Source organism: Somniosus microcephalus, chromosome 12, assembly GCF_052327205.1.
Source record: "Somniosus microcephalus isolate GS21.2 chromosome 12, FLI_Smic_1.0, whole genome shotgun sequence".
Taxonomy (NCBI): domain Eukaryota; kingdom Metazoa; phylum Chordata; class Chondrichthyes; order Squaliformes; family Somniosidae; genus Somniosus; species Somniosus microcephalus.
Genome location: NC_140998.1, coordinates 97,981,276 through 98,053,364, shown reverse-complemented (window position 1 = coordinate 98,053,364; position 72,089 = coordinate 97,981,276).

The following is a 72,089-nucleotide window of genomic DNA, read 5'->3' as shown; positions in this document are numbered from 1 at the left end:
AAGATCACAGGGAGCAAGCTGGGAGTAGACTAGGTAGGTGATGTGGAGAAAAAGACTAGTGCAGATTTATTGGAGTGAATGATCTGTTTCTGTACTGTAAAAGTCTATGGCCCCGATATTAACTCAGAGACGCTTTGGGAGTGGGGGTAAGGTCTGATATCAAGTGAGAAACCCAGAAGTAGGTTCAGCACGTCTGTCTGTGGCTTTTTAACACAGCCACCTCATTATCACTTTACTTCTGGGTTTGGCGTGATGCGGACCCACATGACACAATCTCAACTCCAGTATTTAAAGGGCCAATCCAAAGATGGAATTTGCAGGAGCTTGGAGCTGGAAGCAACAGAGGAAGAACTCTCAGTATGGAATCAGGATGATCAAAGGCTGCACCCTACTTTAATGACGCCAGACTTGATGTGCTGCTGGGGGTTGTGAGGAGTCAGATAGAGATACTCTTCCCCAGCAACAGGAGGAAGAAACCTACTGCTGACACAAATAAGGCGTGGCTGGAGGTGGCCCAGCAGGGCAGCAGGAGCATTGTGCCTTTAATTGTGCATTAGCGCTTTAATGACCTAACCGGATTATGAAAGGTGAGTACAGTTGCATATTTACCTATATCCTGCTGTGCTCATTACTCCATACCCTCACTCTGCCTTCTCAAGCCTATTCCATCACATCACTCCTCATACCCATTTACCTTGCAAGTGCACCCATCCTCTCTTTGCACTACTGCCACTCACCCTCATCCTTATGCAATTTTATACCTCTCCCTGATAGTCACCCTCACCAAATGCACTGCATCCATCGGGTGAACACATGCCATTACAGCCACTCATAGGTCTATTCTTGCCCTCGTTGCAGGAGAAGAGAACACAGAACACAAGGTAGAGGGAGAGAACTGGAGGTGGGCCTCCACCGATCTCACAGCTAACAGGTGCAGAGGAGGAGGCACTGGAGATTAGTGGTGTTTCGGCGTCCTTGGCCATTGGAGATGGGGACCTCCCAGCAACTTGGTGACACAATTAAGTATCTGTGACCCACCTGTTATATAGCACTCAATCATATTGAATTGATTTCAACAGCGAGTGAAATATGATCATCTTCATAATGATAAGTTGCAACATTCTTACCTTGCCAGGACTAATTCATAACTTTTATCTCTGACACGGCCTTCACATGTGAAGCTGCAGTCAGTGGAGGTCACAGACGACAATTCCTCAGAGGAGCTGATTCGTTCTGAAGGTGCACCATCACAGGACTCATGCTTACCATGCACCAGATCAGATACTCGCATTTTAATGGAACCAGTTAGACAGATAGTTGGGTTTTCACACTTGGGTGACTCACATTTCACAAGTGAGCAAGAGCAGATGGTAGTGGCAGAAACTGCAGTGGAGAGTCTGCGTCGGAGGGTGCAGCCCTCTCCAAGATCTGCTCAGCCGGACACAGATGCTGTACCCCGGGGGTCGTTGACAAAAAGGAGCATCATTGAGCAGTAGCAGAGATTGTGCGATGCACTGACAGGCCTTGCTAGCACACTGACCACGATTGCAGAATGGAGGAGACCGCCTCAAGCATGAGTGTGTTGATGTGGCAGGGCATTGTGATGATGTCAACCACAGTGGTAGCAGTGAAATGCAACTGGGCCATGAGAGGGATGATGGTGAAAGGGGACATGGAAGTGGGGCCTCCACTCAAAGCATTTCCACTTCTCACCTGTTGCTTCCCTGCTCAGTCAGTGTCCCACATGCTGCCTCGTCTCCCAGTGGCCAAGGCTGCCCCTGTGGAGGTGCAGGTGGAGTAGTCTTTGGTGGGGCCCTCACGGGCTCCAAAACCCAGAGGTTGTTGGCCAAGAGCATCTCAGCAGTCAGAGCAGGGATCTGAGCAGCCTGCCTCTACCTCTGCTGAAGCCACAGGGGTTGCACCACATAGGAGCGGTAGGAAAAGAAAGAGTAAAAGCTTTGTAGTTGCACAAGGGTATGCCCATGGTGTTAGATCCGTGATTCTGAGAGTATGATGTTTTTCAATAACCACATGGATGCTGTAACTTAACAATCAACAGGTATTTACTGGAGTAGGGTAGTCTCAAGACTGGGGGTACAGAGGCATGCTCAAGGCTTATATACAGGTGTGGTCACTGCCGGTACTACAGTATACAGGAGCTGTAAAAGTAGTTCTCTCTTAAAGGTACATACACTACAATTCCTCCCCTTTTAGATTAGCAGTACCCATAATATTCAAATAACAATTAACACTTTAACATGTACATTAAACAACAATAGTCCATTTATAGATTCAGTCTTTGGGGCGGCTTCATGATCCTTTCGGGATAGCGCCTTTCCTGAGGTTCTTGTTCTTGGTGCGGAGGCGATTCTGGCCCCTTTTCGTCGGTTAGTTCATCGGTTTCCACTGCTACTGGTTCTGAGGTAGATGCTACCGGTATGTCGGTTTCATCCCCAGGTACTCGAGACATGGGGTTGACTCGTTCCTGTGACGCTAAGATCTGATCGACGTGGCATCTCACAATGTTCTCCCCGACATCCACTATGTACATTAATGGCCCCTGCCTTGTGCATATCGTTCCGGGTTGCCATTTCTCTGTTCGGTAGTCACGGGCCAAGACTGGTTGTCCTACATTGAAGCTCCTTGTCGGCTTCTCATTGATGCGCTGGAATTGTTTATCCTCAACATTTCTTCGCACATTTGGTCTGAGCAAATCCAGAAGAGAGCTCAACCTTCGGTTAAAGAACATCATGGCCGGGGTCTGGTTAGTGACTGCATGTGTCGCATTTCTGTAGGCTAATAGGAAATTGTCCACCTTATGCTGTAGTGGAATTTCATCGTTGCACATGGCCTTTATCGCCTTTTTAAAGGTTTGTACGAACCTCTCAGCCAATCCATTTGTGGCTGGATGATACGGGGCGGATGTGTAATGCCTGACCCCATTCCTTCTCATAAATTTCCGAAACTCTTCGGACACAAACTGTGGTCCGTTATCAGAGCAAATCTGCTCTGGCAAGCCGTTCCTGGCAAATATGGTCCGTAGGACTGCAATCGTTTTCTCTGTAGTGGTTGAGGACATTTTTATCACCTCAGGCCATTTCGAGTGAGCATCCACTGCTATTAAGAACATTGAGTCCATGAATGGACCAGCAAAATCAATGTGCACCCGTTGCCATGGAGAGGAGGGCCACTCCCATGGGTGTAGAGGGGCATGTGGTGGTGCATTTTGGACCTTCTGGCATCCTGAGCAGCTCTTGGTTAGGTCCTCGATTTGTTGATCGATCCCCGGCCACCACAAATAAGCCCTAGCAAGGCTTTTCATTTTCACCCCTCCCAGATGACCTTCATGAAGCTCATTTAGCACTCTCTCCCTTAACTTGGGTGGAATCACCACTCTGGATCCACACATCACTGTCCCCTGGCATACTGACAGCTGTTCTCTTCTGGATGAGAATGCTGGCAACAGTGAGTTGCCATGTGTTGGCCATCTCCTCACCGTCAAATCATATACCCGAGACAGTGTCGGATCATTGCGGGTCTCCTTCTCTATATCCGCGTTCGTTACTGGCAATCGTTCAATTATTGATGAATAAAATATCTCGATAGGGTCCACTGCTGGTGCTTCCTCCACAGTAGGCAGTGGCAGGCGTGATAGCCCATCAGCGATTCCATGCTGTTTCGTGCTTTTATATTCTATTTCATATTGATTCGCCCCTAGAAACAGGGACCATCTTTGTAACCGTTGTGCAGTCATCACTGGAACGCCCTTCTTAGGATTAATGATGGAGACAAGTGGTTGGTGGTCAGTCAGCAAGGTGAACTTCTGCCCATGCAGATAGTGGTTGAACTTTTTTACTCCCCATACTAGGCTGAGGGCCTCCCTGTCAATCTGGGCGTAGTTGCGCTCGGCTGAGGTTAGTGGCCGAGACGCAAAGGCTACTGGCCTCTCCAACATGTCTGGGAATTTGTGCGACAGCACCGCTCCAATACCATAGGGTGATGCATCACATGCCAAACTAATTGGTAGTGCTGGGTTGAAATGGGCCAACACCTCTTTTGATGTGATCAATTCTTTACACTTCTGGAAAGCTCGTCTACGTTTGTCATTCCACTTCCATGGCACCCCTGTTTGCAGTAGGGTGTTCAGTGGGTGTAATACCATGGACAAATTTGGTAAGAACTTATGTAGTAGTTTACCAGCCCGAGGAACGACCACAGTTGTGACACATTTTCCGGTGCTGGAGCCTTGACTACTGCCTCAATCTTTTCAGGGGACTTATGTAACCCCTCTTCATCGATGACATGGCCACAATACGAGATCTGCTTCTGGAAAAACTCGCACTTGTGGCGATTAGCTCGTAGCCCATATTCCTTTAATCTGGTGAGCACCTTCTCCAAGTTGGCGAGGTGATCACTGTCATTTTCGCCCGTGACCAGGATGTCGTCCAAATAACACTGGGTCCCTGGAATCCCTTGCAGGACTTGATCCATCGCCCTTTGCCAAATAGCCGGAGCCGATGCTACCCCGAACACCAGCCGGTTGTATTGATAGAGACCTTTATGAGTGTTGATCATGAGGTATTGTTTCGAGGCTTCTTCTACCTCCATTTGCAAGTACGCCTGGGCTAGATCAATTTGGTGAAGCGTTTACCTCCAGATAGCGAGGTGAAAATATCCTCAATTCGTGGAAGCGGATATTGTACCATGTGAAGGACTGGGTTCACTGTCACCTTAAAATCCCCACAGATGCGGACCTTCTTTGGTTCCCCAGGCGTATTACTCAATGACCTCTTCATTACAGGAATGATGGGTGTAGCCCACTCGCTCCAGTCTACTTTGGACAGTACTCCTGAATGTTCCAACCCTTCCAGCTCTGCTTCGATGGCTGGTCTGATCACATAAGGCACTGGCCTGGCCTTAAGAAACTTTGGGCTTGCATTTTCCTCTATTTTAATCGTTGCCGTTATGCCTTTTAGTGTTCCGAGTCCCTCCTGGAACACTTCTTTTGCGTCAGTTAGCATTTTTGACAGTCGTCCAGGTGTGATGTCGTCATCCTTTTTGGCCTCAACCTTCAGTGCCTGTGTGGAATGCCAATCTAATTGTATCTTCCGGATCCATTCATGTACTAGCAGTGGTGGGCCTCCATCTGGTAATACATATAAGTCCATTTTAGGTATTTCCTGGCCTTTGTATATCACTTTCACCCTTATTTTTCCTTTGGGGTAGACTTTTTGCCCCGTGTACGTCTTCAAGACAATCTCTGTAGCTTTCAAGGGTATATGTGAAAATAGCCGCTTGTAGTCCCTTTGGTTTATGACTGTTAGGGCTGATCCTGTGTCCAATTCCATTTTCACTTGGACTCCTGCTATCTTGAGTGTAACCCAGATAGTCTGGTGATCCTCCATTTTGGTTACCTTATGTAGTTTCAGACAACCCAGCTCCTTGCTTCCGGAGTCTGTGTCACTTTTCTGTTCGTCTGAACTACTGTCCATCACCTTATGTACCTTTTTGTACTTCTCCTGTGGAGATTTCTTGCTGTTGGTTTTCTTCCCAGACCTGCAGACTCTTGCTATGTGTCCTGCTTTTCCACACTGTCTGCACACTTGGTCCTTGAACCAACAATCCTTCTGGTCGTGTGTTGTTCTGCCGCAGCGATAACACTTCCCTGTTCCATAGGACATTTCATTGGTGCCATACTCTTGCGGTCTCCGTTGTATCTCTGCAGCGCCCCTTGCGGCTGCTTCGTGTGATACTGCCATGCTGAAAGCCTTGTCCAGCGTAAGATCCTTTTCTGATAGAAGCCGTTTCTGGGTTCCTTCACTTTGAAGCCCACACACAAACTTGTCCCTTAACGTATCTGCTAGTCCCACTCCAAACTGGCAGTGTTTCGATAGCTTGCGCAGTTCCGTTAAGTACTCAGCATTGCTTTCGTCTTTGTGTTGGTTCCTTTTATGGAACTTAAATCGTTCTGCTATCAGCAGCGGTGTGGGGTTTAAGTGGTCCTGTAGGGTTTCTACTATGCTTTCGAAATTCTTATTCACAGGCTTCTCTGGGGTTATTAGGTTTCGCAGTAACCCATAAGTTTTTGCACCCATGGAATTTAACAAAACCAGTGCTTTCCTAGCATCTGGCACTTCATTCGCCCTGCAGTACACCTCAATACATTCCACATATGTCGCCCAATCTTCAACTTCATTGTCGAACGTAGAGATACTGCCACTCTTCGGCATCCCTGGGTGTGATTTAACTGTCAAAAATGGCATCTCCTGCGCTTTTCCTTCTTCTCCGCTGGCACAGAATGGCGTCTCCTGCGCTTTCCTTTCTTCCCGCGCTCGCCCTTCTTCTCCGCTGCGGCTTCTAAAAATGGCGTCTCCCGCGCTCTTCCTTCTTCTACGCGGCTCAATGGCACCTCCCGCGCTCTCCCTTCTTCTCCCCGCGGACACTGTTCAGCCCTTGAGCCCTGGCTGTGCTCTGCGCATTTTTTTTTCTGTGCGCCTTTCCCGTTTCCGCCGCTCGGTCCTGAACCCGGCTGCTGCTTTACCCTCTCTCTCTCCATTTTGTTTTTCCTCGACGCTGCTCGGTTTTCAACCCCCGGCTGTGCCCTGTGCGCTTCACCCTCTATCTTACCCTGTCGACGCTGCTCGGCTTTTTCTCTGCCATCGGTCGGCTCCAGCCGCCGCTGTCCGGGAAGGGTCTGCGCTGTACCTCGTACCTGTCGTCAGTCTGTTGCTGATCGTCGTGGCTGGGGAACCAAGCCCGGCTCTCCACAGCCTCCCCTGTGATGTTCACTCTCTGCCGGACGACTGGGCGGTTGCTCGTGGTCGACGACCGTGTTTCTGGCCTCGACTTTCTTCCACCGCCCTCCCGGAGCGAATCCTCGAAGGGAAATGCAGAGTTGCAGGTAGATTCAAATCGACACTCGTCGCCACTTTTAGATCCGTGATTCTGAGAGTATGATGTTTTTCAATAACCACACGGATGCTGTCACTTAACAATCAACAGGTATTTACTGGAGTAGGGTAGTCTCAAGACTGGGGGTACAGAGGCATGCTCAAGGCTTATATACAGGTGTGGTCACTGCCGGTACTACAGTATACAGGAGCTGTAAAAGTAGTTCTCTCTTAAAGGCACATACACTACACATGGGTGTATGAGAAAATGTGATGCTGTGAAGTTCCTGTTCTTTAGTTCAATCACATCAATTTTAATTTTTTGCTCCATTTTCTCATCTTGCTCATTCTTGCTGTGCGCAAAGTCGCCTTTTAATTAGTTTGATGATAAATTGGAAGCTATGAATTGACGAGGACCAATGGGGGGATGTGCAAGGGGTGGTTGGTTGTTTGCAGGACTGCTTCGTGTCAGTGGAATTGGGGGCGGAAAGAGTGGCCGGTGCAACCTAAGTGAAGCTTGCATTAATAACGGCATCCTGGGCAGCAATGTGAGCGGCTGGTGGTGCATTACCCTCATCAGAGCAGTAGTGATACCCGCCCTGCTGTATGCCTCAGAGACATGGACCATGTACAGCAGGCACCTCAAAGCACTGGAGAAGTACCACCAACGCTGCCTCCGCAAGATCCTGCAAATCCATTGGCAGGATAGGCGCACCAACGTCAGTGTTCTCGCTCAGGCCAACATCCCCAGCATCAAAGCTTTGACCATGCTCGATCAGCTCCGATGGACGGGTCACATTGTCCGCATGCCCGATACGGGACTCCCAAACCAAGCGCTCTACTCGGAGCTCCGACACGGCAAGAGAGCCCCAGGTGGGCAGAGGAAATGCTTCAAGGACACCCTCAAAGCCTCCTTGAAAAAGTGCAACATCCCCATGACACCTGGGAATCCCTGGCCCAAGACCACACAAAGTGGAGGAGAAGCATCCAGGACGGCGCCAAACACCTCGAGTCTTTTAGCCGGGAGCAAGCGGAAGCCAAGCGCAAACAACGGAAGGAGCACACGTCAACCCAAGCAGCCCACCCACCCGCCCCTTCAATCACCGTCTGCCCCCACCTGTGACAGAGACTGTAGGTCCCGCATTGGACTCATCAGTCACCTGAGAACTCATTTTTAATGTGGAAGCAAGTCATCCTCGGTTCCGAGGGACTGCCTAAGAAGAAGAAGGAGATTACCCTCATCACCTTCCTCCTCCTCCTCCCCCTTGGAATCATCCAAAGAGGATATAAGCTCTGCGCCTTGTTCTTTTGTACGTCCAAATTGTTAAGTCTGTGTGTTATAGTGATAATTACTACACAGACTAAGAGAGTAAATTCAACAGGTCTTTACTGGTTGGAGGTCGGGACTATATTGAATACAATATTACTACACAGTGCTTATATACCGGTGTGGTCACCACCGGTATTACGTATACAGCAGCCAGAGAAAGTAATACGGCCTAGAAATTGAGTGGGGTTAGCGCCCAATTAGCGGCGCTGGAGGGCATTGCGCTGGAATTATAGCCGTTTCTGAAATTGACTTGGGCCTTACCATCGGCGTTAGCCAGTAGCGCTGCGCCGGCACCGATGACGTCATCGGTGTGCGCAGCGTCCCGGTTGCCGTGGTAACCCGGCCCCAAGCCCAAATTCAGTTGCGCCCGCCTCGCCCGTGGCAGGCGCAACCAACGATTGTGGAAAGGGTTCTTACACGCCTTTGCGCCGGCGCATAAAGGTGGAGCGGCGGCCGGCCGCGTTCCCGGCGGCTGCCTGCCCACACCTCCCTTCCCGGACTCCTGCATCACCCCCCCCGCGGCCCTGATGTGTGTGTGCTGCGAGCCCGGCACTTCCCCGAGGTGCCGGGCTCAGATGTCGGGGGAATCCGCCGGTCAGTTGTCGGCTGCAGGCAGCTCCTCCTTAACAGAAGGAGGAGGCCTGCAGTTCCCCAGCCTGCCGCACCGCATCGGGTGCCGCAGCGGGGGATTAGCGCCGGAAAACCCAATTGAACGCCCGTTTTGAGGCGCTAAAACCCTCCTTTAGCGCCCGCCGCCGTCTGGGCCCGGCGCAACCGAATTTTCGTCGGGCGCTGCCGCATTAACGCTGGCGCAAAATTTCTGGCGCTACAGCCCTGGCGAACCCACAACCCAATTTCTAGGCCTACATCTCTTAAGGTGGAACAGGCTTAAGTTCTCTTAAGGTGGAATAGGTTACATACACCACAATCCTCCCTTTTTAGCTTAACAGTCATATCCCCATTTAACATAACATAATAACATATATACATATAATATAACTTCAGGTATAACAGTTCAAAGGTTCAGTCTCTCAGGAGGCTTTCTGATGCGGCTTGGATAATGCCTCTCAGTAGTCTCTGATTCTTGTTGTTGAGGTGCCTCCTCTATTTGGTTTCCAATGTATTGGGTGTCATCATCATCGAGTACATTCCCTGCCGAGGTAGATGCTTCAGGTTCATTAACGTCTTCCACAGTTGTCTCTGTCACAACCATGGGTTCGACCCTTGCTCTCGACTCTACCAGTTGATCTGCATGACGCCTTATCACATTATGACCAATATCTACTGTGTACATCAGAGGTCCTTGTCTGGCCCGAATTGTTCCGGACTGCCATTTTTCGTTTCCATAGCCCCTTGCCAACACTGGTTGTCCTACGTCGAAAGTTCGAGTGGTCTTGTTGTTAATATGCCAAAACTGTTTGTTTTCCACTTCCCTCCGCACATTTGGTTTTAACAAGTCCAACTTGGACCGCAACCTCCTGTTATAAAACATCATGGCAGAACTTTGGTTAGTCACTGCATGATCAGCGTTTCGATATGACATCAGGAACTTGTCGACCTTGTGTTGCAGCGGAATCTGATCATCGTTCATGGCCTTAATTGCCTTTTTGAATGTCTGGACAAATCTTTCAGCCAACCCGTTTGTCGCCGGATGATATGGGGCAGAGGTATAATGTTTTACTCCATTCTTCTTTAAGAATTGTCGGAATTCTTCCGATACAAACTGTGGTCCGTTGTCCGAACAGACCTGTTCTGGCAATCCGTTCCTTGTGAATATTGTTCTTAACACCGCAATTGTCTTTTCTGAAGTAGTGGTATTCATCTTGATGACTTCTGGCCATTTGGAATGTGCGTCCACCGCGATTAGGAACATGGAGTCCATGAATGGACCAGCAAAGTCAATGTGTACGCGTTGCCATGGGGCTGAAGGCCATTCCCATGGGTGTAGCGGTGCTATCGGAGGTGCATTTTGCACTTTTTGGCACCCAGCGCAGCTTTTCGTTAACTCCTCAATCTGTTGGTCAATACCCGGCCACCATACATAAGCCCTAGCAAGACTTTTCATTTTAACTCCCCCCAGATGACCTTCATGCAGTTCGTTTAAAATTCTTTCCCTTAACTTGGGAGGAATAATCACTCTTGTCCCGTACATCAAGGTACCATGGCAGACGGACAGCTGGTCTCGCCTTGCCGAAAATGCCGGTAACAGAGGATCACCCCGTGTTGGCCATCCTTTCACTGTCACCTCGTAGACTCTGGACAGTGTCGGGTCGTTCCTGGTTTCTCTTTCAATATTTGCATTGGTGACTGGTAAACACTCGATGATGGTCGAATGAAATAACTCAACAGGGTCAATTTTCGTCGTGTCTTCTTCTTCAGGTAGTGGCAGGTGCGACAGCCCATCAGCATTGCCATGCTGTTTCGTACCTTTGAATTCTACTTGATATTGATGTGCCCCTAGGAAAAGAGACCATCTCTGGAGACGCTGCGCTGTCATCGCCGAAACACCCTTCTTAGGGTTAAAAATGGATACCAACGGTTGATGGTCTGACAGAAGTGTGAATTTTTGGCCCTGCAGGTAATGATTAAACTTCTTCACTCCCCATACAAGGCTAAGAGCCTCCCTATCGATCTGCGCATAGTTGCGCTCAGCGGAGGCCAATGATCTGGATGCAAACGCGACTGGCCTTTCCGTGCCATTTGGCAACTTGTGTGAGAGTACTGCCCCAATACCATATGGGGAAGCATCACAAGCCAACCGAATAGGCAGTGTCGGGTTGAAGTGAGCCAACACTTCCTCTGAGGTGATCAATTCTTTGCTTTTGCGAAATGCCTTCTTACAGTTTTCGCCCCATTCCCATGGTACCCCTTTCTGTAAAAGAGCGTTTAACGGGTGCAGTACCGTGGATAGATTTGGCAGAAATTTATGGTAATAGTTAATTAATCCTAGAAACGACCTCAACTGAGAGACATCCTCCGGAGCGGGAGCCTTTACAACTGCCTCAATCTTGTCAGGAGACTTATGAAGCCCCTCCCGGTCAATGACATGGCCACAGTACGAGATCCGCTTCTGGAAGAACTCACATTTCTGCCGATTTACTCTAAGTCCATACTCTTTCAGTCTGTTGAGCACCAGTTCCAAGTTTGCGAGATGTTGTTCATCACCATCACCTGTGATCAGAATATCATCCAGGTAACATTGTGTGCCTGGAATTCCCTGTAATACCTGCTCCATGGCCCTCTGCCAAATTGCTGGAGCCGATGCCACTCCAAAAACCAGCCTATTGTACCGGTACAACCCTCGATGCGTGTTGATCGTGAGGTATTGGCATGACTCTTCCTCAACCTCCATCTGCAAGTACGCCTGCGCCAGGTCTATCTTGGTGAAGTGTTTCCCGCCAGACAATGAAGCGAAAATATCCTCAATCCGTGGAAGCGGATACTGCACCGTGTGAAGCACCGGATTAATGGTGATTTTGAAATCTCCACAGATGCGAACCTTCCCTGGATCTCCTGGCTTGTTGCTCGCAGGACGTTTCATAACGGGAACAATGGGCGTAGCCCACTCACTCCAATCTACCTTAGACAGTACACCTGAACGTTCTAGTGCTTCCAGTTTCGCTTCAACAGTAGGTCGTATTGCATAGGGTACCGGTCTGGCTTTAAAAAATTTTGGTTGTGCATGTTCATCAATCTTGATGTTTGCCGTAATTCCTCTCAGTGTTCCCAGTCCCTGCTGGAACACCTCTTTAGCATCATCCAATATTCTGGACAATCGTTTAGGTTTGACATCTGTTTCCCCGGAATCTACCGTTAGTGCCTTCAAGGAGTGCCAGTCCATATTCATTTTCCTAATCCACTCCCGTCCTAGTAGTGGTGGACCTCTTTCAGGTAGCACATATAAGTCCATTACTTGGCTTTCTTCGCCCTTGTGGACCACTTCTACCTCTATTTTTCCGATGGGGTACACTCTTTGCCCCGTGTATGTTTTCAATATAATCTCCGTATCCTGTAGGGGAATATGTTGGAATAACCTTCTGTAATCTTTCTTATTCATGACCGTCAATGCCGATCCAGTGTCCAATTCCATTTTTACTTGGACTCCTGCTATCTGAAGAGTGACCCAAATTGTCTGGAGATCTGCATCCTTACCAACGTTGTGTACTCTTAAGCTATCCAGTTCATTACTGCTAGCGTCTGAATCTGACTTCTGTTCTGTCAAACTGTTCTTTGTCACCTTGTGTACCTTTGCGTATTTTCCTTGCGGTGACTTTTTGTTGCTGGTCTTCTTTCCTGACCGGCATACTTTAGCTATGTGGCCAAGCCTGCCACACGTTCTGCATTCTTGGTTTTTAAACCAACACTGGTTCTGATCGTGCGTTGTCTTTCCACAATGATAACATTTGACAGAACTCAAACCCAATTTGTTTGTACCGAGTTCCAGTGACCGTAGCTGCATTACTGCCGTGCCTCTCGCTGCGGCTTCGTGTGCTGCTGCCATAGTGACCGCCTTCTCAAGCGTCAGCTCATTCTCCTCGAGCAGTCGCTTTTGTGTATCCTGTTTAAATAAACCACACACAAATTTATCTCGTAGTGCCTCTGTCAGTCCCGTTCCAAACTGACAATATTTTGCTAGCTTACGTAATTCCATCAAATATTCAGCATTGCTTTCATTCTGCAGCTGCCTTCTGTCGTAAAATTTAAATCGTTCCGCTAGCATCAGCGGCGTGGGGTTTAGATGATTTTTCAGGACAGTAACAATCTCATCGAACGTCTTATCCGCCGGTTCATCTGGTGATAACAGGTGTTTCAATTGCCCGTATGTCTTCGCTCCCATTAAATTTAATAATGTTAGTGCTTTATCTGCATCAGGAATTTTATTTGCCTTACAATAATTTTGTATGCGTTCTACATACATGGCCCAATCTTCGATGTCACTATCAAAGGTATTAATGTTCCCATGTTTAGGCATCGTTGCAATTTATTGTATTTTTATGTTATCCAAGATGGCGGCTTCCCGCTCTTTGTCGTCGTCCTCCGCCCACAAAATGGCAGTTTTCCCGCGCTTGGCGGTCTTCAACCGTCCCCCGACGCTGTCTCCGCTTCACCGCGGCTCTCGCGCCTTCAGTTTCCCCAGACGCTGCGCCTTTTAGCCCGAATGCGGCCCTTATCTCCGGTCGCGATCGATGTCCCCGCGCTGTGCCTCTCGCTCGAAAGCAGCCCGGCCCTTATCTCCGGTCGCGATCGATCTCACCGCCCTTATTCCTCCGTCTTCCCAGCCCCGTCTGTACAGCCAACGCAGTTGACTTTCTGTCGCGTCGCTGCCCGGCTTACCCACCACCGAGGTAGAAGAAGAAAGCTGACAGTCGCTGATGGAGGCTTCGAGGTCAGGATGTCTTCTGCACTCCGGTTTCACGATGCCTGCCGCTCGACGTGTCTTCCAGTAGGGTGATGAGGGTGGAAACCTCTCTTTGACGTCCTGTCTGTGGACGAAGCCGCCGTGGAAATAACTGCCGCAGGGTAAGAATCGGACTCGTCGCCACTGTTAAGTCTGTGTGTTATAGTGATAATTACTGCACAGACTAAGAGAGTAAATTCAACAGGTCTTTACTGGTTGGAGGTCGGGACTATATTGAATACAATATTACTACACAGTGCTTATATACCGGTGTGGTCACCACCGGTATTACGTATACAGCAGCCAGAGAAAGTAGTACATCTCTTAAGGTGGAACAGGCTTAAGTTCTCTTAAGGTGGAATAGGTTACATACACCACACAAATCTTGCTGATGCACAATGTTGTGCAGAGCGTAGCACACCACGACCATTCTGGAGTCCCTGGCTGTTACGTACTGAAGGGCTCCTCCTCTGATGGGTGTCATCAGCCACGTTTGAAGTGGGTATCTCTTGTCCCCTAGCAGCCATCCCTTAAGTCCACTTCCAGGTCCAAGGAGGTCAGGGAGCTTGGACTGCTGCAGGACGCAAGCGTCATGGCAACTCCCTGGGAATCTTGCGCACCTCTGCAGAAATATCTTTTTGTGTTTGCACACCAGCTGCACATTGATGTGGTTGGCAAAAGCTCCTGGTTGATCTGAGGATGCCCGGATTGTCACGTGTGTGCTGTCGATGACACCCTGCACCTGTGGGAAGCCAGCCAAAGATGCAAATCCGTGCGCCCGCTCATTCTGACTGGCATCATCGCAGGCGAAGCACACATAATTGCCGGCCCTGGCAAACAACACATCAGTCTCCTGTCTTACGCATTCGTGGTCTGCCAACTGGGTGATCCTAGATATGTCTCTGGCAGAGCCCTGGAAGGATCTGGAGGCAAAAATGTTGAGGAGTGTGGTGACTTTGACAGCCACTGGTAACGTGTGACCACCAGGTCCAGTAGCCAGTAGATCTTCTTCTAGCAGGCTGCAGATCTGTCTCCACTTGGAAGGCCTGTGTTGTGACAACCTGAGCTCCTGAAGCACTGCTATTCTGACATGTCAAGGAAACTCAGCCTCTGCCTGTAGATCCTATGTCGCGGACAGTGCCTCTTGTGAGCTGCACCCCTCTGCTGCTAGCATCTCTGCAGTCCAGCTTCAGGTCTCTCAACAGAAGGCTGTTGCTGTTGGTTCTGATCATATTGCTGCTTGTCCTTGGCCCAATCTAAGGCAGCCAAAGCGCCACCCACTCTGATGTGATTCAGAAAACCTCCAAAGTGTAGAAAGTAAACTCTCAGCAAAACTACTATGAACAAACCCTTTGCCATTAGCAGGTAAGAAAGCAGCTATGAGTACTGAGTATTTAGTGCAGTATTTCTATGAGTTTGAATCAGCCCCCTCAATTACCGTTGTGTTCTGGCCTTTCTTTCACTGGCGAGTTTCAGGAAGCCCGGGAAACCCATGGATGCGCCGTTAAATCTGAAAGTCAGTTGAAATGTTGCTCCAATTGAGCGATTAGCATATGTTAATAGGCAAGCTGCCTCTCCTGGGGGGGGGGTTGTTTGCAAGCAGCTTAACGTGCTCCATCTGCCAATCCATTAGAGTAAACTCTTATTTCACTCCCCTAAAGGGAATGATGGTTGAGTTAATGCTTGGTGTATGGTACATCCAAATGAGCGACTGAACATGGTTACAATTCAAGAGTAGGCTCACTAATAATATACAAGAGTTTCTTACCAGCTTCAGTTTCAATGGGAATTGATTTGAATACTATCTTAGATTACGCCGTCATGTGGCTGGTAATTTCATTGCTTGCTCCAAATGATAGAAAGCTAATTGGAAACTTAGCAGCTCATTACTAAGGCACTGGATACAGTCAAATGCTTAGAATATATTTTAATTGAATAGTTTGAAATTAGCGAAGCTCAGAAGTTGCTGGTGCGACTTTATGGGATACCGTTAAAGCTGTATAGCACTAGAAACTCATATCTCATTGTTCACACAAAAATAATAATTGAAGGAAAGAGGCGGACTGAATAGAAGGGAAGATAAGATAAAACAAACCACAGAATCAACATGACCTGATAAGTCAATATGGATCCGTTTATTCATTCAGGAAAACAAAGTGTGACTTCACTCATAAATGAAACAACATCAGCATGCATTTACAAGGTAAGAGTGACTTATTCTCAGTGAGTAGAGGTGCTGCCAGTTGTAGTACAAAGCCATACAGAGTGGAAGGTCCCAGGCTTAATTCTTAACTTCTGCTGAGTTAAAGCTGGGACAAAGTTGGCGTGCCACAATTTCCCTCAGCACTCCTTACCGAGGGATGCGAAATTCACCAGGGTTCCCCAACCTGACTGCTGTTCAGTGACCCCTGCTGAAGAGTGAATCAGAATTGGCTCAGTTGTGTTAATCTCCATAGTTGAGTAGTGTGATGACACTATCTAGACTCACATTAGGATGGGAAGAGGAATTGGGAAAAAATGAAGAAAAACTGATTACTTAATCATGATGGAGGACAGGAAAAGGCCAGTAAATCTCTCTTAAAAAATTAGATCCATTTAAAAAGATGGATATTTTAATTAAAACCTCCTTTAGAGAAGTGTAGAATCAAGAATGCGCCCAGTAGGATTTTTTTTGGAGTTTCTACTGTATCCTGAGGTATATCGGTAGCTCACCATGACAGAGTGGCCCTTGTAACTCAAGATGTTTTTCAGAAGGCAAGCTGCTGTGAATCTTACATCATCCCCTGTGGAATGGACACGGTATTTGCTTCTCTCTCAGGCAGGAAGGAAATCAATTAATTGGAAACATTTACCTCGCTGTTCAATAAAAGACCTTTGTTGCGGTCAGAAATATTAATATTTGAAAAAAATCCAAGGAAAATAAAAGATTGACAGATTCATTTTTAAAACATTGACAATTAAGTTAATGATAAATCAAGTCATACATAAATTGTTAACTAGCTCACATACATCTCAGTTTAAAAGACAGCAAATCTGGTGCTAAGGTTGTTTTCAAATACTATGGGGGAGAAATTCGGTTGTTAGCGCCACCGATTAACGCCTAAAGGGGCCGAGAAGTGGGGCGCCAGCCAATTTCCAGGTGGGCGCAGGGCGCCTAGCGCCTCGCCCCATATTGAGCATGCATTTAGCACCGGCGCTAAATCTTAGCGCCCGCTCATGGGCGCAGGCTGATTATGACGTCATTTGAGTGTGCAACGCCTTTTGGGCACCCCGGACCGGAAATTCAGTGGCGCCCCCCTCCGTAGCGCCTGGCGCTAATAGTGACAGCTTACCTGGAACCTTACCAAGTCGCTCTCGGGCTGGAGGAGCGTTATTTAAAGGGGACTGGTGTGGTTTAAAAGCGGCAGCCATTTTTGGAGCACAACTTCCTCGAGAGCTACAAAGAGTTGCTGAGCTGCACACTGAGAGCCATTTGACCACTGAGCCAGCGCAGGCAGACGATCTTCAGCCTTCTGACCATCACCTTGCTGTTGGTGAGCCTTGACAATGGGGAACCTTCCTGTGGGCAGTTATTATGGGGGCTGCATTGGAGGGGAACGTCCTGCTGCTGAATCATCTGGAAAGGGCACTGAGACGCTGGGAGAGGGGGGCGGGCATGGCCAGATGGAGGAGGGCCAACAGATGTCGCCACAGCAGACCTTACGCTGGCAGGGTTTTCTGACAGCAGTTTTCCTACATGAACATGCCGGAGGAGCAGTGTGTCAGAAGGCTGCAATTTAGAAAGGAGGTGGTGACTGAGCTGTGCCAGCTGCTTCAGCCAGATCTGCAGCCTCAGATAAGGTGCAGGACATCTCTGTCGGTGGCTGAGAAGATGCCTGCTCGCCTGAACTTCTATGCGAGCAGCTCTTCTCAGGCTGCGCGTCAGAGGCTGATCAGAAGTAGCTTCTAGGCCCCTCTCACGGAATGCTTGCTGCCATTCCAAAAACAGGAATGGAACCGGTCTGATACCCCCAAGCCTGTGAAGGGCAAGATGCATGTAAATAGCAGACATGGCCATTGTAAATGAAGAAAGTGTTTCATTGCACAAAATGTGGTTCCTTCAAACATGAGAAAGCTATGGCAACAGAAATCAAAACTAATACACTGACACATAACTGCCTCTCACACCCGGGAGACTGTCCAAAACATAAATCACATTCCGACCATCTTCCTTGGCCTTGATTCCACTGCGCCAACCAAAGCATCCAATGCCCCATCAGTGAGGCGTTCCGCCCTCTGCCTCACCCTTTCCATGTCTTGCTAGGCTGGTGCATCACAGGTAGACTCCCACTGCTTTGAAGGCCTACAAGGCAGTGAGTGTGTCTGGTGATGCCAATTGACCTGCCCCTTTAAGAGCTGGCCGGCGCCAGTGTGTCTCAGGGAAAGTGATTATTGACAGCACCTTTGCTGCGCCTCGCCGCCGCGAAATTGGGTTGCGCTGCCGGGTTAGCGCCTTAAGAGTAGTGTGCAGTGCCTGATTTAGCGCCGCAATCACCTTTAGGGGTGTTGCAACCCAATATCGCGCTAGGTGGCGCTAAATTGCGCCTGGCGCTAAACTTTGCGCATCGCCAGGACTAGCGCCCCAAACGCGGCTATACCGAATTTCTAGGCCTATATTTCTTGAAAATAAAGAGATGACCACCTGGGGCATTCACTTAGCCTGCATCAAAGATCTGGATATAAATTTTAACCCTGGTCTTTTGCAGCCCATCTGCCAATCCTTTAGATGCACCACATATGATTCGAGGTTATTGCTTATTTAATAAAACATCCTTAATAGATTTTATATGTCTAATTCCAGCTGGAACACATGGGCCTAGAAATTCAGTATAGCCACTTTTGGGGCGCTAAAGTCGGGCGGTCGCTAAAGTTAGCGCCCGCCGGAAAGTGCAGGTCAGTTCGCCGAAATTCAGTAGATTTGGCCAAGAGTTTGGGCGAGCGCTGAAACTGGCGTTGCACTCCTATCTTTAGGCGCTAAGCCGGCGGTGCGGACTGATAACGCCGAGGCCGGGCGCAGCGCAGGTGCGGTCATGTTTTGATTGACAGCAGACACCCTGACGCCGGCCAGCTCTTAAAGGGGGAAGGGTCGACTTGGTCTGCAGCCACGCCCTGGATAGTGGAGCCCTGCAGCTAGGCCTGAACACTGCTGGTGGACCCAAATAGCGCCTGAAGCCATGGAGAAGGCCCGTGAACGAGCGCAGCGCTTCTCCCAGCATGCTTTGAGGGTGCTGGTTAGGGGGTTGGAAAGGTACAAAGAGATCTTGTGCCCGGACAGTGGCAAGAAGGCTCCCAGGAGGCAGTACAGGAGAGCCTGGAGGAAAATCGCCCACAGGGTGTCAGTCAACAGCGATGTCCCCAGGACTGGTGACCAATGCCGCAAGAAGTACAACGACCTCACTCGGATGGTGAAGGTGAGTACCCTTTCCAGTGTCCTCCTCATCCTTGCATGTGCACCTCACATTATGGGCAAAGGGACCTCAAAGGCCTAATGGCCAACCCTCCTCCCGCAGCTATGGCACTGGCATGATCCTCAATAGCACTTTCTGCACTTAACACACTGGCCGAGCTATTCGACCATGGGAGGCAGTGCACACAACAACAGGCCACCACACTGGCCAAGCTATTCCACCATGGGAGGCAGTGCACACAACAACAGGCCACCACAATGTACTTAGAGGCCGTCCTTTCTCTTGCAGGCCAAGATGGCCCGGAATTTGAAGAGCCAGAATGTCACCAGGGGAGGCCGTGCCCAGTTCCAGGAGCTCAGTGAGCTGGAGGAGAGCGTGGCTCGACTCATGCGTGGCCGGGTGACTGGCCCTGTTGCCACTGGAGATGCCGACCCTGTGCTGCGACCCAATGGTAAGGACATGACCGTTTGGACCTCTCTCGTTCCCCTAGCGCATCAGATCTACATCCTTTGCCACTGCGTTCGACCAATGCGCTGAATGCCCCCACTCATGCCTCCCTCGCTGACGCCCTGTCCTCACTCTAAAGCTACTCTTGTGCCTTCCTGCTTTCAGCTGGTGAGGAGGAGGTCCTTGAAGCTGAGAGTGCCAGTCCCTCGGAAGAGGAGGACGATGAGGACCAACAGGAAGGCGGCACATCGGGCGAAGCCTCATCCGCGCCAGGGGATGGCAATGGAGGGGAGATGTCTTGCCTGGAGGAGAGCCAGGGGGAAGTGCTGCAGGGGGGTGTAGTTCCTGGGCCCAGTGGCGTCCAGGCACATGGGAAGGGTCGGGCAGAACGGCGGCCTTCTCCCCAGAGGGGGCAAGTGTTGCAGGGGAGGCCAGTTCCTGGGCCCAGTGGCATCCAGGCACGTGGGAAGGGTCGGGCAGAACGGCGGCCTTCTCCCCAGAGGGAGAGTCCGGCCTCCAGTCCGGAGACGGTCCTCGCCCAGGAGGTGCGCCTCCTAGATGAAATGTCCGCGGATTCTGAGCGCCGCCACAAGGAGTTCATGGGGGTTGTGGGACAGTTGCCTCAGGCCATTGAGTCCCTGGCTCATAGTGTGGCCGCTTTCGGGACTCACAGGCCAGGGGTGTTGAACAACTCGCGGCAGCACAGGCCAGGGGTGTCGACCAACTCGCGGCAGCACAGGACAGGGGTGTCCAGCAACTCGCGGCAGCACAGGACAGGGGTGTCCAGCAACTCGCGGCAGCGCAGGACGCGAATCGCGAGTTCATGAGTGGTGCCGTGCAGATACTCACTGATCTGATGCGGGCACAGACCAGGGCAGTTCAGGCACTCACTTCTGCCACACTCGCTGTGTCACGGAAGCATCACCAGGGCACCCGCCACCCTGCTGCAGCACAGCGGTCTGGCCTCCACCAGATTGCTGCGCTTGCTGCACTGCCAGCCCGGCCGAGTGCCAGTGTCTCTGGCGACCAGCGAGTGCCTGGCATCAGCCAGCTTGCCCCCATTGCTGCAGCCGCCACTGCAACTCCCCCAGCCAAGGTGCGACGAGCTGCTGCAGAGACTGATGCTGCCCAGCCACAGCTGCAGCAGTCAGCAGCCGGCCCCTCCAGGGCCGGTCCTCGTCTAGGCCGACCCCCAAGGGCATCTGCCGTCACGCATTCTGCCCCTCAGGAGCCTTCCCCCAGCCTTGCAACACCCACAGGGCCCAGGTTGAGACGGAGCAACAGGTCGGGCAGGGGCCGCACAAGGCTGCACAAGGACTCGCCCTCTTGGCACACCCAGTAGAGTGTGTTGGCAACTGTTAAGTCTGTGAATTATTTAGTTAATTAAGACACAGACTAATGAGTAACAATAAAAACAGGTCTTTACTGGTTGGAGGTAGGGACTATACTGAATACAAGATTACTGCACAGTGCTTATATACCGGTGTGTTCACCCCCGGTATTACGTCTACAGCAGCCTGAGAAAGTAGTACATCTCTTAAGGTGGAACAGGCTTAAGCTCTCTTAAGGTGGAACAGGTTACATACACAACAGCAACGGTTTTTTTTATATGGGGGTGTTTGTGTTGTGGGGGGGGCTTATTTTGGTAAGGCCGAGGATGAAGGCCAATTGGATGGGCAAGTTTTGTTATTCCTCCCCAGGTTGTGGGAGTGAGATATTTTTGTGACTGTTTTTTGGGGGTCTTGTCTGTTTTTCTGTTTCATGTGGGAAGGGCCCTGAGTTTGTTAAATAAAGCTTTTTATTTATTCAGCTTGTCCAGGTGTCATGTTTCCAGTGGTTGTTGCGTTAAGCGGCTGAGGGCTTGCGGAGCGGCTGCATTCAGGTGCGTTCATTGCCACAAGCCATTCCCTGACAGGGGGCCTAGACGTGTGAGGTGGCAGTGCCTGAGTCCTGCGGATAGCCAGGTTGTGCAGCATGCAGCAAACGACGACGAACTGGGAGACTCTATCCGGCGAATACTGTAGAGATCCGCCGGAGCAATCCAGGCAGTGGAACCGTTGCTTGAGGACGCCAATCGTTTGCTCTATGATGTTCCTTGTGGCTTGATGGCTTTCGTTGTATGCCTCCTCCGCAGGGGTCCTGGGCGCGCGGAGCGGGGTCATGAGCCATGTACACAAAGAGTAGCCCTTGTCCCCAATAAGCCCTCCCCTTGGTGGAGGCTGTGCCTCGAACATGTCAGCCACAGTAGTCTGGCGCAGGATAAATGCATCGTGGCTGCTTCCTGGAAAGCGGGCATTGACAGCTAGGATGCGCTGCCTGTGGTCACACACCAGCTGTACATTGAGGGAATGGTAGCCCTTCCGGTTGCGGTAATTCTCGGCATTGTCGATAGGTGCCCGCATAGCCACATGCGTGCAGTCAATGGCGCCCTGCACCATGGGGAAGTCCGCGATCCTGCCAAATCCGACTGCACGCTGCTCCTGCCTCTCTAGGGTCATGGGGAAGGAGATGAATTGGTGTCCCCTCACGAAAAGGGCATCGGTGACCTGCCGGATGCAGCGATGCGCGGCGAACTGGGAGATGTTCGCTATGTCCCCAGCAGCGGCTTGGAAGGAGCCGCTTGCATAAAAGTTCAGAGCCACTGTGACCTTCACTTCCACCGAGAGAGACGTCCTGCACATCAGCTGTGGACGCAGATCTCTGTGAAGCAGCTGGCAGATCTCTGCAACCACCTCCCTTCTGAAGTGCAGCCTCTTAACACAATGCGCGGCAGTCATGGTGAGATAGGACACCTGCTGCCGGTATTGCCTGACTGGGTAAGGCCTACGTTGCCGACGCCTGATGGCCCCTCTGCGTCTAGGCATGGCTGGCCCTCTCGCACAGCGTCTGCGAGCCCTTCGCACATAATGCTGGAACTGAGGGTTGGAACCCCATACAGCCCCCATAATAAACTTGCAAACAGTTAAATCACAATGATTCAAATTTCCAAGCTCTGGCCAGAAGCCAAAAATACCTCTCCTATGTTGTCCCAAATCAGTAAGCTCTGTTCCTTGGTCTCTGTCCAGAAATCCAAAGCACTGAAGTCATTGCAGCAAAATGGCTGGGCTTTATAGGTCAGTGTAAGTGCCCTTTAATTAGCGCTCCCCGAGGCCCACAGGGCCTCTGTTGCGTTCCACTTCACAGTTCTTAACAGCGCCACGCCCACATTGGCCGGGCGCCACTGAATTTCCGGTTTGGGGCGCACAAACAGCGTTGCACGACGAAATGACGTCATAAGCTGCGCGCGCAGCTGAGCGGGCGCAAACACTTTGCGCCGGCACTAAATGTCAACTGAAGTTGGGCGTAGGCACAGATCGTTCTGCGCCCGGGCGCTAAGTGCCTAGCGCTGCAAATCTACCCCTCTTATGGCGTTAGCGGCTGGCGAACGCAACTGAATTTCTAGGCCATGGGATTAATTAACTTGCTGATACAATGATGTTGAGGGCTCTCTCCTGCAACATTTACAGGAATTTTCTGCGTACAACTGTTCTGGAATCAGATAATTGGGTTTGACTACATTTTTCCTGGCTGAGGACGTATGATGAAAGGGGTGAAATTTACCTATATATATGCTGCAGAAATGCGGGGTTAGGCAAAAGTGTAATGCTTCATTGTGAAATCTTCAGCTGGTTTCTCTTGTGTTTGCGTTTCATTTGATCTCTTGCTTGTCCTATTAGTTTCCCCTCACCTTTCCCTCTTCTCTACAAATATTTTATTCGTGATCTCCTACTGGGATCAGAATTTATACTTAATACAAATTCCCTTGTCTCACCTCCAGTTGAACTATACCTTGGCTATATTCAATTATCAGATTATTCTTCCATTTGGTCTCCTTTTGGCAGATTTTACAGTGCCAGAGGCTGACATTTAATTTCCCCTCTTAGAGCACAGCGTGTTAGCGCTATGACTATTCAACAGTTTCTAGCTGTGTTAGTTGTTGATGTAATTATTATATGTTGCTTTTCATATGGTAACCCATAGATGCTATAATGGGCTGCATTTTAAGTGATGCACACTAGGCTTCATTAAGCAATAATGTGTGTTGATTTCAATGAGCTTGAGACAGCTATGCCCAGAGTTCTAGTTCCAGACAGGACTTATCAGTGACAAAAGCAAATCTGCTTCATGTAGTTCCTTTCTAAATGCAGCTTCAATGAAATAAATACTGGCAGCAGAAAACTGCTTACCAAAGGTACTATTACTGATTGGCACAAAACATGTTACCTTGATTGGCTCTGCTATTATGCAGCACTGCACAGAATTACTTTTGAAAAGCTGAAAAACTGATCGTAGCAATTCAAAGGTTTAATTGTGGTTCTTCCATCTATTACAGATTTGGCTGAAACCTGGTGATGCTGGTCAGCATGTTTTTATGTGTTAAACCACAAACTGTTAAAGAACTGTGATCATCTTTATCTTATATACATGAGCATGGAACATTTTCAGTTAGAATAACTTTCATTCAGATATCTGTCTGCAATAATGAAGGGTAGCCTATATCAAATTGCACATTCAAATCTGACTATTGGATTGTCATCTCGATAGTAGCAAGGGGAATGAACAATGATGGATAGTTGTTTACATTTAAGTTCAAATCAAAGGGATGAGAGACAGTAAATTTCAGGTATAAACCTAATTTTTAAAGACCATTTACAAAAAGGTGATGTAACATTAGGAGACCAGTGAAATGCATGAAATGCAATATGCATACATATCAAAGCAGGGCACAGGATGCACTTGCAATTGTCATCAAGTTACTACATTCGAACAGTTGGTTGTTAAACTTGAGAATCACCTCAATGAATTACAGTCTTGGGGGGAGGTTTGAGACCAGACATTCCATAGCATGGTTGAGATTGGATAGGAAGGGGAGGGCTGAGAAAAGGAAGAGGAGAGGGAACTCAAAAGTGTAGTCAGGGTGGGAGTCTAGAGGGACTGAATCTAGTCAACTCCTTGTCCAGTTTACAATGTGAGCAGTTGGTTAGGGATCAGTCTAAAGAGGCTGTTTTTGAAGAAAGAAGCAGGTTGGTGGACACTATGTGGATCATGGCCCTACAGAGCATAGTACTACCTGGAGTCAGTGAGCATAAGGGGAAAAAGATGTTATGAGGAGACTTCGTGATCAGGGATGTAGACAGACATAGCCGTGGTCATGAACAGATACCAAGGAGCATACAGATAGATTTTTGGGAGGGCTAGATGAACAGCCAGTGGCTGTACTCTAGCTGGGAACTAATAACATTGGTAGGACTGAAGCATGGATCTTGTGTAGGGAATATGAGGAGTCAGAGAATTTAACAAACAAGACCCCAAGGCTAGTATTCTAGAGAATACTACCTAACCCATGTACTAAACTAGACAGGCAGAGAAAGATAAGGCAGCTGAAAGTAGAATTACATACATAGAATTACAAAGAAATTACAAAATGGAAACAAACCATTCTGCCCAACCAGTCCGTGCTGGTGTTTATCCTCCACATAAGCAGTGGTCTTAATCCCGTGTGCCCACTGTGTTCCCATAACCTTTTATTCCCCTTTCCTTCAACCACCTATCTAACCTATTCTATGAGGAGAGATTGGGTCGATCGGGCTTGTACTCGCTGGAGTTTAGAAGAATGAGAGGGGATCTCATTGAAACTTATAAAATTCTAACAGGACTAGACAGACTAGATGCAGGAAGGATGTTCCCGATGGCCGAGGAGTCCAGAACCAGGGGTCACAGTCTAAGGTTAAGGGGTAAGCCATTTAGGACAGAGATGAGGAGGAATTTCTTCACCCAGAGAGTGGTGAACCTGTGGAATTCTCTACCACAGAAGGCAGTGGAGGCCAATTCATTAAATATATTCAAGAAGGGGTTGGATATATTTCTTAAGGCTAAAGGGATCAAGGGATATGGGGAGAAGGCAGGGACAGGGTACTGAATTTGGATGATCAGCCATGATCTCATTGAATGGCGGAGCAGGCTCGAGGGGCTGAATGGCCTACTCCTGCTCCTATCTTCTATGTTTCTATATGTTTCTTAAATGTTTACATAATTTCTGCTCCAATCACTTAATTCCTGTAGTGCATTCTACAGCCTCATAAACTTCTGTGTATTTTTTTTCCAGCTCTCTTAAATTTAATCTTATGCCTGTGTCCCCTATTCTAGACCCCTCAACCACCAGAAATAGTTTGTTTCTATCTACCCGTCATAATTTAAACACCTCTCTCAAATAACCCCATACTCTGTTCTAATGAAATCAACCCTAGTTTTCAAGTCTTTCTTTTGTATTTGTATTTCCTCATGCCAGGCAGCATCCTAGTGAACCTGTGCTGTACCCGCCATTGCCTCAATATCCTTCCTTCTGTGTGGAGCCCAAATCAGCACACAGCACTCCAGCTGTGGTGTTACTAAGGTTGGGCCATAAAACTTAAGTCCTTATTTTAACTCGGTGTGGGAATTGGGGTTGCGGGGCCCATGGTGTGAGACCCGGGAGATTTTAACTCATTGAATTCCATCCACCACTTTTTTGCAAATTCCACCGGCTTATCAATATCCCCTTGCAGCTTCCTTTGGTTCTCAGCATTATTTTCTGAGTGTGCTCCTGTTTCCCTGGGCCATAAGGGGCTCAATGCCTCTCTGGAGGCCTGTACGCCAGATCAGATGAGGCGTACCGTTCTCCAGCAGGGTGCACGCACGTGGGGGCGTGCGGGGGGGTGGGGTGGCGGTGGTGAGGGGGAAAGTCCAGGCCAGGGAAGCAGCCTGGACCTCTGAAGATGCCCATTTTTTTCACACAATTTATTTTTAGTATACACAGGGGAGCGAAGGGTGCAGCAAATGGCAGATAGCTGGAAGGTGCTGGTGATGGATGGTTGGCGGGTGCGAGAGCTTCAAGCAGCATGGGGCAGGTGGGCATCTGAGATGCAGCTGTAGTTGTACGGGCGCTCACCAGCTCCATGCCAATGATGTGCCCTTCCACTGTCTCTGCATTCTTTGGCAGGGTCACGCAGGAGATCGCCGGTGGGCGTGACCCCGGCTCGCAGAGTTTTGGCCACATTGTTCTGGGCACAGCACCATAGGAAGGACATCAGAGCCATGAAGATTCACAATGCTGCTAGAATTCTGCAAGGAAAACAAAAATTAATTTCCAAGTTTTTCTCTTGTCATACACTTGTGCCACAGTCATTAATCATCTTCAGCTTTTGACAGAAATTCACCTCATTAAATCTGTCATGAAGATAAAAAGAATTTTTGGTGTAATGAATAAGTGCACACACTAGCAGTCAAGCCTGTATGAGAAATGAGTTTGCTTTTTGGTACAATTTGTGTGCAATCTAATTTGCGCTGCCTTTGGATTCCAATGGTTATACTGATGCTCAGATCTTCCATACAAAATTCCATATTTCAAAATCAGGTGACAGTGTGTCTGGCTGGAGCTTGCCAACATGCTGAACCATGTGCCCCTTAAAATCCGTGGATTGTGGCATTTGCAGAATTGGGGAGGTCTCTTAATTATGATGTTACTAGGGGCACATCTGGGGTGCCCGTTGTAATGTATATACCTTTAAGGGGGGAACTATCTTTTACAGCTCATGTATACTGCAGTACCGGCAGTGACCACACCTGTATATAGCACTGAGTAGTAATCTGTACAGACCAGTTCCAGTGTGAGCCACGTTGAGTAAACACCTGTTGTACCGTTCTCCTGCAGTCTGTGTCTTATTATACACGGACACAACATTGGCGACAAGGCAAGTTCGAACCTACCTGCAACTCTGCATCACCTCCCAAGGATTCGTTCCTGGAGATCAGTGGATTGGAGGTCAAGGCCAGAGACTCGGGCGTCGACCACGGGCAACCGCCCAGTCATCCAGCAGAGACTCGAGAATTGCGGGGGAAGCTGTCGAGAGCCAGGCTTGGCTTTCCAGTCGAGGTGGTCCAGCGAAACGGGCTGGCAACAGGTAGTGCGCAGACCCTTCCCGGACAGCGGCGGGCTAGAGCCCGACCAAGCGGCACAGCAAAGGGCCGAGCAGCGTTGACGGGGGAGAGAGAGAGAGGGCAGAGCGCACAGGGCACAGCCGGTTTTCAGGGTCCGAGCAGCGTCGAAGAGAGGGAGAGAGAGACGCGCAGAAACCCGCGAGGCGCCGCCGTTGCCACGAGGACCGCCGAGAGCGGCGTTGGCAGCAGCGCAGGAGAAGCGCGCGAAAACTACAGGGCGCCGCCATTGCCACGAGAACTGCCGGGAGCGGCGTTGGCAGCAGCGGGGGAGGAAGGAAAGTGCGGGAGGTGCCATTTTAAGCCATTGGGAGACGCCATTTTAAACCACACACAAAATGCCGAAGAGTGGCAGTATCACCGCATTTGACAATGAAGTCGAAGATTGGACTACATATGTCGAACGAATAGAGGTATACTGCAAGGCAAATGAGGTGTCAGATGACAAGAAAGCGTCGGTATTGTTAAATTTAATGGGTGCAAAGATGTATGGTTTATTACGAAATCTAGTAACCCCAACGAAGCCAATGGACGAGAGTTTTGAGGACATAGTAACGATACTACAGGAACATTTAAACCCCACACCGCTGCTGATAGCAGAAAGATTCAAGTTTCACAAACGGAACCAGCATAAGGATGAAAGCAATGCTGATTATTTAACAGAACTGCGCAAACTATCGAAACACTGCCAGTTTGGAGCGGGACTGGCAGATACCTTAAGGGACAAGTTTGTGTGTGGGCTTCAAAGTGAAGGAACCCAGAAATGGCTTTTATCTGAAAAGGACCTTACGCTGGAAAAGGCTTTCAGCATTGCGGTATCATATGAAGCAGCAGCACGGGGTGCTGCAGAGATACAACAGAGACCGCAAGAATATGGCACAAACGAAATGTCATATAGAACAGAGAAGTGCTATTGCTGCGGCAGAACAACACACGACCAGAATGATTGTTGGTTCAAAGACAAAGTGTGCAGACAGTGTGGAAAAGTAGGACACATAGCACGAGTCTGCAGGTCGGGAAAGAAAACCAGCAATAAGAAACCTACCAAAGAAAAGTACAAGAAGGTACATAAGATGACGGAGAATAGTTCAGACGAACAAAAGAGTGATAACGACTCCGAAAGCAGGGAATTGAGTTGTCTGAAACTACATAATGTGATCACAACGGAGGATCACCGAACCATTTGGGTCACTCTCAAGATAGCAGGAGTCCAGGTAAAGATGAAATTGGACACAGGATCAGCCCTAACAGTCATAAACCGACGGGACAACGAGTGGCTATTCTCACACATACCCTTGAGAGACACAAAAATTATTTTGAAGACGTACACGGGGCAAAAAGTCTACCCCAAAGGAAAAATAAGGGTGACCGTTATATATAACGGTAAGGAAAGACCAAAACTAGACCTGTATGTATTGCAAGATGGAGGACCACCATTACTGGGACGTGAATGGATCCAGAAAATACAACTGGATTGGCATTCCATACAGGCACTGACTGTGGCTGACAAAAAGGATGATGACGTCACACCTGGGCGACTGTCAAAGATCCTAACTGACATGAAAGAAGTGTTCCAGCAAGGACTCGGAACACTAAAAGGCATGACAGCAACGATTAAAATTGAAGAAAACGCAAGCCCAAAATTTTTTAAGGCCAGACCGTTACCTTATGCGATCCGCCCAGCCGTCGAAGCAGAGCTGGAGAGTCTGAAACGTTCAGGTGTACTGTCCAAGGTAGACTGGAGCAAGTGGGCTACACCCATCGTCCCTGTGATGAAAATGTCGTTGAGCAGCACGCCTGGGGAACCAAGGAAGGTTCGCATCTGTGGGGACTTTAAGGTAACAGTGAACCCGGTCCTTCACACCGTACAATATCCACTTCCGCGGATTGAAGATATTTTCGCCTCGCTATCTGGAGGGAAACGTTTCACTAAGATTGATCTGGCACAGGCGTACCTGCAAATGGAGGTAGAAGAAGCATCAAAAAAATACCTCACAATCAACACCCATAAAGGTCTCTACCAATACAACCGGCTGGTATTCGGGGTAGCATCAGCTCCGGCTATTTGGCAGAGGGCAATGGAACAAGTCCTGCAAGGGATCCCAGGGACCCAGTGTTATTTGGACGACATCCTGGTCACGGGCGAAAATGAGAGTGATCACCTTGCCAACCTGGAGCAGGTGCTCACTAGATTGCAGGAATATGGGCTCCGAGCTAACCACCCCAAATGCAAGTTTTTTAGAAAACAGATCCCGTATTGTGGCCACGTTATCGATAAAGAGGGGTTACATAAGTCCCCAGAGAAGATTGAGGCAGTAGTCAAGGCTCCAGCACCGGAAAATGTGTCACAACTGAGGTCGTTCCTCGGGCTGGTAAACTACTACAATAAGTTCTTGCCAAATTTGTCTACAATACTACACCCACTGAACACCCTACTGCAAACTGGGGTGCCATGGAAGTGGAGTGACGAATGTAGATGAGCTTTCCAGAAGAGCAAAACACTAATCACATCGAAAGACGTATTGGCCCATTACAACCCGGCATTACCAATTCAGTTGGCATGTGATGCGTCACCCTACGGCATTGGAGCGGTGCTGTCGCACAAATTATCGGACGGCTCAGAGAGGCCAATAGCCTTTGCGTCACGATCACTAACCTCAGCCGAGCGTAACTACGCCCAGATTGACAGGGAGGCCCTCAGCCTAGTGTGGGGAGTAAAAAAGTTCAATCACTATCTGCACGGGCAGAAATTCACCTTGCTGACTGATCACCAGCCTCTTGCCTCCATTTTTAATCCGAAGAAGGGCGTTCCGGTGATGACTGCGCAACGACTACAAAGATGGTCACTTTTTCTAGGGGCGCACCACTATGAGGTTGAATATAAGGGCACGAAACAGCATGGAAATGCTGATGGGCTATCACGCCTGCCAGTGCCTACTGTGGAGGAAGCACCAGCAGTGGATCCTGTCGAAATATTCCATTCGACTATAGTTGAATACCTACCGTTAACTAGCGCTTGTATCGAAAAGGAAACACGAAATGACCCGACACTGTCTCGGGTATATGATTTGACGGTGAAGGGATGGCCAGCACATGGCGACTCACTGTTGCCAGCATTCTCGACAAGGAGAGAACAGCTGTCAGTGTGCCGGGGGACCTTGATGTGTGGATCCCGAGTGGTAATTCCACCCAAGTTAAGGGATAGAGTGCTTTATGAGCTTCATGAGGGTCATCTGGGAGGGGTAAAAATGAAAAGCCTAGCCAGGGCTTATGTGTGGTGGCCGGGAATCGATAAACAAATCGAGGACCTGACCAAGAGCTGCTCAGGATGCCAGAAAGTCCAAAATGCACCACCACAGGCCCATCTACACCCATGGGAGTGGCCCTCATCTCCATGGCAACGGGTGCATATTGATTTTGCTGGTCCATTCATGGACTCAATGTTTTTAATAACCGTGGATGCGCACTCGAAATGGCCTGAGGTCATCAAAATGTCCTCCACCACCACGGAGAAAACTATTGCAGTCCTATGGACCATTTTTGCCAGGAATGGCTTGCCAGAACAGATTTGCTCCGACAGCGGACCACAGTTTGTGTCCGAAGAGTTCCAGAGATTCTTGAAAAAGAATGGGGTAAGGCATTACACATCCGCCCCGTATCATCCAGCCACAAATGGATTGGCTGAGAGTTTCGTACAAACCTTTAAGAAGGCAATAAAGGCTATGTACAATGACAACATTCCGCTGCAGCACAAGGTGGACAATTTCCTGTTCGCCTACCGGAATGCGACACATGCAGTCACCAACCAGGCCCCAGCCATGATGTTCTTTAACCGAAGGTTAAGATCTCGCCTGGATTTGCTCAGACCAAACGTACGAAGAGATGTTGAGAGTAAGCAATTCCAGCACATCCATGAGAAGCCAACAAGGAGCTTCAATGTAGGGCAACCAGTCTTGGCCCGTGACTACCAAACAGAAAAATGGCAGCCAGGAACGCCATGCACATGGCAGGGCCCACTAATGTACACAGTGGACATTAGGGAGAGCATCATGAGACGCCATGCTGACCAGATCCTAGAGTCACAGGAACAAGTCAACCCCATGCCTTGCCCATACGTACCTGGTGATGAACCCGACGTACAGGTCGCATCTACCCCAGAAACAGTAGCATCGGAAGCTGATGAACCAACCGACGACAGGGGGCCAGAATCGCCTCCGCACCAAGAGCAAGACACTCGGGAAAGGCGCTATCCAGAAAGGATCAGGAAGCCTCCCCAAAGACTGAATATATAAATAGACTATTTTCAGCTAATGTTGTATGTTAAAAGTGTTAATTGTAATTAGTTTGATATTTAATTGTTAAATGAGTGTTATGGTACTGTTAATCTAAAAGGGGAGGAATTGTAATGTATATACCTTTAAGGGGGGAACTATCTTTTACAGCTCATGTATACTGTAGTACCGGCAGTGACCACACCTGTATATAGCACTGAGTAGTAATCTGTACAGACCAGTTCCAGTGTGAGCCACGTTGAGTAAACACCTGTTGTACCGTTCTCCTGCAGTCTGTGTCTTATTATACACGGACACAACACCCGTCATAAGCACAAGGCTGGAAAGTTAGGCAGAGAAGGCTGGGCCAAGGGGTTTGCTGGATCCCTCCTGGAAATGTTGATGGTAAGTGGGCTGCATTGAATTTTTTTTAAATTTAGTTCCTCTTCAGTGGTCCAAGCCTCGATCCCAGCTGGTTGTTGATGAGGTTTGTCTGGTCACCTCCACCGACTGCATGCTGGGTCCTACTGAAGGCCCAGGATGTGGGAACCCCCAATGTAGGGTGTCTTCAGAATGGCCGTGGATTTTTGTTTTGTACCTTCAACCTCCTGGACTTTTACCATATAGTGGGCGGGCACCTGTGCCAGTATTGGTGCAGCTGGGCTATCGCTTGGGTAAAGTGCTGGTAGGTCTAGCAGAAGATGGATGCAATTAACTAAAATTGGCCCCAAAAAGGTCACTTTCTTTGCAGCAGCTGGAAATGTGCCGTTGCCCTTTTGGTGCTACCATCACTGTGCAGTAAATGCCTGCCTCTTGCAGCTGTGCAGTACATTGGGAGCACCAGAAGCAGGACTGCTGGAAATTTGACAGGTGATGCCATCCAGCCAGCCCACCTTCACCCATAATGTCAGGCTGCAGGGGGTTGGATGGATGATCTGCTCACCCCGGACCACCAAAACCACAATGCATTTAAAATGGGGTAGAAACCCAACATAAATGGGTCCTGCCCCGAACTCCAGCTCACGCCCCAATAGCACCCCAAATCTTCCAGAACACTTGTGGATTTTTGGGGTCAGTGTGTGCATTTCATATGGATACTCACACTACAGGTACTAAGTCTTGGGTGCTAAAATACAGGATGCTGGCTTCAACTTATTAACAGCAAAGGTGGACATCTTCTTATAGGAAGCATTACAGCAATTCATATGGGTACATTTTTCTGTGCAAACCAGTACATCTTTTGAGGGACATGCGTTCCTTTGATGTGAGTTGAGAACGTTCATAAAGGTTGACTGTTGGCTATCATGTTGTTGACAGTCATGTCTGAACACTAAGTCCAGCATAGGTGCTAGTGGAACACACCTTTCATCCCTTGGATTTAGGGATAGAATCAGCTCAGGAAGCTCATTCACAGCTAGAGGTGTTATGGCTTCTGGTTTCCTGGAATATAAGAACATAAGAAATAGGAGCAGGAGTAGGCCATTTGGCCCTTCGTGCCTGCTCCGCCATTCAATAAGATCATGGCTGATCTTCGACCTCAACTCCACTTTCCTGCACTATCCCCATATCACTTGATTCCCCTAATAATCAAAAATCTATCGATCTGTGTCTTGAATATACTCAACGACTGAGCCTCCTCATCCTGGTCCTAAATGGCTGACCCCTTATTCTGAGACTGTGGCCCTTGGTTCTAGACTCCCCAGCCAGGGTAAACATCCTCCCTGCATCTACCCTGTCAAGCCCTGTAAGAATTTTGTAAGGTTCAATGAGATCACCTCTCATTCTTCTAAACTCTATAGAATATAGGCCTAGTCTACTCAATCTCTCCTCATAGGACAATCCCCCCATCGAAGGAACCAGTCTGGTGAACCTTTGTTGCACTCCCTCTATAGCAAGTATATCCTTCCTTAGATAAGGAGACCAAAACTGTACACAATACTCCAGGTGTGGTCTCACCAGGGCCCTATATTATTGCAGTAAATCTTTACTCTTATACTCAAATCCTCTTGTAATAAAGGCCAACATACCATTTGCTTTCCTAATTGCTTGCTGTACCTGCACGTTAACTTTCAGTGATTCGTGTACAAGGACACCCAGGTCTCTCCGAACACCAACATTTCCCAATCTCTCACCATTTAAAAAATACTCTGCTTTTCTATTTTTCCTGCTAAAGTGGATAACTTCACGTTTCTCCATATTACATTCCATTTGCCATGTTCTTGCCCACTCACTTAGCTTGTCTATATCCCCTTGAAGCCTCCTTGCATCCTCCTCACAACTTACACCCTCACCCAGCTTTGTATCATCAGCAAACTTGGATATATTACATTTGGTCCCCTCATCCAAATCATTGATGTAGATTATGAATAGCTAAGGTCCAAGCACTGATCCTTGTGGTACCCCACTAGTTACAGCCTGCCAACCCGAAAATGACCCGTTTATTCCTACTCTCTGTTTTCTGTCTGTTAACCGATCCTCAATCCATGTTAGTATATTACCCCCAATCCCATGAGCCCTAATTTTGTTTAATAACCTCTTGTGTGGCACCTTATCAAATGCCTTCTGAAAATCCAAATACACCACATCCACTGGTTCCCCCTTAACTATTCTGCTAGTTACAACCTCAAAAAATTCTAACAGATTTGTCATACACGATTTCCCTTTCATAAACCCATGTTGACTCTGCCCAATCCTATTATTATTTTCTAAGTGCCCTGTTACCACATCCTTAACAATAGATTCTAGCATTTTTCCTACTACTGATGTCAGGCTAACTGGTCTGTAGTTCCCCATTTTCTCTCTTCCTCCTTTCTTAAATAGTGGGGTTACATTTGCTACCTTCCAATCCATGGGAACCATTCTAGAATCTGTGGAATTTTGGAAAATAACAACCAATGCATCCACTATCTCTATAGCCACCTCTTTCAAAACCCTAGGATGTAGGCCATCAGGTCCATGGGATTTATTGGCTTTCAGTCCCATTAATTTCTCCAGTACTATTTTTTTACTAATACTAATTTCTTTCAGTTTCTCATTCTTGCTAGAGCCTTGGTTCACCACTATTTCCGGGAACTTTTTTGCATCTTCTTCTGTGAAAACAGATACAAAGGGGATGATTTTAGCTCAGGTGCGGGATGGTGTCGTATTATACGAATTTCGTGTTTCCCACACAAATCTAAATGGATGTGGGAGATTGATGCAATTTTAACTCAATTGGCCAATTGATTTCCAACGTGTGGGAAGCCTTTGCAAAGGGATTTTTCATGACTGAAAGTCCCCTCCGATGAACTCATCATTGCTGCTGCATTTAAGGTCTGCAACAAGCCTTGCTTCTTCTGCAGACTGCCAACCTTTTGCCCTTTCATGCTAGATGGACCTGGAGGCAGAATGACCATCGAGAGGCCCAGGTCTGCTCCTAGGTTTGATGATGTGGCCCTGCAAGCTTTAGTTGAGGGAGCAAGAGCTCATAAAGAGGTGCTCTTCCCTTCTTCAGTGATGAAGAAGCCTCCCCAGCAGACCAAGGCTGTGTGGGTCGAGGTGGCAGAGGAGGTCAACTCATTATCAGTAACCCGCAGAACCTGGATTCAGTGCAGGAAGAGATTTCATGACCTTCTGCACACTGGAAAAGTGAGTATGGATTTCCCATCACCCTCAATCTGAACCCCATTGCCTTTCCTCACCAGCACTCAGCTTTAGCAATCTCTTCCTCCACATCCCACTTGACACTGACATCCATGCACCCTTATCCATTCCCTCGCTCTCTATGCTCACATTCACATCACTATTCGGCTATGCAGCCCTCACACTCCCTATCACTCTGATGCTTTGAACACAACTGACAACACACAGGGAGGGCCCTTGGTCTTGCCACCTCACTCCATCTTTGTCTCCTTCTAAGTATATATGCTATGGAATCTCTACACTCACTCCTTCATTCTCACTCAACCTCCACTTGTCTCCCTCATTGCAGGAAAAGAGAGCTCACAATAAGCGAGAAAGAGCGAGGACAGGAGGAGGGCCACCCTCACTAGCCAACCTCACCTCCTGGGAGGAGGCGGTCCTGGAGATCGTAGGAGTGGAGGAAGATGCGCAAATGGGGGACGGACAGATGGGTGCATCACAGCAAGCTGGTGGCAGAATAGTTTTCCATCTCTCTCATTGACATTGTATGAGTTGCTGATAATGATTCTGAAGTTCTAACAGATGGACTTATGATCATCTGCAATATGCAATGTGCATGTAACCTTGGCATCACATCTCTGACTCTTTCCTTTACTCCCCCACAGGACCATCGCAAGCAGCAATCCTCACTAGCCAGGAGGAACAGCCTGAGCATCCAGACTCCTCAGAGGAAGCTGCAACCTCTGAGGGCGCAGCATCAGCAGAATGCAGCGCACCCAGCACCAGCGCAGACACTCACACCTCGGTGGGACCTTCAGGACATAGAGTAGTGTTGTCACCTGGTGTATCACAGCTCACAAGTGAGCATCAGCAGATTGTGGAGACAGGAACAGCAGTGGAGAGTTCTAGTCAGAGGGCGCAGGACTCTGCCAGCTCGGCTCAGCTGTATGTCGACCCTCTGCCTCTGGGTCCATCCATAAGATCAGCGGTGCTGGAACTCCAGGAACAGATGCAGGAGTCTCTGGCAGGTTTTGTCTCCAGGGTCGATGCGAGTGTGGAGCGAATGGAGGAGTCCATAGCGAACATGAGCAGAGCCTTTGTGGAGTCATTGGCGCATCAACGCATCACCATGGAAAGGATGGCAACCTCCATGGAGGAGATAAGTCACCAGAGTGCAGAAAACATGGTGAGTGTTCATAATAGAATGACATCTCTGGAGGAGCGATGGTCATCTATTGAATAGAGAAACCAGACCTTCATGGAAGTCCTTCTGAGTAGGACTGCCAGTGCAGAAACGGGTCCCCATGGCCCCCTGATATGCAGCAAGGTGCTCTCAAGCCACTTCCAAGCGCTGGCCCCTTCTGGCCTGTGCAGCTTCAGGTGGGTGAGCAGCAGCCTGGCGCTCCTGTTGCTGCTGCTGTTGTTCCTGGTTCTGCTGATGCCGCGGCTGGTGTTCGAGCTCATCTAATGCCCAGAAAGGAAGGAAATAAATGGCTCCCATGCTTCTGGTATATGCCTCCGTTGAGGAAGCGCTGAGTAAAGGTGGCGAGAGGGGTTTCCCAGGAGGTCACACTGGAGATGGGTGTGAGGCACCAACCTTCCACAGGTGTGGTTAAGCCTTCTAAAAGTTGCCCCAGACCTGAGACCACTAAGTCCTGCCACCTGCAAATCATGGCTGTTCAAATCTCCTCTTTAATGGTTTACCTGCAGTTGATAGTCAGCAATCCAATAGTGCTCCCGCCAGGTTTCACATTCGTGATTCCCACCAGGCGTGTTTTACGTGGGAAAAGGGTTAAAGTTGCAAGGGCCTGTTAAAATAGGATTATAGAGGCCATTTACTGGTAATTAAGGGCCTTAAAGACCAGTCCCGCCTGTTGGATGCGGGATGGAGTCGGGACCATCAGACACGCCTGAGTTAAAGTTGCTCGGAGTCAGGAACCAGGCAGGGGGGGGGGGCGGTGCTCCTGCCTGCCATTTTTGCGATTTTAACCCCCCGCCCGCCTCAAAGCCTGCCTCACGGCCCAATGAAAATCGAGGCCAAAGTATTTGTTTAATTTCTTTGCCATTTCCTTATTCCCCATTGTAATTTCTCCTTTCTCAGTCTTTAAGGGACCCACATTTACTTTTGCGAACCTTTTCCTTTTTACATACCTATAGAAGCTTTTACAGTCTGTTTTTATGTCTCTTGCTAATTTACTCTTATTTTTTATTTTCCCTTTCTTTATCAATTTCTTGGTCATCCTTTGCTGAATTCTAAAATCCTCCCAATCCTCAGGCTTACTACTCTTTTTGGCAACATTATAAGCCTCTTCCTTTGATCTAATACTATCTTGAACTTCTCTTGTTAGCCACGGTTGGACCACTTTTCCTATGGGGTTTTTGTGTGTAAGATTCGCAAAATTCCCACATTTCCCCCAAGGTTATTAATAAAAGGGACCCTGCATGGACATTTTAAAAAGGGTACCCAAAAGATGGCGTCCGCACCTCGTGACCAAAAGCCTGCAAGATTTTAAAAGCTTGGACTCTGTAGCAGCACAAGCAGCTTTGGGGAAATCGAAACTTAAAATGAAGTTTCTGTGAAAAAGGACTTTGTGTTTTGGAAGCCAGACAGCAAACATTGAATATGCATTACGTCAGATCGTAGACAGATCAAAACCAGTTAGGCCTATACTTGAGGCCATTAGGTTGTCCGCATAAATAATCGGAAACAGCTTATGGGAGCTATCAAGGCTGGACAGGCCGATTAGAATGCATTAATGACAATACAGCCTGGACATCAGGCCATTAGGTGCGATAAACGGCCATCTAAATCCAGTTAACTTAGATTGCTATAATCATTTAAAACAGCCCGCCAAAATTGAAACAATGAACCAACCTGATTTGGCGTGCAGATAAGGGGCTATCGAAAGTAGTATAACTGTAGGCCCTGGGTAGCAATCTCTCTCTGCTCTTGCCCTTACTCCTGCTCTCGTGTCTCCGGCCTCTTGGGCTGCCGCCGCCCGTACTCGTACCCTGGTCTCGTGGCAGGTTCTACCTCCTTGCTCCCCGCAGTAAATTTTCAGCAGTCAAGGACACCATACCAACTGCAGGGGAGGGGAACGAGACCCGAGTCCATAGTCATCCAGGACACACAGGCCGCAAAAAGGGGGCGAGACGAAACTTAGCGGGCAGCCCAGGACTTGTATAGTAGCTGAACGAGACGAGACGAAAAGAGACGAAGAAGGAGGTAACAACTCGATAAGAGTAGAGCAGGGCAGCGTAAAACTTATCGATAAAGGCCAAGCGCCTAGTTATAAGCTGGTGCTTGGGGAGGCAAAGATTTTGTTGAACACTGCAAAAACGCAGGTGTCCCTGCCACAACGAATATTCTGGCGTTTGACGCTTGGGTAGGAAAATCTAAGCAGTTAAGACTGCCAACTGCCCTATAGGCACAACTTTACCGCCGACGACCGCCCACGGGAGAAGAAGAGGAGAACCCATCGCGATGAGACGACGACGGTAGCTGAGGAGAAGAAAGGTGTGTCACAGCAGCAGCTCCAGCACTGTGCCCTGAGACCACGTGGCGACGGGGTACCTAAAAGGACAGAAGACCAAACCTCAAAACCCACATCCGTTAAAACAGCTGGCTTTGCTTTGGATTGGTGAGCATGAATTCTGGCCCCTCATAGCTTAATTTAGTTAGGTATAGGGGTGGGATAAGGTTAAGGGGATTGTTAATGTAGTTGTTTTTCCCTCGATGTGCCGTGTGTTCCCCATTCCCTGTATAAGCATAGTTATTTATATTTGCCTGTATTTTATACTAGTGACTTCTCATAAGACTGTTTTTTTTTAAATTTCTGTTTTAAGAAAATCTTGGTTTTCTTACACCAAACCACTTGTCTACTCGAGTTTTCTGTATCGCCGCCTGTACCTAAGTCTGGTGTCTAGAACCCAGGGGCGTGGGAGCAATTCGAACCGCTCACAGTCAGGGGCATAACTGACTGGGCGCACGCGCCACCCGCCACCCCCTACATGTGCCTTAAAGGAATATATATTTGCTGTAAATTATGTTTTAATTCTTTAAATGCTAGCCATTGCTTGTCTATCGTCATAACTTTTAATGTAATTTCCCAATCTACCTTAGCCAACTCGCCCCTCATACCTACTGACGTAATAAAACTCACTACGCACTTGGTTTGAGCATAAAGCAAGGCTTTAATCAACTTATTTCTGTACATGGAAGTCTAGTTGTACTTCACTAGTTCCTTGTCTTACAAAATGTCCCTGGCAAGCTGGGGCCCACGCCCGAGTATTTATACTCCTTGGACGGCGCCACCAGCTGGCCATCCAGCGTTATCTCATAAGTAGTTTCTTGATGATGAGATTTATAACACCTACGTAGTTTGCTTTGCTAAGATTTAAGACCCTAGTTTTGGATTTAACTAAATCACTTTCAAACTCAATATAAAATTCTATCATATTATGGTCACTCTTCTCTAAAGGCCCCTTTACTACAAGGCTATTAATTAACCCTTTCTCATTGCACAATACTAGATCTAAAGTAACCTGTTCCCTAGTTGGTTCCTCAACATACTGATTTAGAAAACTATCTTGCGTACATTCCATGAATTCGTCCTCCACACTATTACTACAAATTTTGTTTGCCCAGTCTATATGATTACTGTATTACCCTTGTTACATGCGCCTCTAATTTCCTGATTTATACTCTGCCCTATATTACAACTGCTGTTTGGGGATCTAAAAACAACTCCCACCAATGTATTCTGCCCTTGCTGTTTCTTAGCTCCCCCCATAGTGATTCTACTTCTTGATTTTCGGAGCTGAGATCCTTTCTCTCTACTCTTTTTATCCCATTCTTCATTATCAGGGCTACTCCTTCTCCTTTTCCATTTTGCCTTTCTCTTCTATAAGTTAAGTATCCTGGAATATTTTGTTCCCAATCTTAGCCACTTTGCAACCATGTCTCCGTTATGGCTATTCGATCAAACTTGTTCATTTCTATCTGTGCTATTAATTCAACTATTTTGTTGCGAATGCTTTGCACATTTAGATATATTGCCTTTACCTTTGACTTATTTCTGTTTTTCCCTGATGTCACCTTAGTCACTGATGCCTTGGAAACCCATCGTGTTGTGTGGCACTACCACCATGCCATATCACATAGATTGAGAACAGATTTAGCAGCTCAAAACTGGGCATCCATGAGGCACTATGGGCCATCAGCAGCAGCAGAATTGTATTCCACCACAATCTGTAACCTCATGGGCTGGCATGTTCCTCACTCTACCATTACCTTCAAGACAGGGGACCAACCCTGGTTCAATGAGGTGTGTAGAAGGGCATGCCAGGAGCAGCACTAGGCGTACCCAAAAATGAAGCTGCAACACAGGACTACATACAAGCTAAACAGCGGAAACAGCATGATATAGACCAAGCTAAGCGATCCCACAACCAATGAATCAGATCAAAGCTCTGCAGTCCTGCCACATCCAGTCGTGAATGGTGTTGGACAATTAAACAACTAACGGGAGGAGGAGGCTCCATGAACATCTCCATCCTTGATGATGGTGGAGCCCAGCACACGAGTGCAAAAGACAAGACTGAAGAGTTTGCAACCATCTTCAGGCCTACTCCTGAGGTCCCTTATCTGAGGAAGGATGTTCTTGCCATGGAGGGAGTGCAGCGAAGATTCACCAGGCTGATACCTGGGATGGCAAGAATGACGTACGAGGAGAGATTGGAGTTTAGAAGAATGAGAGGGGATCTCATTGAAACTTATAAAATTCTAAAAGGACTAGACAGACTAGATGCAGGAAGGATGTTACCGATGGTCGGGGAGTCCAGAACCAGGGGTCACAGTCTAAGGATAAGGGGTAAGCCATTTAGGACAGAGATGAGGAGGAATTTCTTCACCCAGAGAGTGGTGAACCTGTGGAATTCTCTGCCAAAGAAGGCAGTAGAGGCCAATTCATTAAATATATTCAAGAAGGAGTTGGATATATTTCTTAAGGCTAAAGGGATCAATGGACATGGAGAGAAGGCAGGGACAGGGTACTGAATTTGGATGATCAGCCATGATCTCATTGAATGGCGGAGCAGGCTCGAGGGGCCGAATGGCCTACTCCTGCTCCTATCTTCTATGTTTCTATGTTTCTATATTTCTATAACAGAAGACAGTCTTCAGCCAATTCAATTCACTCCATGTGATATCAAGAAATGGCTGAGCGCACTGGATACAGCAAAGGCTATGGGCCCTGTCAACATCCCGGCTGTCGTGCTGAAGACTTGTGCTCCAGAACAAGCTGTGCCTCTAGCTAAGCTGTTCCAGTACAGCTGCAACACTGGCATCTATCTGACAATGTGGAAAATTGCCCAGGTATGTCCTAGCCACAAAAAGCAGGACAAATCCAATCTGGCCAATTACCGCCCCATCAGTCTACTCTCAATCATCAGCAAAGTGATGGATGGTGTTGTCGACAGTGCTATCAAGCGACACTTACTCACCAATAACCTGCTCAGCAATGCTCAGCTTCGGTTCTGCCAGGACCACTCAGCTCCAGACCTCATTACAGCCTTGGTCCAAACATGGACAAAGGAGCTGAATTCCAGAGGTGAGGTGAGAGTGACTGCCCTTGACATCAAGATAGCATTTGACTGAGTGTGGTATCAAGGAGCCCTAGTAAAATTTAAGTCAATGTGAATCTGGGGGAAACCTCTCCACTGGCTGGAGTCATACCTAGCACAAAGGAAGATGTTTGTAGTTGTTGGAGGTCAATCATCTCAGCCCCAGGACATCGATGCTGGAGTTCCTCAGGGCAGTGTCCTAGGCCCAACCATCTTTAGCTGCTTCATCAATGACCTTCGCTCCATCATAAGGTCAGACGTGGGGATGTTCACTGATGACTGCACAGTGTCTGTTACACTTGCAACTCCTCAGATAATGAAGCAGTACCTGCCCGCAAGCAGCAAGACCTGGATGACATTCAGACTTGGGCTGATAAGCCGCAAGTAACATTTGCACCTCACAAGTGCCAGGCAATGACTATCTCCAACAAGAGAGAGACTAACCACCGCCCCTTGACATTCAATGGCATTACCATTGCTGAATCCCCCACTATCAACATCCTGGCGGCTCACCATTGACCAGAAACTTAACTGGACCAGCCACTTAAATACTGTGGCTACAAGAACAGGTCAGAGGCTGTGTATCTACAAGGAATATCTCACCTCCTGACTCTCCAAAGCCTTTCCACCATCTACAAGACATAAGTCAGGAGTGTGATGGAATACTCTCCACTTGCCTGGATGAGTGCAGCTCCAACAACACTCAAGAAGCTCGACACCATCCAGGACAAAGCAGCCCACTTGATTGACACTCCATCCACCACCTTAAACATTCATTCCCTCCACCACCAGCGTACCGTGGCTGCAGTGTGTACCATCTACAAGATGCACTGCGGCAACTCGCCATGGCTTCTTTGACAGCACCTCCAAAACCCGCAACTTCTACCACCTGGAAGGACAAGGGCAGCAGCCGCATGGGAACAACACCACCTGCAAATTATCCTCCAAGTCACACACTATCCTGATTTGGAAGTAGATCGCTGTTCCTTCATCATCTTTGGGTGAAAATCCTGGAACTCCCTCCCTAACAGCACTGTGGGAGTATCTTCACCACACAGACTGCAACAGTTCAAGAAGGTAGCTCACCACCACCTTCTCAAGGGCAATTAAGGATGGGCAATAAATGCTGGCCTTGCCAGTGACGCCCACATCCCATGAACGAATTTTAAAAAAATGCCAAGCAATATGAACTCATTTTCCTGTTGATGAGTTACTTGTAAAGGTTCCCAACTAAGGAGCAGCGTGAAAAGGAGGCGTGGGTCCTGTCTGCGGCTCTTGCCACTGGAATCAGCAGGCATGCGGTCAGGTGGCTTCGGTTGCCCTGCGTGCTGGCAAAGCCCACAAAATGCTGACTGTCAACATGAAAGATCGATGGTTGGCATTTATGCTAAAGTTAGTGTTCAGATCAGAGAAAGATCAGTGGCTGGAGTTTACACTAGATTGCATTGGTTTTTTCATGGCAATTCACCCAAAACCTTCCAAACCAGTGCAAAAGATCACGGAATTTCAAGCACAAATTATGCACAGCGCAAATCGAGTTTCTTTTGCGCTAGTTTAAAAACATTGTGCTGGAACCCGGTCCAGTCAACTAAACTGGCATGCCCTCGATCGAATTAATCACCATGGCGTGTTTCCGCTAATTGCCCCTGTTTGCAGGCCTTCGAGGAGGCGTTTAAAATTATGCTTTTTTTTATTCGCAAGTACACTAATAGGCACGCTTTAAAAACTTTTAAATATTTATTTTTTAATTTACTAAGTAACTGGCTACTGTGCACCAACGTAACTAGTAAATGGTACTGTACTTTTTTTAAGTCATTTTCAGTTATTGAAAATCGGGTTTCTCACTGGACACCAATGTTCCCTTTTTTTGGGTGTGTGGCCCCTTTAAGGGGCTGCGTGACCCATTCAAAATACTGCGCATGCGTGGTTTTTTGCATCACGGCCGTGCAGCTGAAAGGGAACATTGCTAGACACTCTGATTAATAATGTGATAAACCCATTTTCAGCTGTATTAATAAAACAATTCTAAAAGGCTGCCTGATTGCACTGGTTCATGGAAGATTTTGGCCCATATTTTCCGATCGGAGGCTTCCTGCGTGCGGAGGCCTCCGATCTTGAAAAAATCTACAAACTTACCTGCGGGCTCCCGAGGTGCGTGTGCTTCCGTTCCTGGGCCTCTCCAACTCGAAATGCGCAGGGCCCACGTATCCCAGAGGCTCATGCAGTTCGCAAGCGTCCCTGGGATCACGTGGGCCATGGGGAGCCAATAGGAGAAGGGAATCTCCCTTCATACACTTGACAGATAGACCTGACAAATATATGAATGGAGATCACCCCAAAAACACTGTAAAACATTAAATAAATTTTAAAAAAAATCACGTTTTAAAAATGAGTTGAAATTACAATAAATTTAATATTTTAAACAAAAATTTAATTTTTTGAAAAAAATAATTAAAGTTTTTACGGGTCTAAAAATAAACTTACCATTTCAAAAAGTATTTTTAAATTATAAATGAGTGAAATTAAAAAAAAAATTTTTTTCAACTCTTATGCTGGTAAAAACAGGCCTTGCATCTGCTTTTACCAGGCGTAAGATTTCTAAGGGTTTTCTGCGGGCGGAGGTTCTCCAGAAAGCGGAACTATCCGCCCGCAGAGGCCCTTCTCCAGGGCAGGCGTCCGATCTGTCAAGAGCATTCTTGACAGATCGGAAATACTGGTTTTCAGCGCATGCGCTTCGCATGCCTGAAACCGGTATTTCCGATGTCCCTATGGGTAGGCATCGAAATATACGGTCCTTTATGTTTGGCGATATGCAAATGAGTTTGAGCAGAAACTTGGGCAAAAAAAACACATTTTAAGACTAGCGCACATTTTGAGCGCAATTTGTGCCTGAATCGCCGATTGTGCTCAAAGCGGAAACTCTTGGTCGCGATTTTGTTTCTTAAGTTAGCTCTGGGCTGGAATTGAATTGTGTAGCAAGCCAAAGACAAGCAGGTCAGATTGGGGATGGGAAGGGGAGCCACAGAAAGCTCAAGGTCACATTTATGGAAGAAATGGAAGTGTTCGGCAAACTGGTCACCTAATTTGCATTTGCTGTTAGGAGTGTAGAGGACACATCAACGTGAATGCGGTTTATTGTATTCAAAGAGTCTTCTAATTTTTTTTTAAAAATCTGTGAAGATTGTAAGGAATTTTACTATTTTCAACAAGAATTTATGTTTTTATTTTGGCCTGATGCATTTCATCCCACATTCCCAGCAGGGAGGCTTGTTCAAAGGAAGCAACAATTGGTGATTTGGCACTACAGCGTTGCCCCATCTGTGACCTCTGCTCCCTTTGAGCGAGGTCCCCTGCTGGAACTGTAGGATTGTTGAATTTACCTTAACGTGCACAAACTGCAAATACGTTCAGTCTTCTAATTCATTTCAGAATATCAACTGAAGTAGAATGGATTGCAATACCCCAGAACAGGCCACATTTTTACTTAAACTGTTGATTTAGGTAGACCTGGGAGATTGGTAATTTCAGTTGCACGCATTGACATTTCAGCTTTCTAAATACATCAGCACTAATCAAACTTGATTATTTCTGAGTTTTCAAAGGATGCCCAGGGAAGTATAATGTGTTTGAAAACATTTTTTTATTATGGGAAAATTTGTTTAAAAGTGATGACTGTAAAATTTCTGCTTCCTAGCACCTTTCAAATCTATCTTCACTTTTATCTTCAAGTGACAAATATTTTGTATACTATCTTACCTAATCAGTTGGAAATCCTTTTATAAACAAAAATATATTTAAGTATGAAGTAGTTTTGCATCTTTAGTTTATTACATAATGTGGAACTCACTACCACAGGAAGTGGTTGAAGTGAATAATAACTGTTTTCCAAGTGCTCTGCTATTACATCTTTTGTAATGGACTCTAGCATTTTCCCCACTACTGATGTCAGGCTTACCAGTCTATAATTCCCCGTTTTCTGTCTACCACCTTTTTTGAATAGTGGGGTAACATTAGCGACCCTCACATCCATGGGAACTGTTCCAGAGTCTATCGAATTTTGGAAGATGACCAGCAATGCATCTACTATTTCTAGGGCCACTTCCTTAAGTACCCTAGGATGTAGATGATCAGGCCCTGGGTATTTATCGACCTTCAATCCAGTCAATTTCCCTAACACCATTTCCCTACAAATACTGATTTCTTTCAGTTCCTCCCTCTCATTAAACCCTATGTTCCCCGACATCTCTGGGAGGTTATTTGTGTCCTCCTTTGTGAAGACAGAACCAAAGTATGTATTTAATTGGTCTGCCATTTCTTTGTTCCCTATTATAAATTCCCCTAATTTACAAAAGGTAAATCGTGCTTGACTAATCTACTGGAATTTTTTGAGGATGTAACTGGTAGAATAGATAAGGGAGAACCAGTGGATGTGGTGTATTTGGACTTTCAGAAGGCTTTCGATAAGGTCCCGCATAAGAGATTAGTGTGTAAAGTTAAGGCACATGGGATTGGGGGCAAGGTACTGGCTTGGATAAAGAACTGGTTGGCAGACAGGAAGCAAAGAGTTGGAATAAACGGCTCTTTTTCCGAGTGGCAGGCAGTGACTAGTGGGGTACCGCAGGGATCGGTCCTAGGACCCCAGCTATTCACAATATATATTAATGATCTAGACGAGGGAACTAGATGTAATATCTCCAAGTTTGCAGACGACACAAAGCTGGGTGGGCATGTGTGCTGTGAGGAGGATGCCGAGAAACTCCAGTATGATTTGGACAGGTTGGGTGATTGGGCAGAAGCATGGCAGATGCAGTATAATATGGATAAATGCGAGGTTATCTACTTTGGTGGTAAAACCAGGAAGGCAGATTATTATCTGAACGGCAATAGATTGGGAGAAGGGGAAGTGCAACGAGACCAGGGTGCCCTTGTGCACCAGTCGCTGAAGGTAAGCATGCAGGTGCAGCAGGTGGTTAAGAAGGCAAATGGTATGTTGGCCTTCGTAGTGAGAGGGTTCGAGTACAGGAATAAGGATGTCTTGCTGCAGTTGTACAAGGCCTTGGTGAGACCACACCTTGAGTAATGTGTGCAGTTTTGGTCGCCTTATCTGAGGAAGGATGTTCTTGCCATGGAGGGAGTGCAGCAAAGATTCACTAGACTGATACCTGGGATGGCAGGAATGACGTATGAGGAGAGATTGTGTCGATTGGGCTTATACTCGCTGGAGTTTAGAAGAATGAGAGGGGATCTCATTGAAACTTATAAAATTCTAACAGGACTAGACAGACTAGATGCAGGAACGATGTTCCTGATGGCCGGGGAGTCTAGAACCAGGGGTCACAGTCTAAGGATAAGGGGTAAGCCATTTAGGACAGAGATGAGGAGGAATTTCTTCACCCAGAGAGTGGTGAACCTGTGGAATTATTTACCACAGAAGGCAGTGGAGGCCAATTCATTAAATATATTCAAGAATGAGTTAGATATATTTCTTAAGGCTAAAGGGATCAAGGGATATGGGGAGAAGACAGGGACAGGGTACTGAATTTGGATGATCAGCCATGATCTCATTGAATGGTGGAGCAGGCTCAAGGGGCCGAATGGCCTACTCCTGCTCCTATCTTCTATGTTTCTATGCGATCATGGCTGATCATCCAAATTCAGTACCCTGTTCCTAATTCCCATCTCCGTCTTTGAGCAGGTGGCAGCCGGGAGTTGTCCTTCAACAGGTGCATTCTGGGTGTCTGATTTCACGGTCAGCTGCACTCACAGTGACACTGCTGCACTCTAGGAGTTCAGCAGTCTATGGGCAGGATTTTCATTGGGCCGTGGAGGCGGGATTGGAGGCGTGTGGGAGGTTAAAATCTCGAAATAGGGGGGCACGAACCCATCCCGCCCCCAACCCGCCTCCATGCCAGTTTCAAAGGAGGCAGATACCCGTCCTGTGCTGGGAGCCGCCTCCCCGAGGCGGGAAGGGGATTCGTGCCAATTAACTGCCTGTTAACAGGTAGTTAGAAGGCAGTTTTTAGCCTAATCCCTATTTTTATTGCTGAAGTGTGGGATTCCCGACGGCTCCAAACCACGCCACGTTAGCGAGGTGGACCGTCGGGCTGAAGGGCTTGGAGGGTTTGAGATGTCCCGTGTTCAGGTGAGTGATGGGTGCATGAGTGCAGAGGTAAGTGTGTTTGGTGTGTGTAAAGTGTTTAAAGAAGTTTTACTTACATTTACTTACCTTTACAGCCTTCCTTCCTTCAGGTCTCGGGAGTCCCTCATCTCACCGGCACAGAAAGCAGAATGGCCGCGAGCTGTCAAAAGTTGCAGCATTCAGCTTTCTGTTCTGGAGAGATCTCTAAATCAGCCTGAGAGGAAGGAGTTAACGTGGAGTACAGATTGTCAGTGTTTGACAGCTTCAATGAGCTGTCAAACGCTGATATTTCATCTGTCAAAAGCTTTTGACAGATGAAATGTCAATCTGTGAGGTCACCTGTTGCCAGGTGGCCCTTAATTGGCCTGTTGAACCCGCTGGGCGGGCTCAACAAGGTCAATCAAGTGAAAATCGTGTGGTTGGCCACAACTCGATGGAGGCGAGACTACAATCCCGAAAGTTGTAGTCGCGCCTCCTTCCCAATTTCTGAATGAAAATCACCCCCTGAAGCTCTAACAGATGGACTTATGATCATCTACAATATGCAATGTGCATGTAACCTTGGCATCACATCTCTGACACTTTCCTTTACTCCCCCACAGTGCCATCGCAAGCACCTGTTCACACAGGCCAGGAGGAAGAGCATGAGCCTGAAGAATCCTCAGAGGAAGCTGCAATGGCTGAGGGCGCAGCGTCAGCAGAATTCAGCGCACCCAGCACCAGCTCAGGCACTCACACCTCGGTGGGACCTTCGGGACATAGAGTAGTGTTGTCACCTGGTGTATCACAGCTCACAAGTGAGCATCAGCAGATTGTGGAGACAGGGACAGCAGTGGAGAGTCCTAGTCACAGGGCACAGGACTCTGCCAGCTCGGCTCAGCTGCATGTCGACCCTCGCCCTCTGGGTCCATCCATAAGATCAGCGGTGCTGGAACGACAGGAACAGATGCAGGTGTAATGATATCAGCAAATAGTGATGTTATTTGCCTGTTTGATTATCATGTCTTACCAGCATAGTTGCCTGATTGATTACTTATGCCTGACCAGCAGAGGGCATGTGACAGAGACAAGCAGTTTGAGTTTTAGTTTCGCTTTAGATGGATTTCTAGCATGATGTCTCCTGTAAATGCTGTTAACCAGAGTTGAACAAACTTTAGATTAAAAGACATTCTCTTTCATAAATGTCTCGTCATTGAACCCACAAAGAAATCAACACATGGTGTCAGAAGTGATTGAAAGAGATGAAGAGGAAAAATCTGAAGTTAAATCAGCTCTCCACAGATTAGCAAGCCAAAAGAGAACATCGTTCTTACCATTGGAGAATAGCTAACGAAGTGAAAAAATGGTAGGATTACACCCACCGGCGAAGCTTCAGTTGACAGGTTCAGTCTATGATGAACTGAATGTTGCGTACGCACCGGGTAAGCTGATGTATACAGCAGACACGTTGTCCAGAGCTGTTGACCCAGGAGAGCCCGCAAACACAGTGAAAAGACTGATGTACAAGGCAAAAGACAGTGGAACTGACTTCTACCAGAGCATGCTTGTATACTGCACAACGCCGCTCGAGTGTGGTAAGTCACCAGCCCAACTCCTTATGGGACGTCGGCTAAGGTCAAACCTACCCATCCCGGAGAACCTCCTGAAAACAAAAGAGGGGGAGAAAGTGAGGAAGTTCAAAGAACAACAGAAAGAAAAGCAAAAGTACTACTATGACAGAGGAACACAAAACCTACCTGAACTCCACACTGGTGACCAAGTGAGGTTCAAAGACAAAACAAACATATGGACTCAGAAGGGAACTGTCCTGAGTGAAGTTCAACCAAGATCATACACCATTCAGACAGATGAGGGTGCTGTTCTGAGAAGAAATCGTCGAGATCTTCTCATGGGACCAGCCACAGCAAGTCAAAAGACTGATACTGTTGAACAACCTGATCACACAGCTGAGAAACCATCATCTGAGGCAACAACTCAGATTCAAGGACAATCAATCAGAAAATCCTCAAGACACGTGAAGCCTCCTGAGAGACTCATTGAGCAAATTTAAGGACTATTGTTATAGAAGGAAGTAATGTTATCTTATTCTTTCTTCAAGTTCTAGTGTATTTACATATTTCATGTGAACACACAAAACAAGGTTAAAAAACCTTGATCATAATGATAATGTAAGTTCATTAAGTGTTACAGTTAAAATGCAGATTAATACAAAGAAAACATGTTGTTAGATAAAAGTAAAATACTTTTGTTTTAAGAAAGGGAGATGTAATGATATCAGCAAATAGTGATGTTATTTGCCTGTTTGATTATCATGTCTTACCAGCATAGTTGCCTGATTGATTACTTATGCCTGACCAGCAGAGGGCATGTGACAGAGACAAGCAGTTTGAGTTTTAGTTTCGCTTTAGATGGATTTCTAGCATGATGTCTCCTGTAAATGCTGTTAACCAGAGTTGAACAAACTTTAGATTAAAAGACATTCTCTTTCATAAATGTCTCGTCATTGAACCCACAAAGAAATCAATACAGCAGGAGTCTCTGGCAGGTTTTGCCTCCAGGGTCGCTGCGAATGTGGAGTGAATGGAGGAGTCCATAGCGAACATGAGCAGAGACTTTGTGGAGTCATTGGCGCATGAACGCATCACCATGGAAAGGATGGCAACCTCCATGGAGGTGATAAGTCGCCAGAGTGCAGAAAACATGGTGAGTGTACAGAATAGAATGACATCTCTGGAGGAGTGATGGTCATCTATTGAACAGAGAAACCAGACCTTCATGGAAGTCCTTCTGAGTAGGACTGCCAGTGCAGATACGGGTCCCCACGGCCCCACTGATGTGCAGCAAGGTGCTCTGAAGCCACTTGCAAGCGCTGAGGGGGACCTGACCCATGAGAGGGAAGTTGGTGGCAGACATCAAGGAAGTGGGGGCTCCTCTCCAAGCGCTCACACTTCCATGCCACTGCAGAGCCCTCGGTCAGAGCCCCACCAGAGTCCACACCCAACTGAAATCGGTGTCTCAACCCCTGCACAGCCGCAGGAGCAACAGACTGTTGCCGAGCCCTCACATTTTCGCAACCCCAGAGGATGCCCGTCAAAGATGTTGTGACAGGAGCAGTAGGAAAGTGAACAAGGGGCCTCCACATCTGCTGAAGCCACAGGGGAAGCACCACGTAGGAGCACGCGTAATAGAAAGCGTCTGCACAAATAGTCACAAGGGTAGTCACTTGGGTGAAATTTGATGATTTCTGTGAAAAAGCCATCAGATGAATAATGTAAATAAAAAATCTGATGGCTACTGATGTAGTTGCGGCGTGTGTCATTTCGCGAATGGGACTTTCACATTGAGGGCTTAAGATTACTTGCAATTGTCAGTATGGTGGTCAAATTGCTAGGAATCCGCTGGTCCTTGGCTATTGTCGATGCTCAGCTAAGAAGCTGCGAGGCAAAAGTGCTTGATTGGCTAGGCTAAGCAAATCTGGCCAAGATGAGTGCGTTCCTTGCATCCTGGGCAGCAATGTTCTCGCATACTGCTGCCACTGGTTGATGGACCTCTGCAAGATGTTCATTTTCGCTCTCCTCCTCCTCCTCCTCCTCATCTGAGGAGGATATGTGATGAGCCACTTTGTCCTCAGGAATCTGCAAGCCACGACACTGTGCCATGTTGTGAAGTGCACAGCAAACCACGACGATTCTGGAGACCCTGGCTGCTGAGTACTGCAGGGCTCCACCTGATCTATCCAGGCACCTGAAGCGCATCTTCAGCAAACCGATGGTTTGCTCGATTATGGCTCTGGTGGACATGTGGCTGGAGTTGTAACTCTCCTCAGCTTCGTTGGATGGGCTCCTCAACGGCATCATTAGCCACGTCCTCGGGGGATAGCCCTTGTCTCCAAGTAGCCATTCGTTAAGTTAGTCTGGCAGACTGAATAGCGGAGGCACACTAAACGGTGCAGTATGAAGGAGTCATGGCAACTGCCAGGGTACTTGGCACAAACATGCAAAATGTCCTTCTTGTGGTCACTCACCAGCTGAACGTTAAGGAGTGGAAGCCCTTGCGGTTGACAAAAATACCTGGATTGCGATGGGGTGCCTTAAGGGCCACATGTGTGCAGTCAACGATGTCCTGCACCCTTGGAAAGCCTGCCAGATTAGCTAGTCCAACCGCACGCGCCGTGACACTTGCTTGATCTTTGGTGAAATGGATGTGATTGTGCGCAATGGCAAAGAGGGAATCAGTTACCTGCGTGATGCAAGTGTGTGCGGCCGCCTGGGAGATGCCGCTGATGTCTGCGGCTGATCCCTGGAATGAGCCTGAGGCAAAAAAGTTGAGTGGCCACTGGTAAGGGTTGTCCACCTGGTCCTATGGCCTGCAGGTCTTGTTGCAGCATTGCGCAGATGTCACCCACTACCTCTCGTGAAAGTCGGATCCACCTTTGGCACTGCTGCTCAGACATGTTGAGGTAGCTGACCCTGTTTAGACCCTGTTTGGGGGGTATCTCCTGCGCCGACGGGCTTACATGCACTGGCCCCTTCTGGCCTGTGCAGCTTCAGGTGGGTGAGCAGCAGCTTGGCGCTCCTGTTGTTGCTGCTACTGTTGGTGCTGCTGCTGTTGGTGCTGCTGTTGTTCCTGGTTCTGCTGGTGCCGCAGCTGGTCTTCATCCTCATCTAATGTCCAGAAGGGAAGGAAATAAATGGCTCCCATGCTTCTGGTATATGCCTCAGTTGAGGAAGTGCTCAGTGAAGGTGTCGAGAGGGGTTTCCCAGGAGGTCACACTGGAGATGGGTGTCAGGCTCTAAACTTTCACAGCTGTGGTTATGCCTTCTAAAAGTTCCCCAGACCTGAGACTACAAAGTCCTGCTACCTGCAAATGATGGCTGATCAAATCTCCTCTTTAATGGTTGAGCTGCAGCTGATAGTCAGCAATCCAATTGTGCTCCTGCCAGGTTTCACCATCGTGTTTCAGAACAGGCGTGTTTCACGTGGGATAAGGGTTAAAATCGCAAAGGCCTTTCAAAATGGCATTATAGAGGCAATTTAGTGCTTGTTAAGAGCCTTAACGGCCTATCCCGCCTCTTGGAGGCGGGACGGAGACGGGACCATTAGACACGAATTAATGAAAATTGCTTGGAGGCAGGATGGAGGCGGGGTTGGGCCCGCATGCCAGTTTTTGCAATTTTAAGCCCCCACATGCCTCCAATCCCGCCTCCACGGCCCAATGAAAATCCTGCCCAATGGGTCGAATGGCCTGTTTCCATGTTGCAACTTCTATGTATTTCTATGGTTGAGCCTCCTTTTCAGCAGGGAAAATTATGCAAGGTCCATGAATGTAGCAAGACTGAAGTGCTCGGGAGAGAGGCAGGCCATCGAGGGAAATGATATTGCAGAGATTTCAAACTTAGAAAACCGTGACGGTTTCGCTATGTATTATTTAATTTTTTTATGTATTTACTGTGTTGGAAATTTTACTTTTAGGTCTATATCCCAAGGCTACTGAAAACTTAATAGTGCCTGCAAACACTTTCAAAAATATTTTGAGTAATTTGATTGGTTCCCTACTCCTGGTTGCTTGTTGCTTATTGGTATTTTTTTGTGCTATTTGCTGATTCTTCAGTGTTAGCGTCTCTACCTGTTCAGAAATATTTGAGACAATCGACATTGTTCACTGAACAGTGATTTGTTGCAATTTATGACACTTGACCCAATCAGGTACAAGCTTTATGAATACATTACATTTGTGATGCTTTGCAATTGTAATGGACACTTTATATGTACGACACTCAGATGTGTGATGCGATTTTTTTTACTCGTGGTTGCTAGACGAAACCTTTTAATCATACGGGGCCTGAAAGTCCAAAGGTTGAGACTCAAATGGTGTAATATTAAATTTTATCTTTATGGGTGATGCTTCCATTTCACTATCTACACATTTTTCTGCTTATAGTGAAACTATCAATATTGCCACTTTAAATGTCTGTTATCCTGTTTTTTATAAGGAAGCTGGCCATGTTACAATATTAATTGCAGCGTGACGGTCTGAAATTCGGAGTTTTAGTTGGTGCAGAAGTGGTATAGTTCTGGTGTAGGAGCCTGGGATTTAGGGCATAAATCAGATACACCCGAGCTAGACCCATTCTAAAACACATTGCAAATTCTGGTAGGATTGGCTGGTGGCAGAAGATGTTCCCACTCCCAAAGTGGAGCATGTTTGTAAATGAGAGGATAATACGAACATACGGCCAGGAAAAGGTCTGTCCAGCCTGTCCCACAGAATTGTGATACCTTGTGCATCACAATCTATGAACTCCCTACCCCACCTGAAACCATGCAATCTCCTCAGAGAAGCAAAATAACAGGTAAAAACCCCGACCAAATCGGGCAAAATAAATCTGGAAAATTCCTGTCTGACTCCCTTAGGCGATTGAAACAAGTCCAAGAAATTACTCTGGCTCTGATGAAGGCCAACGCTGCCCTCCCTGAAATCTCTCCATTTCCACCAGGATTGCACCTGACTTAAGTTAAGCCTGTGGAAAAGAGAGGTAAGTTACCTGTATTACTTGTCTAACCAGGAAATAATTGAGTTCACAGGCTTTGTATGTCCACAAACTTTGTCTGAAATATCAGTTTTGATAGCGGTGATTAGAAAAATCTTTTCTCAGCTGCACAACTAAGAAAGGGAAGTAATTTTCTTTTTGTATTAAGAAAGGGAAGTCATTTACTTTCCACCCTTCTGTCTTGAAGCCCTTACCATGGGGTTCACTAGGGGCATTCCCATATATGTCCTTTATAACGGAGACAGGACAGGAGCAGGAGCAAAAGGAAGTAACAGGCGCGCAAGGTAAGGCTACACCAAAGGAGAAGAAACCAACTAGGAGATACCCTTCCACCAGAGTCTGCAGATGAGGCCACTGCCCTGTGCTCACTTTGGGCACACTGCCTGATCTGGAGGATTCTTTGTCGGGGGTGGGAGGGGGGGCGGTGGTCAGGTGCATATGTTTGTGGTGCCATTACCTGCTCCAGGTAGCATTGCATTGTATTGAATCTTCCTTGGATATTGGCACTGGAGATGACATTGGACTCTGCTTGACTCCTGCCATCTATCTGACGTCCTTCGAGATAGTCCTCAGTGCCTCCATGTGATTGTGATGCTAATCCAGCATTGTTATTTTTAGAGCAGGACCCCAGAGGTCTGAGTCCACAGACTCAGCAGCCAGGGGGTGACTTCTGTGTATCCTTTGCTCCCCACTGCCGGTTTCCACTTTCACCTCCGATGCCATGATGTTAATGACTGAAGGAGTGCCACACATATAAAGAGATTGGAAGTAAGAGCCAGTGGGAACAGGTAGCTGATTCTGCTCAAGTGAGATTGTTAAAGTTCTCCCTGCACTGCAAGGGAATCCTGGTGTTTGAGGAGATGACACTCAATGCCATAGCCACCTCACCCCACAAAGTGTGCACCACATTCTTGATGGCTTTCTGGCATTCAACCTTAAAAAGACCATTCCCCCTTCTCTGTACCTCGGTTCTAGGGACATGCAAATCTAGCTCCTTAATGTTTATTGCTCATTTCTCTGATTTGGCTGACCTCCTTGTTGCCCAGGACACCTGGGGCTAAATTTTTCCAACCTCGGCGGGTTCGGGTTCAGGCGACATCGGTGGCATGTGGGGACCTCGCATCTGTGTCAATCCCGGCCTCCAACAAGATATTCCATTGATTGGGCTTGTTAAGCCCAGCCTGCGAGGTTCCCGGCCAATTAATAGGAAGCGGGTCTGATGACATCATTTGATGACGCGCCATCAGCCGGTTTCCTTGAAGGGGCCATGTCCAAATTGATTTTGACAGTTGTGCTGTCAGTGCTCTGCAGCATTGAGGTACTGCAAACACTGAGAATCATTGCACAAAGGTGCACGGCTGCACCCAGGCTCACCCATAATGCCCTCCATATGCTTATGGAAAGAGTCACAGCATGCAGGGAGGTTATCTTCCCTTCCAATGGGCAGTAGACACCTCCCCAGCAGGCTCAGCAGGCCAATTAAGGGCCATCCGGCAACAGGTGACGTCACAGACTGAAATTTCATCTGTCAAGATGTGTTGACAGATGAAATATCAGTGTTTCACAGCTGTTTGAAGCTGTCAAACACTGACATTCTGACTTCTAACCTGAGTCCTTCTACGCAGACTCAGTTAGAACTCTCACCGGCACTGAAAGCTGCAGGCTGTCACTTTTGACAGATCGCAGCCGTTCTGCTTTCAGTGCCGGCTGAGTGATGGACTCCCGACGCCTAGAGGAAGAAAGGCTGTTAAGGTAAGTACAGGTAATTTAAACTTCTTTAAGAACATAAGAACATAAGAAATAGGAGCAGGAGTAGGCCAATCGGCCCCTCGAGCCTGCTCCGCCATTCAATAAGATCATGGCTGATCTGATCCTAACCGCCAATCCACTATCACAGAACCATCTCCTGAATCTAACACACTTTAGACACACCAAACACACTTACCTTTGCACTCATGCACCCACCACTCACCTGAACACCGACATCGCGACCCCTCCAAGTCCTTCAACCCGACGGCCCGTCTGCTCTAACCTGGCGTGGTTTGGAGCCGTCAGGACTCTCACACGACACCCCTCAAAATAGGGATTAGGCTAAAAACTGCCTGTTAACAGGTAGTTAATTGGCACTAATCCCTTCCCGCCTCGGGTCGGCGGGTCCCAGTGCTGGGTGGGTACCCGCCTCCTTTGAAACTTACGTGGAGGCAGGTTTTGGGCGGGATGGTGTCGGGACTCCTGGAATCAGGATTTTAGCCCCCCCGCACGCCTAATAGCCCGCCTCATGGCACACTGAAAATCTAGGCCCAACTTACCTTGCACCTCCGCCCATCCCTCTCTATCTACATTATCACTTCCCCATCTCACTAGCCACTCCTTACACTCACCCTCATCCTACTGCAAGCATACCAACTAACAATACACAAGGGTAGACACCTGGGTGGTTTAGCCAATGTTCATGTGAAGTTTCTGGTAATTTGCTGTCAAACATTGAAATCTTTATTTTCAACACTTTGCGTTCTTGGACAGATTTGTGTGCACCTTTGAAAGTGTCTTAGTGAGCTGCAGTGAATGGTGAGACATAACATCCCCCCCCTCCAATAGTGATGAGTGTGAAAGGAATGGCTTGGACATTGTAGGGATGCTTTATGGTGCTGGTGTAGGTTGGTGTCAACCTGGAGCATCATCTGGCAGCCAGGGTGTACTGTGTTAAGTGAAACTAACCTGTACATGGTGAGGCCATCGCTGGCATCCCAGGCAGCAATGTGCACAGGTGATGATGCCCTGTGTCCAGTGCAGCATCAGTTGATTGCAGAGAAGGTTGGTGTGGATGTTAGTGCTGCTGGTGTGCCCGGTGCTGCTGGTGTTGGGGCTGATCGTGTTGGGATTCTAAGGACCAAGCTGATGGAATAAATGGCAGGTGGGGTTGAGATGACAGAAGTAATCTGTCAGTGTTGAGATAGGTTGTTCCAAGGAGGTGACAGTGGATAGAGAGATTACTCCAAACACTTCAAAAGTGCATAAAGCTCAAAAGTGTGTTCCAAATACTGAAGGCTGAAGCTGAGAGTGGTGAACCTGTGGAATTCTCTACCACAGAAGGCAGTTGAGGCCAATTCATTAAATATATTCAAGAAGGGGTTAGATATATTTCTTAAGGCTAAAGGGATCAAGGGATATGGGGAGAAAGCAGGGACAGGGTACTGAATTTGGATGATCAGCCATGATCTCATTAAATGGCAGAGCAGGCTCGAGGGACCGAATGGCCTACTCCTGCTGCTATCTTCTATGTTTATATGTTTCTATGTTTCTGAGAGTGGAAAGTAACCAGCTATAAAATGGTAGGTTTTAAACCACTTTTGCAGCTATCACCTATTGAAAGAAATGGAGAGTTGTTCAGAACCCGACATACTTACCTGGCGTGATCCCCGAGCGATGGGAACCTCATGGAAAACTTGGGAAAATACTTTGTGCCTGCTAAAATGATGAGTAAATTAGTTTAAACACCCTCTCAACTAGCACAATTGCATGACCCACCGCTTAGTGTCGGGTCTGCAAAGCGCAGGCAGAGCTGGCACTAGGGAATCCCACAAGGAGGCGGGTTTAGAGTTGGATACCGCTCCGTTGTCAATCATTTGGATTTTGACAGTGGACCCGCCTCCGAACCTGCCCTCTGAGCACCAGCAAAATTCAGCCTTAGCTTTCTCCAGTGCTGCCATTGCCCCTTTAAGCAGCATGTTTTATATCCTGCTGCTGCACCAAGTCTCTGTCTTTCCTCCAGGTATTTTAAAGCCCCCACCCCCACCACCTTTTCCCTTACCAATGCCTCGCCTCCATTGTTCAACTCAGTAGGACTGCCCTTGCTTGGTTCCACTCTGAACTATCGAATCATAGCCAGAGCATCTCCAGCAATGGCTTCTCTTCCCCAGCATCGTTATTTCTGGAGTTCCCCAAGAATTTATCCTTGGCTCCCTCTTCCTTCTCATCTATGTGTTCCCTTGCCAACATTATCCAAAGACATGGGGTCAGCTTCCAAATGCACATTGCCGACACCACCTGTCTTGACCTCTCCACTGCCTTTGTGTTGTCAGACTGCTTGTTCAACATCCAGCCTTGGATGAGCTGCAATTTCTTCCAGCTAAAAATTCCTGCTGGGGACTAAAGATTTTTAGCCCAGTGCTAACTCACCGTGTAACGCCCTCCTGGTGGTAGTGCAGGCAATGGTAGCAAAGTTGTCATCCAGAAGCAGCGTTCCATCTTCCAAAAGTGGACAAGTTGCCTGGTCCAGATTGGTTGCATCCCAGGTTACTAAGGGAATCGGGGGAGGAGATAGCGGAAGGGCTTGCCATAATTTTCCAATCTTCCCTAGATGCGGGGGAGGTGCCTGAGGATTGGGAGTGGCAAATGTGACATCATTGTTCAAGAAAGGGTGTAAGGACAGTCCTAGTAACTACAGGCCAGTCAATTTAACATCAGTGGTGGGTAATGTTTGAGTAACAATAATCAAGGAAAAAATTAACGGGCACTTGGAGAGGTTTAAGCTAATTAAGGAGCACCAACATGGATTTGTAAAAGGCAGATCGTGTTTGACTAATCTAATTGAATTTTTTGATGAAGTAACAGAGAGAATTGATGAAGGAAATGCAATGGATGTTGTCTATATGGATTTCCGGAAGATATTTGACAAAATACCACATAGAAGGTCGTTAACAAAATTGAGGCTCATGGAATAGGTGGGTCACTGGCAGCTTGGATAAGGAATTGGCTTAAGGACAGAAAACAGCAAGTTGTGGTAAATGGCTGTTTTTCAGACTGGAGGATGGTAGACAGTGGTGTTCCCTAAGTGTCAGTGCCGGGACCACTGCTTTTTTTGATATATATAAATGACCTGGATATTGGAATGCAGAGTAGAATTTCTAAATTTGCCAATGACACCAAACTTGGGGGTGTGGCAAACAGTGATGATGATACCAATCAACTGCAACAGGGCATAGAAGGGCTAGTAGAATGGGCAGATAAGTGGCAGATGGAATTTAATACAGAGAATGTGAAGTGATGCATTTTGGCAGAAGGAACAGGGAGAGGCAATATACACTTAATGGCACAGTTTTAAAGTATGTGCAGGGACAGAGGGACCTGGGAGTTAATGTGCATAGGTCCCTGAAAGTGGTCCCTGAAATTGAGAGAGTGGTTAAGAAAGCATATGGGATCTTGGGCTTCATAAATAGAGGTATTGAGTACTAAAGTAGAGAAGTTATGCTGAACCTTTATAAAGCGCTGGTTAGGCCACAACTGGAATATTGCATTCAGTTCTGGTCACCACACTTTAGGAAGGATATGCAGGCCCTTGAGAGGATGCAGAGGAGATTTACCAGAATGGTTCCGGGGATGGGGGATCTTAGCTACAAGGACAGGTTGGAGAAGCTGGATTTGTTTTCATTAGAGCAAAGGAGGTTGAGGGGTGATTTGATAGAGGTGTACAAGATTATGGCGGGTTTGGATAGGCTAGACGGGGAAAGGCTGTTCCCACTAGTTGATGGTATAAGGACTAGGGGACACAGATTTAAGGTTTTGGGCAAGAGATACAGGGGAGACGTGAGAAGAAACTTCTTTACGCAGCGAGTGGTGAGGACCTGGAACTCGTTGCCGATGGAAGTGATGGAAGCGGAGGCACTCAATGTTTTCAAGGGGAGACTGGATAGGCACTTGAGGGAAATCAACTTGCAGGGCTACGGAGATAGAGTGGGGGAATGGGGCTGACTAGATTACTCTACAGAGAGGGCCAAATGGCCTCCTTCTGTGCCGTTATGACTCTATGACTCTGGAAGCGAGGCAATAGAGTTTGCTAGGCATTCTGGGACATTAAAAGGGCAATGCCTTCTGAACTGATAAAAATAAAAATGAAGTAAAAAAAATACAGTTTTCAGCCCTTACTGCCTTTTAAAAATAATTAACATTAGAAAGAAGTCCCAAATGGGAATCTGGAGCTCTTAAAGCTGAATTCCCTTCTGCACCTCCAAAAATAGGAAACGTGCTTTAGCTCAGTAAGCCAGAGAAGGAGCACACAGGGTCTCGCAGGCAGCACTCTAGCTTTGTGCAGGTGGTCAACACTACAAGAGAGATCCGCTATCCACAGGGGCCAGGAGGCCATCCAGAAAGAACAATGTGGGACTAGATCACCGAGGCTGTCACTGCCAGCAGCGTCGGCCCCACCACCTGGCTTCAGTGCCCAAAGAAGCTTCACCTCAGACCAGTGATCAAAGCCAGTGAATGCATCTTCAAAAGCCGTCTCCTACCAATTGCATCACTAGCCTCGAAACACTTCTCAGTGCATGACTACCAACCTCAGCACTCACCTACCAACAATCTGTACCAATCACAAGACACACCTCCCATTCCTAGCTTCACCTCACCCCCTTGGAGGAGATGGTGCAGGCCATTCTTGGCAGGGGCATGGCTGAGCCACTGGCCAGGAGTGGGGCAGAAAGGATACAAGGTGCTGGTGTCCTGATATGTTATCCTGCTTCTCGCATGCAGCTCTTGCTTTCCCGCCCTCCCCTCACCACAACTCCACCCTTGTGCCTTCCTCATTTCACACACCCAAGAAATGCAGCCTGCCCAGCCAGTGGTTGACCAAGAAGAGGGAGAGGAGGGAAGAAGAAGAAACACCATCACTCGATTTCACACTCCCAGCCACCAGCTCCTCAAGGTTGACCAGCAAGGCCATTTGCAGTGTCCCCCACTGAAAGCCTTCCACCAGCCATGCTGCAGCCACTGGGGTAGCACAGCATGACATCAGTAGGATAGGAAAAGACACACACAAGTCAGTCACTGAGAGAATGCATAAGGGTGATGAGTTGATTTCTTGATGTCATATTGGATGGATTGATGTATAAAGTTGGATTGGAAATTTTGCTTTGTGGTGGCTTTTATTTCAGCATTGTGGCCAAGAGGATGCTGTGATGGTCAGTAACAGAGGGAAGGTAAGGTGTGGGCCAAATGTGGAAAGGGGAATTGGGGTTGTGGTCACTGGTACTGTAGGGGTCGCAAAATCCCCTCAGCCCCCGAAGATCGGGAAATATTAATCCACATCATGGACGAAGACTTGTGTGATTTAAATTGTCTCTGGGTTGGACAATGTTTTAAAACATTGTCAGAACCGCAAAAGGCTGCGTTAAAAAGCTCGTAAGCTAGGCAGCACTTGGACACTGGAATCAAAGAACTTTGTGAAAATCGCACACTTTAAGATTGTACATTTTATTAAAATGTACTCTTCAGTTTTGGACTGTTTAAATTGCCCAGGGCATAAAAATGTCTGAGCAGACCTCATGGAAACAGAATGTTAAAAGGCAGCAGAAAAGGACAGACAGGCTGTTAGCATATGAATAAAGCCCGAGCTGTCAGTTACCCTGTGGTATTGGGCGGGTCCGGTAACCTGCAAGCTGCTTGTTTACACTGGGGAGTAGCCCGTTTGAATCTGCCAATCAAAGGCAGTTTGGGAAGTTCCCTCCCTGCAGAGATAATCGATTTGTTTACAGAAACTGCTACAAGGATGTTTGCACAAGGGATTAAACCACTTGACTGCGGTTTCGAGTGACCACAAAACAATGGGTTTCTGTTTACACTCCTCCCAAGCTGTTTACATAGTAATACCACTCCATCCAAAACCCATCAGGATGAATGAAAACACATTCAAACTACTGCAGCTTTATTCGAAAGCCATCACAGACAATGGACACATTTAAACTGCAACTTTATCCAAACCCATCCCAGACAAGTGGACAGTTTGGATCTCTTTTGTTTTAGCCCAGAAACATCAGATCTGGGCGGGCCCCAAAAAAGGGGTATAAAAGATAGCTTCCCAGAAACATCTTTCTCTTCTCTTTTACCCTTTGGACTGCAGGTGAGCAAGGCTTCTGATCCACTAGCAAGACAATCTAGTGAGAAGTAAAGGGGTGGTAATTTAAGGGAAATGTTGGTAAGATTGTAAAATTAACATTGTAGCCATTTATCCCTCGTTTTGCCATCTGCCTTCCCCTGCTAAGCAATTTTACCATGATTACTTTGATCGTGTGGTGTAGTTTCTTTAGCTTTAATAAAATTTGACTTTCTTGCATCCAGACCATTTGTCCGTTTTTAATATATCATTAATTATAAGTTCCTCCAGCCAGAACTGGAAGGGATGGTTTAGCGATTCGAAACCGCTGATTGGAATTGGTCACAGTGCAGTGGCAAGGCTGCCTGACCAGGTAAATTACCGTAAACCAGGTAAAGGATGCCCCCCTACAGTACCACCCCGGATATCCCAGCCAGAAAGGGGCTGTCTGGGTTGCATCCTTCCTCCTGATTCCTCCTCTTCTGCTTCCTCCTCTTTGGCTTCTTCCTCTTCTGTGTCTACCTCCTCTGCGTCTTACTCTTCTGTGTTTTCCTCTTCCCTCTGTGAGCAGATGCTGCAAATCTGAAATAAAAGAATAAAACGCTGAAAATACTCAGCTGGTCAGGCAGCATCTCGACCTGAGACGTGAACTCTGTTTCTCTCTCCACGGATGTTGCCTGATGTTCTGAGCATTTGCAGCATTTTCTGTCTTCTCAGAGGCCTTCCTTTTCCTTGCAAGTGTCCAGCAGTACTCGCTGCACACTTAAAAAACTTTTAACATGTATTGCAGCAAGCCACTACTTCAATAAAATCAAAAAATCTAGTACAAAAGCATAAATGCAAGCTTACCTGAAAGATGTGTCTGTCCCTTTATGAGGTGCTAACAGTGCCTCTGTGAGTCTGCTGCACGCTGTGTTTTCATGGCGAGCTTATGACCCAATGCTGAACTCGGTACTAAGTCATATTGTCAGCTGTGGCTCAGTTGGTATCACATTCGCCTCTGAGTCAGAAGGTTGTGGGTTCATAGTCCCACTCCAGGGACTTGAAGCACATAAACTGGGCTGACACTCCAGTGCAGTGCTGAGGGAGTGCTGCACTGTCGGAGGTGCTGTCTTTCAGATGAGACGTTAAACCGAGGCTCCGTCTGCTCTCTCTCTCAGGTGGACATAAAAGATCCCATGGCACTATTTCGAAGAAGAGCAGGGGAGTTATCCCTGGTGTCCTGGCCAATATTTATCCCTCAATCAACATAACAAAACAGATTATCTGGTCGTTATCACATTGCTGTTTGTAGGAGCTTGCTGTGTGCAAATTGGCTGCCGCATTTCCCACATTACAACAGTGATACCACTTCAAAAAAAATACTTCATTGGCTGTATAAGTGCTTTGAGACGTCCGGTGGTCATGAAAGGCGTTATATAAATGCAAGTCTTTCTTTTTAAGGTCCAAGTTCACCGAGGTGACATGAAGTTGGTGTTGCATGCTGACGTCACCTCTCCCCCATTTAAATTTGCTGGTCCATCGCTCTTACCGGCAGCACTGGCAGCCCTCGGAAAATGGTGAACACCACAGGACCCGCCACCAGCTGTCGAAAGGCTGCCCTCTTTTCACTACATTTTACCGATAATGGGTGGCATAAAGCACCCGAATTTTTAGCCCCCTGACTCTGGCTTCTTGTGCATCCTTCCCTCCTTTTGCTCCATCATTGGTAGCCGTACCTTCAGCTGCTGAATCGCCACACTTTAGAATTTCCTCCCTTAGTCCCTCTACCTTTCCCTCTTTTCTTCCTTTAAGACTCTGGTTAAGACCCATCGCATTGACCAAGCTATTGATCACACCTTCTAGTATATCCTTCATTGACTTGGCATCCACTTTTTGATTGTGCCTCTGTGATGTGCCTTTGGATGATGTTCTATGTTAAAGGTACTATATAAATGTCATCTTATTGAAAAGTGATGTTTTCTTTTAACTGGCTGCAGTCTTATAAAGGCTGCCTCAGAACAATATTTCCCTCCCTCCCAGTGATGCTAGTCTAATGGAGGGAAGTTTAATGGCCTCCAAAACACCCCGCATGGTTAATTAGGATTCTGGGAGAAGATTGTGGTGGGTTAATGTGGTTTCAGATTAGCGGGTGTTAGGACTATCCCACTGCGAACCCAGCAATGGGCGAAGAATCTAGGCCATGGTATAGAGATAATGTAGCATTATGGATAGAATGTTGGCTGATGAACAAGAAACAAAGAGTGGATGGGTGTTGCTTGGATTGGAAAAGGATCGGAAGTGGTACCCTAGTGGCCATTACTGGGTTTGTTTCTGCCCTCAGTGTATATATATATAGATGATTTGGACTTGGGCATAGGGAGGGTTCTCCCACTTGTAATCCATAACTTCTACGGAAGAGCTGTGGAAAACCCCAAAAAATAACAAACGAGTGGGAGAATCCCACGGACATTCACCCCACAATCATGAAATTTGCTGATGACACAAAAATAGGTGGTTTGGCAAACAGTGAGGACTGTAAAAGACGCAGATGCAATTTACCGTGGATAAGTTTGAGTGATGCATTCTGGGTGGGAAGAAAGGACAAGGCTGTACACTTAATGGAAAGATGCTGAAAGATGTGTATGAGCAGCGAGAACTAGGGGTTCGAGTACATCATTTCCTGAACGTGCCAGTGCAGGTAGCTAAAGCCATAATAAAGCCCAACAGTATTCTGGGTTTTGTAAATAGGGTCATAGAAGTCATGACATTCTGATAAATCTGTATGAAACGTTGGTTAGGTCACAGTTTTAAAGTACTGTATGTAGCACTGATCTCAATTTATAATCCTGAAACTAACAATCACAAAGTATGTGCTCAAGGATTCTGTACCCACTCTTTCTAAGGCTACAATTTTGCACGTGTACAATTGTAAGGTGCAAATTTATTCGAGTTTGGAGTCTTGTTTCATAGAACAATACATTAACAAAATTCAAGGAGAAGTGATCGATATATCAAACACTAAAACGATGTGTGAGAATGTCAAAGCTGTTGCTCAACTTCAATTTGACCTTTGGAAACTGTTGGATTTTGGAAGACAAACTGCTGCCAATTTAGGGGGTTAATTTGAACGGACTCAATCCTCCAACATGTGGGTTTATCTACACTGTACATATCTGTCAATGCTGTGGTGATGACTTCAAAAGCTTTCTTGTCTGTACTAATAACAGGTCTAAACCTCAGTAAGATGCTTACTTTTCGATTTCACAGTGCAGCTGCAGTAAGCTGCATGAGCTCCTTATTAATAACCTTTAACAAAGTCTTAATGAGCAGAAAATAGACCATATACTAATTTTTCGCTAATGTTCATTAATCTATTTTTGGAGGTGGTAGGAATAACCAGAGCGGTGCTAAACCAGGATAAATATTCTATTAAAGCTATCTGCAAGCGTTAGACCACTTTTTACACACATCTACAATTTATTAAAATTAGCAAAAACAAGAATGTTAACCTCTTGATTCTCCCACAGGACTCGAGATACGTGACCATATTCACAATGAGGTGCAAGGGGGTGAATTTAGTCGATATTTTTAGTTTTACAGATGGCATTACTAAAAGAAGCCCAAATTTAGGATTTACCTCGGAGTAGGGGAAACTGTCCGGAAGTTCGGCTTTCCCCGCACGCTGTGGACTTTTAACTCCACAGCATGTATGTTGTGTCATGGGCTGGTTCCCCACCCAAAAGTCAGCCTGATTGACAGACTGGCTTCTAGTTGGGCGATGAATGCTGGACAAAAGGCTGCTGCCCCAGATAGATGCGAGCTCTGAGCGGGGGGTCCGATCACTGACCCGGGGGTGGGGTCCGATCCCTGATCCCAACCCTGGGGGGGGGCGGTGGGGGGACTGATCCTCAATCTCCGGGGGGGGGGCGATCCCCGACCGGGGGTGGGGGGTCTGATCCCCGACACTGGGGGGAGGGAGATCTGATCCCTGACACTGGGGGGAGGGGGGTCTGATCACCGACCCAGGGGTGGGGCCTGATCTCTAATCCCCCAACCCCGGGGTGGGGGTCTGATCCTCCACCCCGGGTGAGGGGGCCGATCCCTGACCCCACGGGGTTGTGATCACAGGGGGGTGGGGCTGATGGTGGGGGAACTTGGGGGGCCGGGAGGATGCACTCCTGCTCCTCCACAAGGATTGCTGCCCGAGCCTGCCCTTGCCTCGCTGCAGCTGCCAGGAATTCCGAGGCCCGGGATCCCCGGGATCCCCGGCCGGCCACAGTTAAACCTGCACAGCAGAGGCTTCCAGCCTCATTATAATATTTAAAGTGCCAACCCGCCTCCTGGGAGCAGGTTAGCTACCCGTTCCCTGTCCTGCCTCTGTTAAAACCGGAAGTGGGTGGGTTGGAGGAAGGTTGGGGTTGGGCTTCACATTTTTAACACTTCAACCTCCTGCACAACCCCAAACCACCCTTTTTTTGGAGTTAAAATTCCCCCAGTGTGTCTGAAAGATCTAGATAATCGTACTATGCAGTTTTATTTATAATTCTAAATTCGCCATTAGCCAGTACATTCTTTTTGTTACTAGAACGAGAGGTTGCTATACATAAGGGCCCAGAAATTCGGGTTGGAGGCTTCCCGCGGGTGCAAGCCTCTGACCTGCACTTACCTTGCGCGCCGGCCATTGTGCTGTGGGCCCGCATGGGATTCCGATCCTGGGCCTCCTCCAACTGCCGGCGCGCAGTGCTTGCGTATCCCAGGGGCGCAGTTAGTTCGAAGCGTCCCCTGGGATCACTTGGGCCATGGAGAGCCAATGGTAGCAGGGAATGCTTCATTCATAAATTTGACAGGAAGAGCTGTCAAACCTATAAATACTATAAGCCCCAAAACATAACTAAAACTTCAAATAAATTTTTTAAAAAACATCACATTTTTAAAATAACTAAATTACATGAAATAACTATTTTAAACAATAATTTAACATTTTGAAAAAATTAATTACATTTTCTAACGGGACTAAAAATAAACTTACCGGCCTAGAAATTCAGTATAGCCACTTTTGGGGCGGTAAAGTCGGGCGGGCACTAAATTTAGCGCCCGCCGGAAAGTGGAGGCCACTTCGCCGAAATTCAGTAGCTTTGGCCAAGGAGTTTGGGCGAGCGCTGAAACTGGCGTTGCACTCCTATCTTTAGGCGCTAAGCCGGCGGTGCGGACTGATAACGCCGAGGCCGGGCGCAGCGCAGGTGCGGTCATGTTTTGATTGACAGCAGACACCCTGACGCCGGCCAGCTCTTAAAGGGGGAAGGGTCGACTTTGTCTGCAGCCACGCCCTGGATAGTGGAGCCCTGCAGCTAGGCCTGAACACTGCTGGTGGACCCAAATAGCGCCTGAAGCCATGCAGAAGGCCTGTGAACGAGCGCAGCGCTTCTCAGAGCATGCTTTGAGGGTGCTGCTTAGGGGGTTGGAAAAGAACAGAGAGATCTTGTGCCCGGACAGTGGCAAGAAGGCTCCCAGGAGGCAGTACAGGAGAGCCTGGAGGGAAATCGCCCTGAGGGTGTCAGCCAACAGCGATGTCCCCAGGACTGCTGACCAATGCCGCAAGAAGTACAACGACCTCAGTCGGTTGGTCAGGGTGAGTACCCTTTCCAGTGTCCTCCTCATCCTTGCATGTGCACCTCACATTATGGGCAAAGGGACCTCCAAGGCCTAATGGCCAGCCCTCCTCCCGCAGCTATGGCACTGGCATGATCATCAATAGCACTCTCTGCACTTAACACACTGGCCAAGCTATTCGACCATGGGAGGCAGTGCACACAACAACAGGGCACCACACTGTACTTAGAGGCCGTCCTTTCTCTTGCAGGCCAAGCTGGCGCGGAATTTGAAGAGCCAGACTGTCACCGGGGGAGGCCGTCCCCAGTTCCAGCAGCTCAGTCAGCTGGAGGAGAGCGTGGCTCGACTCGTGCGTGGCCGGGTGACTGGCCCCGTTGCTATTGGAGATGCCGACCCTGTGCTGGGACCCAATGGTAAGGACATGACCGTTTGGACCTCTCTGGTTCCCCTTGCGCTTCAGATCTACATCCTTTGCCACTGTCCCACCAATGCGCATAATGGCACCACTCATGCCTCCCTCGCTGATGCCCTGTCATCACTCTAAAGCTACTCTTGTGCCTTCCTGCTTTCAGCTGGTGAGGAGGAGGTCCCTGAAGCTGAGAGTGCCAGTCCCTTGAAGAGGAGGACGACGAGGACCAAGAGGAAGGCGGCACATCGGGGGAACCCTCATCCGCGCCAGGGGATGGCAATGGAGGGGACACGTCTTGCCTGGAGGAGAGCCAGGGGGAAGTGTTGCAGGGGGGTGTAGCTCCTGGGCCCAGTGGCGTCCAGGCACGCGGGAAGGGTCGGGCAGCACGGCAGCCTTCTCCCCAGAGGGGGGAAGTGTTGCAGGGGAGGGCAGTTGCTGGGCCCAGTGGCGTCCAGGCACGCGGGAAGGGTCGGGCAGCACGGCAGCCTTCTCCCCAGAGGGGGGAAGTGTTGCAGGGGAGGGCAGTTGCTGGGCCCAGTGGCGTCCAGACACGCGGGAAGGGTCGGGCAGCTCGGCGGCCTTCTCCCCAGAGGGAGAGTCCGCCCTCCAGTCTGGAGACGGTCCTCGCCCAGGAGGTGCGCCTCCTTGATGAAATGTCCGTGGCCTCGGAGCGTCGCCACAACGAGTTCATGGGGTTGTGGGACAGTTGCCTCAGGCCATTGAGTCCCTGGCTCATAGTGTGGCCAATTTCGGGGACTCACAGGCCAGGGGTGTCGAGCAACTCGCGGCAGCACAGGCCAGGGGTGTCGAGCAACTCGCGGCAGCACAGGACGCGAGTCGCGAGTTCATGAGTGGTGCCGTCCAGACACTGGCTGATCTGATGCGGGCACAGACCAGGGCAGTTCGCGCACTCACTTCTGCCACACTCGCTGTGTCACAGAAGCATCGCCAGGGCACCCGCCGCCCTGCTGCAGCACAGCGGTCTGTCCTTCACCAGATTGCTGCGCTTGCTGCAGTGCCAGCCCGGCCGACTGCCAGTGTCTCTGGCGACCAGCGAGCGCCTGGCATCAGCCAGCTTGCCCCCATTGCTGCAGCTGCCACTGCCACTCCCCCAGCCAAGGTGCGACGAGCTGCTGGAGAGACTGATACTGGCCAGCCACAGCTGCAGCAGTCAGCAGCCGGCCCCTCCAGGGCCGGAGCTCGTCTAGGCCGACCCCCAAGGGCATCTGCCGTCACGCATTGTGCCCCTCAGGAGCCTTCCCCCAGCCTTGCAACACCCACAGGGCCCAGGTTGAGGCGGAGCAACAGGTCGGGCAGGGGCCGGAGAAGCCTGCACAAGGACTCGCCCTCTCGGCACACCAAGTAGAGTGTGTTGCCAACTGTTTTTTTTATATGGGGGTGTTTGTGTTCTGGAGGGGGGGGGCTTATTTTGGTAAGGCCGAAGATGAAGGCAAATGTTTTTTTATATGGGGGTGTTTGTGTTCTGGAGGGGGGGGGCTTATTTTGGTAAGGCCGAGGATGAAGGCCAATTGGAAGGACAATTTTTGTTGTTCCTCCCCAGGTTGTGGGAGTGAGATATGTTTTTGACTGTTTTTTGGGGGTCTTGTCTGTTTTTCTGTGTCATGTGGGAAGGGCCCTGAGTTCGTTAAATAAAGCTTTTTATTTATTCAGCTTGTCCAGGTGTCATGTTTCAAGTGGTTGTTGCGTTAACCGGCTGAGGGCTTGCGGAGCGGCTGCATTCAGGTGCGTTCATTGCCACAAGCCATTCCCTGACAGGGGGCCTAGAAGTGTCATTCAATAAGCCGCCGGCGGACGGCCCTTGGACCTTGTGGCTCCCTCCTGGACTGGTACTCCTCCTCCTCCTCCTCATGGTCCTCCTGCTCGTCCTCCTGAGGTGGTGGTCCAACGCGAGGTGGCAGTGCCTGAGTCCTGCGGATAGCCAGGTTGTGCAGCATGCAGCAAACGACGACGAACTGGGAGACTCTATCCGGCGAATACTGTAGAGATCCGCCGGAACGATCCAGGCAGCGGAACCGTTGCTTGAGGACGCCAATTGATTGCTCTATGATGTTCCTTGTGGCTTGATGGCTTTCGTTGTATGCCTCCTCCGCAGGGGTCCTGGGCGCGCGGAGCGGGGTCATGAGCCATGTACACAAAGGGTAGCCCTTGTCCCCAATAAGCCATCCCCTTGGTGGAGGCTGTGCCTCGAACATGTCAGCCACAGTAGCCTGGCGCAGGATAAATGCATCGTGGCTGCTTCCTGGAAAGCGGGCATTGACAGCTAGGATGCGCTGCCTGTGGTCACACACCAGCTGTACATTGAGGGAATGGTAGCCCTTCCGGTTGCGGTAATCCTCGGCATTGTCGATAGGTGCCCGCATAGCCACATGCGTGCAGTCAATGGCGCCCTGCACCATGGGGAAGTCGGCGATCCTGGCAAATCCGACTGCACGCTGCTCCTGCCTCTCTAGGGTCATGGGGAAGGAGATGAATTGGTGTCTCCTTGCGAAAAGGGCATCGGTGACCTGCCGGATGCAGCGATGCACGGCGAACTGGGAGATGTTCGCTATGTCCCCAGCAGCGGCTTGGAAGGAGCCGCTTGCATAAAAGTTCAGAGCCACCGTGACCTTCACTTCCACCGAGAGAGACGTCCTGCACATCAGCTGTGGATGCAGATCTCTGTGAAGCAGCTGGCAGAGATCTGCAACCACTTCCCTTCTGAAGCGCAGCCTCTTAACACAATGCGCGGCAGTCATGGTGAGATAGGACACCTGCTGCCGGTATTCCCTGAGTGGGTAAGGCCTACGTTGCTGACGCCTGATGGCCCCTCTGCGTCTAGGCATGGCTAGCCCTCTCACACAGCGTCTGCGAGCCCTTCGCACATAATGCTGGAACTGAGGGTTGGAACCCCATGCAGCCACCATAATAAACTTGCAAACAGTGAAATCACAATGAGTCTAATTTCCAAGCTCTGGCCAGAAGCCAAAAATACCTCTCCTATGTTGTCCCAAATCACTAAGGTCTGTTCCTTGGTCTCTGTCCAGAAATCCAAAGCACTAAAGTCATTGCAGCAAAATGGTTGGCCTTTATAGTTCAGTCTAAGTGCCCTTTAATTAGCGCTCCCCGAGGCCTGCAGGGCCTCTGCTGCATTCCAGTTCACAGTTCTTAACAGCGCCACGCCCATATTGGGCGGGCGCCACTGAATTTCCGGTTTGGGGCGCACAAACAGCGTTGCACGACGAAATGACATCATAAGCTGCGCGCGCAGCTGAGCGGGCGCAAACACTTTGCGCCGGCGCTAAATGTCAACTGAAGTTGGGCGTAGGCGCAGATCGGACTGCGCCCGGGCGCTAAGTGCCTAGCGCTGGAAATCTACCCCTCTTAAGGCGTTAATGGCTGGCGAACGCTGCTGAATTTCTAGGCCACCCTTCTTTAAAGTATTTAAAAATAATTGGCCCAGAAATTCAGGTCGGGGGCTTCCCGCGGGTAC